Genomic DNA, 69,978 nt, shown 5'->3' with positions numbered 1-69,978 from the left:
TTCAATTTTTTTCTTTTTTTACGTCCTAGCCTCAAATTATTGCGATATTTGATTCAAATTGAAGTCAAAATTCCCTTCTTGAAATGTTAGCTTAATTCAATATTACTAATATGCAAACCACACACAAACACACAAGCACACATTCCCTGGCCACATCCGCCACTTTTAAGGCCATGAAAAACAAATGCAAACACACACACACGCTCGAACGTTAAAATATTTATCCTCAAATTCACGCATGTGTGATTTCGCCTCTCGTTTGCTTGTTGGCACCAGTCGCAGCAGTCAGCAAAAATCTGAGTGGCAGTCAAATCGACAGCAACAAACAGAGCACAGAAAAATTATGCACCAATCGACAAAAACAAAAATATGCTGCCCGGGCTAATCCTGAACAAGATGCATAAGTTTGTCGTTCAGCTGCTGACGGTGATATTTATCCTTGAACTTCCTGTTGCCGACTCTATGCTCCTGAAATGGTCACGTGGAGTTGAAGTTTGTGCCTTCTTGTCACATTTAGTTTTTAAGTTTTGTTTTATTAAAAATAAATGTCAGGGGTTTTTCAAATGAACATTACAGTCCTATAATTTGATTTTTTTTAAACTTCATGGAGTGAATATTAAATTCTTTTTCATTTTTTGATTTTGGTGTATTAAACAACATAATAAAATCAAGTTGTTTAAATAAGTAGTCAAATTTACTAAATTCCATACAAAATTATAGTGTTTTTTTACAGAACTGATTTTTTTCTCAGAGATTAGAAAATGTTACATCTGACAAGATAGCACAATATCCAATGGATCATCATGATTGTTGATTTAATATTCAAGTGGGATCAATGTTTCTAGCATTGGTTTTTGTAGAGCAACTTATAATCAAATACATATTAGTGTGTCATTCACAATCTTTCAAGGCAAATATTTAAAGGTAAAAACATAATTCTAAACAAATTAAAATATCAATAAATTATCGAAACAAATTGAAATTTAAAACAAAAATTTAAGACATGAACAATTCTCTACGAAATCGGTCTTTTTTCTTCAATTTTATTTTTTGTATTTTTTAATCCGACTGAAACTTTTTTGGTGCCCTCGGTATGCCCAAAGAAGCCATTTTGCATCATTAGTTTGTCCATATAACTTTCCATACAAATTTGGCAGCTGTCCATACAAAAATGATATGTGAAAATTCAAAAATCTAAAACATTTCAAAAAATAAAAAAAAATAAAAATAGTGTTTTTTGCAAATCAAGTTTTAGTAATAAAAAGTGAAATTAAAAATCACCAAAATTGTTTTTACCGTGTATCATTTTTTTTTCAGTGTAGTCTATATCCATACCTACAACTTTGCCGAAGACACCAAATCGATCAAAAAATTCCTTTAAAAGATACAGATTTTTGAATTTTCACATATCATTTTTGTATGGACAGCTGCCAAATTTGTATTGAAAATTATATGGACAAACTAATGATGCAAAATGGCTTCTTTGGGCATACCGAAGGCACCAAAAGAGTTTCAGCCGGATTAAAAAATACAAAAAAAATCGAATGACCGAAATCTCAGAGAATTGCTCTTCTTGAAGAGAATTTTAAATGCATTGGAATTCTTAAATTTTTATGTATTTAACAAAATAACTAACACATATTGTTTAAATAGTTAGTCAATGTAGTTCATCATTTCATACAAAATTCCAGCTCTAAAATTACAAAAATCTTTCAAACAATTGTTCAGCCGTTTCACTTTGAAAATGTTACATTTGACAAGATAGTACAATATCGCTATGGATCATCATGATTGTTGATTTAATATTCAAGTGGGATCAATGTTTCTAGCATTGGTTTTGTAGAGCAACCTATAAAATCAAATAAGTATTAGTGTGTTATTCACAGTCTTTCAAGGCCAATATTTGAAGGAAAAACAATAATTCTAAGCTCATTGAAATATCAATAAATTATCGAAACAAATTAAAATTTAAAACAAAAAATTTAAGACAAGCCAAAATATAAACTCTGACCCTTGGCTAGCTAGTTCATCTTTCCTTCTTTTCGTCCTTCCGATTCAATATTTATATTAAATTTATTTGTAAACAAAACGAAAATCACACCACCGAGGCAAAACAAAGAGGAGAAGCCGCACACAGGAAGAATGAACGTGGCAGTTGTTTGTTTTGAAATGTCCGTATTGTCACGTTCGCCGGCTTTGACGCGGCCCGCAAACCAAGCCACTGAGGAATGCAATTGATGAGTAGTGGCGGAAGTAGTGGCATAGATCCGACAACCGGTGGCATCTGCTTCCAGCAGTCGAGTTTTGTTTGCTTTGCACGATTGTAGAGTTGACCAAGTGGCAGATTGATTGTGAAAGTTGATGTTTAAAATATTACCCGTCAACAAAGACTTTATTTATTTAAAAAATACACTTTATTAATTGAAGCTAGAAATAATCAAAAATCTCATTACATTCCGAAGCAAATTTCCTCCCACCAACATCAACTTACTTAGTCTCATTAAATGTAGGCCCACCGTCATCTACTTTCCAGCCGCTCAAGATGGCTTCATTTCCGAGTATCGCTTAAAAGCACAGCCCTCAACCAGAAGCAGCAGCTCAATTTAGCCCTCTGTACCCGCCTCGGAGCCTTGTACCGAGGGCGAACGGCTCCAAATAATACTCATTATCTGATAATAACGATAATGATCAGCGGAAAACGATAATCCCCGGAGTCGATTCCGGCAAACGGCTTCCCGGAGCTTTTACAGCCTTCTCCACCTCCCTCCTTCGTCAGCCGACAAAAGCTCCACCACCCCCCTCGCGGGAGGGTGGTAATTTCATTTACCAGAAACAATCTCCGAATTTATTTGCTTACATTTGCCGCCGTCCTCGACGCCGTCCTCATAACGAGGGGGGAGGGAATTTGGGGTGTAGTGTTTTTTTGGTCTTTTTTCCTGCGGGTAAACATTTTGGACAAGGTTGTGAGACAGAGCAAAAGTGACCATCAAAATGAATGACCAAGAAAATTTTGAGGGTTTTACTATAGATTTTAATACAAAATTTGTGATTCTTTTGGTAATCAGGGTTTGTCAAAAACCTTTCTTTTATGTTCTCCATTATTTTAATATTTGTTTAATTTACTTCCCATTAGGCTGGTACACATTTTATTGAAAGTTTTTGTCTCCCCCCTTCAAAGTTGGCTTAAAAATCAGGGGGCAAAAAAAAATACGTTTTTCAAAAAACTGAAAACTTTCAATGGAAATTGAAATGCAATCAGCTGAAATCAATTTATAATGTATTCCCCTGCATTTATATTTATAATTTTTAGTATGTTTGGGTTGATTCAAAAATCTTTTGAATTTTTGATTTCAAAACACTTGTTCCATGCAAATGTTGAAACTATGGCTTTTTATTTCAATATTTATATTTTGTTTCCCCCCCCCCCCCTCTTCACCCCGGCCATAGCCGAGGTACAAAGCTTTGAAAAATATTTACATTGGCCTTATCATATATTTTTTTCCAATAATAGTCCTTTTCCAATAGACTCTGGAATAACAATTCGTTATTGTTGGTTAGACCAAATCATCCAAACAAAAAATAAATCATCGCATAACTGTCCTGAATTAGAATATGTTACCGAGCCCTCAGAATGTTTGCTTTTCACTCATTTTTATTTATTTATTTTTGTTTTGATTTGAAGTGATTAAAAATGTAAAAAACTGTTTTTACAAAAAATATATTTTTTTGAATATAATACATATTGTTATTTTTTATTAGACACTTAATCTTTTTATTTCATAAGCATTACTAGTGCTAGTGATTTTCACGGCCAAAAATTAATTTCGCGGCATGCCAATTACAAAACATTGGAATTTCACGGTACTCTAAAATCTGCTTAAAATAAGCGCAGACAAGTATTTTTTCAGAATTAATTGTGTACAAGAAAGTTACTGAAAAAGTTAGCAATAGTTCAAGATTCAAAAAAAAAAAAAAACCTTTACACAACAAATTTAATGCAAAAAATAGCGATTCAGTTTTGTGAAGTTTGGTATTGCTTTTAGCAGCTTAATTATCATTATCAGATTTTTTAGAAATTTCCTTTTTCGAGACGAAATCATCTTAAACAACAATTCACCAAAAATACAATCAGCAAAATAAGTAAAGTCAAATTGTGTTTGTTGTCATGGTTTCCAGCGAAATGGAAATTTGAGTATATCAAATAAAGTTTAGGCAAAATTCTATTTCTAGCAGTATTTTAACATTTTGGTAATTCTCCACCAACTCACACAGCAGTTGCCCCGAGCCCTTTACAATTTGCGTAAAATTTTGTCTTAAGGGGTAACTTTTGTCCCTCATCACGAATTCAAGCTCCATTTTTTTATATATCGTAACGGATGGGCGGAACAACCCCTTTTATTTTTGAACATTCGAAATAGACGTGTTTTTCAATAATTTGCAGCCTGAAATGGGATGGCATGGAAATTTGGTGTCGAGACTTTTATGTAAAATTTGACAACCGATTTGATGACGTACTCAAAATTAAAAAAAATGTACTTTTCATCGAAAAAAATACAAAAGTTGTCCCAAAAATTCGGCCATTTTTTGTTACTCAAAAAATATTTGAGACATTTCATTCTAAGGGAAATTTCGTGTTTTTTGAAACTTTGCAGGTTTATTTTTAAAAGTGTAACACGCCCAGAAATTTTTAATGTCGAGTTACGAAAAATGACAGAACTTTTTTCAACTATTTTTTGTATATTTTGATGAGAAATACGTTTTTTCGGAATTCTGAGTACGCCATCAAATTGGCCGTCGTACCGCCCCTTCGTCACAAGATATCAAATAATTGAGCTCAGATTAGTGATCAGGGACAAAGATACCCCCAAGGACAAAGTTTCACGCAAATTGAAGGAGGGTCGGGGCAACTTTTTCCGAATACGTGTGAGCTGGCGGATAATTTGTATTGATAATTTAAAAAAAGGAAGAAAGAAATAAAAAGAATCCATTCTAGTAGCCTTACTTCCACATTCCCAGCCTCACCCCAAACACCAGCTTGAACCAACATCTCGGTGGCATGAATCGCTCAGTTGCGGAAGTAAACAGACCAAAACAAGGATCACTTCGTCTCAACGTGGGTGTCCCTCCCTTTGTCGGCCTGATCTATTGCGAAATCGGAACCAGACTGGGCCGGGTCGTGCTTCAAGGCCAACCCAACGCTCCAAGGACTCACGTTCTGCTGTTAAGCAGAGAAGAAAGAAGTTTGTTTGTTGGCTTTCTATTTCCGTTCGTTACGCCTCCTTTTCAGCCTTGAAAAATGTTGTTTTTTCCGGACCGGTGTGTGCGGTAAGTTGTTTCTTAAGGTTTTCCTTACAATTTCCTCCTTTCTTGCCTTGAACACAAACGTATTGTGCAGCAGTTCACAATGCCAAAGTGGGAACCCTTTAAAAAACACACGCCACATTTTATAGACTTCAACTGTCAGAAGTTGTAAAACGCGCAAAATGCGCTCTTTCATCTCTCGGTGAAGATTTATTGATTTTCGATTTGCTTTCCTGAACACGACCAAGACCAAAGTGGAGGATCTGCACAGCTGTGCTGCCGAGCAGAGACAGTCAGAAGTCAGCAGCAGTCGGGTAGTGCTCTAGAAGGGAGAGAGGACAACAAAGAGACCCATCAAGTGGTGACTCAACGTTGTCGACTCAACGTTGGTGGCGGTGGAAATCCACAGTCGCGAACGTGATATTTTATTCCTTTTGACAGGTTCGGTTCAATTTCCGCGGATGCTGTCTGACGATGGATGCTGTGCACGGCTGGAAAGCCTGAAAAGTCTGTCGTCGAATGATGGCAATTGGTTTGGTAGGTTTTTGTTTTCTTCAACATGTGTTTTGTTAGTATCTTTAAAACGAAAATAAGTAAAAAATTATTTTCAACAAAGACAAACCTATGCTATCAATTCCAGAATGGAAAAAATAACTGCTTATTCAAACTCGAAAAGGACATTACAATAAAGTAATTCGAACCCAATTTGAAAAATCAATGATTGATAAGCCTAATTAATTATTGCTAGTAGCCAATAGCCAATTTTCAATTATGGGCAGTCCAGGGAACCCCAACCTGTTTGTTTTTTTCAGCTTCCTAAGATATTTTGAAATTGTGGGCCCTCTAACGCTCAATTTGTTTTCTAAAAAAAATATTTTCCCTTGTTTAGGAAGTCATTTTGAGCAACTTTTGTTCTAAGAAATACTATACGTTTCTAGTGTTATGTTTTTGCATTTATCTTGTTAAGTTTAGGTTTGTTTTTGAAAGTATTTATCTTATCCTACAACCTCATTTCATTGCTTTTTGCATTTTTAATTTTTTTATGCCACTCTTTACTGTTTTGCTTGTTTTTTTTTTTTTTTTTTCATTTTCTAACAATTGAATAATATCATTACCATTTAAATTATGAAAAGGCGTAGAGGAAAAGTTTAAAACAATATTATTAGTAAAATAATACATCCAAAGTTGACCCAACAAAAGTGACCATTTCAATAATATTGGCAAAACAATACTTCTAACCCTGTACATTTCTTAAGTTTGTAGAGTTCCTCTATTCATTCATTCATTCATTTATTTTTTATTTTTAAAGATCAAAAACTGGTTGAAAAAATGAGTTTTGGTGATTTTTAAGATCGATATTTTTTAATAATTGTCCTTCGAGTCATAGTCATAGTTCATCAAATTATTGTGAGACCGTAAGCCGCCACAATTTTTTTTAAGTTTATGTCTCTCGACTTTGATCAAAGTGAAATAAATACTTTCAGAGAAGTTTTATTGGACCATTTAAGTGTTCATTGTTTAGTTCTTTTTAATTTCTGTTTAATTTAATTTGATATGCTTATTGATAATTAAATAAGATATATCAATATTAAATTTAACAAATCAAACTCGTATTCGATAAATCAATCAAAATATAGTTTTCAAAACTGGGTATAGATATAATAATCATTAAAATGATCTATGATACAAAACAAAAGCTTTTTTATATAATGTTAATATTATAAATATATTTGGAACATAAAATATTTCTTTAAATATACAAATAGACTATGGGTAATTCTCCGCCAACTCACACAGCAGTTGCCCCGACCCTCTTCGATTTGCGTGAAACTTTGTCCTAAGGGGTAACTTATGTCCCTGATCATGAATCCGAGGTCCGTTTTTTAATATCTCGTGACGGAGGGGCGGTACGACCCCTTCCATTTTTGAACATGCGAAAAAAGATGTGTTTTTCAATAATTTTCAGCCTGAAACGGTGATGAGATAGAAATTTGGTGTCAAGGGGACTTTTATGTAAAATTAGACGCCCGATTTGATGGCGTACTCAGAATTCCGAAAAAACGTATTTTCCATCGAAAAAAACACTAAAAAGTTTTAAAAATTCTCCCATTTTCCGTTACTCGACTGTAGAAAATTTTGGAACATGTCATTTTATGCGTAATTTAATGTTCTTTTCGAATCTACATTGACCCAGAAGGGTCATTTTTTCATTTAGAACAAAATTTTTCATTTTAAAATTTCGTGTTTTTTCTAACTTTGCAGGGTTATTTTTAAGAGTGTAACAATGTTCTACAAAGTTTACAACTTTGTAGAACATTGTTACACTCTTAAAAATAACCCTGCAAAGTTAGAAAAAACACGAAATTTTAAAATGAAAAATTTTGTTCTATGTATGTATGTATGTATGATCCCCATACCCGCAGGCTACTTGGTCCCGGAACACATGTGAGCGCTAGGTGAAAAATTCGATCATCTTTTACTCCGTAATCTGTACACCCACGTGCATAAGTTTTTTTGCACGAATTTTTATGCTACAAATACCGGCGCATAAAATAAAATGGTTTCCCTCTTCCCACCCCAAGCGCCGGAAATTTGTAGCGGGTGTAGGGACACTTTGCATAGACGCCCTTGTTCCCATCACGTCACTGAGGGTATGGAGCGACGAGAAATTAATAAGCATGCCCCCTCAGTCGAACCTTCATTAGAGAAGCAGGCAATCCACAACTCACAGCGAACGACTAAGGGAACACCCTACCACGTATATAATAAGGTTGGCGTAGGTTGACTTTAGTGAAATGTGAGAATGTTAGAGTAGATGAAGGAATATGTTGTTATTCAAATAGGAAAGGTCTCACCAAATAAGTAATCCATGGTTTAGGACTTGATCAAACTTGATGGAACTTGAGATCAGGTAGCCGAAATCTTGCACCACACGAACGACAGCTACCGGCTTGACCTTAGAAGTTTCCGGACGATGGCCATCACTCAGCACACTCAATCAGGAAGCAATTGTTTAAACCGGTGGGAAATGTTGAAGCAAATTCTCGTCCACATCCAGCAGTACTTGAATGGCGTTGGTTCAGTAAGGACATTTCTGGTACACGGGGCAGGAACAACAGGAACGTTTCATTGATGGCCACTTCGTAATTGCCACAGCTCCCATAGTTGACACTTCGCCGAAAAGGACAGCAAAGTCTCCAAAATTATACAAATTTCACTCTTTTCAAACGAAATTTAGGGGCCAAAAAATGACAGAGGAAAAAAACGCGTCCGGTCGCACGCACAGTTTACTTCGATCCTCTAAAATGAAAAATTTTGTTCTAAATGAAAAAATGACCCTTCGGGGTCAATGTAGATTCGAAAAGAACATTAAATTACGCAAACCCCTTATGCCTATATATTAAAATTTTTTAATTGTCTGTTCTACAACTTTGTAGAACATTGTTACACTCTAAAAAATAACCCTGCAAAGTTGGAAAAAACACGAAATTTTTAAATGAAAATTTTTGTTCTAAATGAAAAAATGACCCTTCTGGGTCAATGTAGATTCGAAAAGTACATTTAATTTCCCATTAAATGACATGTTCCAAAAAATTTAACAGTCAAGTAACGGAAAATGGGAGAATTTTTAAAACTTTTTTAGAGTTTTTTTTTTCGAAGAAAAATACGTTTTTTCGGAATTCTGAGTACGCCATCAAATCGGGCGTCTAATTTTACATAAAAGTCCCTTTGACACCAAATTTCTATCTCATCACCGTTTTAGGCTGCAAATTATTGAAAAACACCTCTTTTTTCGCATGTTCAAAAAAGGAAGGGCTCGTACCGCCCCTCCGTCACGAGATATCAAAAAACGGACCTCGGATTCGTGATCAGGGACAAAAGTTACCCCTTAGGACAAAGTTTCACGCAAATCGAAGAGGGGTCGGGGCAACTTTTCCTGATTTCGTGTGAGTTGGTAGAGAATTACCCCTATGTATTATAAATTTAGCAAGTCGACCAGTTACCAAGTTAACCCACTCAAGAAACCAGTTTCTTCAACCGAACTAGATAACAATCGTCGAAAAACATGAACCGAACATACCCATTACAAAGCGTATAAATCACTCTCTCGCGTATAGCTGATTTGTTAACTCGAAAAGGTGACATGAGAACCATTACGGGCACTGATAAAGCCCGGCCGATTGCATTAATCATATTTGGCATAACGCTCGGGGAGCGGCAAAAAATGGCATTTGTTCGAGGGCGATACACCACCATTCATAACTGGTCTATACTCGAACTATTGCCACAAGAGATTGCCGGCTTTTGGTCCAGCTGTTATCAATTTCTGCTGATCTTTTCTCGGGAATGATTTGGAGTTGGTTGTGGTTATGTAATAAACTTATGAGATATCTAGATCTACCAGGTTGTTATATTTTGATGTGTTTTGGTTTAGAAAAAGTTTTAAACAATGAATAATGTTTAAAGTTACTTGAAAGTGTAAACTTTTCCCAAGCTTTTGCTATTTGGCTCGTGTTACCCCCCATATTGCAGCAGGGATTTAAACATTTATAATTGCCACCATTTTCCGTCTGGAAACTCTCGCAAAGTTTACCAATCGTCTAGCAGTAGTAGCAGTAGCTTAACTAACATGTACCACCATAATACGATTCGTCCATGTACTTTCCAGGACCCCCAGAATCAACCCCGAGTGCGTTCACCCAAACTGTCTATCTCCCCGGGCGGTGTTAAATTTTGCTTAAAAATAACAAAATCAGCTCAAAATACGAAGGGGTGATGAGGTTTAAAACCACTTCCAGATATGCCCTCCCCCCACCTTTTCATCCCTTATAATTGCATATATGCGCAACCATCATCAAACACAAACACTCTACTCTCTCTGTGCCGAGGTGGAAACTAACTTTATCCTTTGCCGAACTTTTGGAATCCCCCAGCACTGGGAGAGCAAAGTCAGGTCAGGTGGTCGGGAAAAGGGGTGAAATCATACAAATTTTATGCTGCCACAACATCATCCAAAACCTACCCACCGAATGATGACTACGTGGAAGAAGAAGAAGGAAGAGCTTTCTGGAACGGAGCTTTTGCACGCCATCCCGGAAAAGTGTGCATGATGTGGAAATGTGGAAACCCCCCCTAACCAAGTCTCGGCCTTGTTGCCAAAGAGGGTGACGAAGCACAGTGCTACTTTTCGGGGATCCTGACTGGAAGGAAGTCGGCGGCAGAACCAGCACAGATGGGTGTTCTTGGGCGTATGTAGCACACACGGGTTTAAAAGTGCAGTGGCGGGGGGATTTATGAAAATATCAGATGAAATTTTCTACTTTAGAAATTTGTCCTGCCCTGCGCAGTCCTGGTTTTATTTTTCAATTTGTTAATTTTAACTTGGATATTCACGTTGAGTTCATGAGCCGCCACTGCCCTGAGCTCGTTCCTCACAGTTAGTTGCCTGTTCTGTTCGACAGCGCGGCTTCCGACGAGGTGCACTTTTGGCCAACCACTCCAACCTGGATCCCGGGGAAACCGGCGAGCCCCCAGGAAGCAGCAGCAGCAGCGGCAGCATGTCTGCCGCAATAGACAAACATATTTTTCGTAAATTAACTCCTGATTTAATCTAGTTCAACCGCCATGGTAGCTGGTTGGAAGGGTGGTAGAATTGGAGGTATGCAGCAGGACTTCCACATAGAACACTCTTGGGAAACCGTTTTTGGGATACTTGCATGGCTGCTTAGACTTCCTGACATAGCTACTTCTTGGTGGTTGGCGGTTATGTTGGCTTGGAGGTTACAAGCCTCATATGACGGTATGCCAGGTAACTAAACTTAGCTTGAGCTTCGACGTGGCATGAATAGGCTGTGATTTGTACTTTTAAATTTGCTTTCAAAGAAATCGATCCTTGAACCCTTGTGTCGAACATATCGACAAAAAGTGCCAATAAATAGCAACATGAAATCCAATAAATTTGAGAAGTTCAAGCTCCAAGAACAAAAGCGCTTGTAAACGAAAGTGAAACAATAAGTTAACTAGCAACCGTTACAAAACCTATGTGCAAAATTGCACACCGAAGAAGGGAAGGTCCTTGTAATTGTTGTTCTTGTTGAAGGCAACCAACCAGTTTTCCACCAACTCCTCCCCTCCTAGAATTTTCCTGCATGCATGTGGTAACAATTACCGAGGTACACACACTAACATTCACACACACAAACATGCAGTGCATGTTGGGGCTGTAAAGTTGAATGTTTTCTTGAAGCACTGCCGACAGCTTGGCTGGGAAAATGTGGGGGTTGTTCAACCTTGCCAGAAATTAGAGGAGCAGGAGTTGGAGGGGGCTAATTTATGCTAAATGTATCAAACAGTTTAAGGGAACGTTTTTCACGCTTGTTTTTCGAGTTGCAAATTGTAAGTGGCACACAGACTGTTAGTGTGTACGGAATTGAACAGGACGGATTATCGTGAGGGGACGGGGGTTGAAATTGCAGACGAGTTTTGTACGGAAATTGGAGGTGGAGAAAGGTAATTAATGCTTTTTGAGTTTATGGCATTGCTTTATTAGGAGTTCAAAACAAGGAATGGATTTTGAATTCATTTTACTTTAAAAAACTGAGTGAATGCTTTTTCAAATTGTTTTAAAACTAAAATAATATACAATTTATTCGATATTCGGTGCAGGTATTTAATGATTTTCACTTAATAATAAAATAATAATAACCTCAAAGACCAAATGCCCAGATAAAGCTTGATACAAATTAAAATTCTATGTTTTGATGAAAAAAGACAAAAAATAGAACTGTTATTTTTTTCTTTTTACCAAATCTTTCTTAAAATGTTATAGAACTCATCGAAAAAAGATAAAAAAAAATGAAAATGGAAAATTAAAGCAACAAAGTTTTCTCTAAACGAGAAATTGCCACTTTAAAACAGTTTCAGACTAGATTTAACAATTTAAAATTTGCATGAAAATTATTGACTATTTATAAAATAGAATGACCTCGTAAATATAATAAATTATTTAAAATACAAATAATCCTGAGCTGGATTCTGTGGTCACTGAATGAACTTGAAATTTTAAATTGATTTCAGTTTATTAAAGATTCCAGTCACGAGTTGAAAAATATGTATGAATATTAAATGCACATGAGTCATTCCACATCAAACGTATCAGTATTTTTGATTGTCAAGCTCAAATTTGGTGGGACCTTTGATATCATCAATATCACCTCCAGAATCCCACTGAAATTTATATTTTTTCGCGATTTTTTGAAATATTTCAATTTTTAATATGCATGGTGAGTTGTGCAAATGAAAACTTTTAACTGAATTTTTACACTGAACTCATATTTTAATCTAAGATTATACCTCTCCATCATGTTATTCAAAATGTTAAATGTTAGTTCAAAATTTGGTTAGGTGTTTCCTATAGCTTTAAAAAAAAATTAATTTCAAGTTGAGATTATAATAATTACCATTGAGGTTTTGCAGCGTGACTGTGTTTCAAATGTAGACGACGCTGCTAAAGAGGTTAATTGCCAAACATCGTAATCCATTCTGCCGGGCAAAAAACAAAATCGTTTATTTCTCATGATTCCCTGCATCAATCTTTAGGAAACTGGTTTGCAAAAGTCGAGAAAAAAAATTTGCTTTAAAATAATGATCATCAAATTTTGGGCACAAATTTTTATTTTAACTTTTTCCTTTAAAAAAACATGTTTTATAACACAAAAAAATTTGTTTCCTTGTATATACTAATAGAATAAACCATTTTAGAGTTGATAACAGATGTGTTTACTTATATTTGACTTTTTTTTATCGATTTTTGAAAGACTTTCTTGCAAAATAGTTCAAATAACTATATTTTTCTGAATTTCTCATAGATTAATCAAACAAATATTGGAAAGTTATACACCAAAATATTGGAAATATTTTTTCTAATCCAATTCCTTCATAAATTTATAAAAACGTTTATTTTGAAGGTAAAAACACACTTTTTTCAAAAAATCATAGGCTTCCGCTATTTTTTCACAGGTGGAAACAATGAAGGGTTGGTCTAATTAGGATGAAAATTGGAATTCTCGCTTGTTTTAATGATACCAGCAGCTCCATATGTTCTGAGCATGCTCAGAAAAATGTTGTTTTCAATTTATTACTTTTCTGTGTATAATTTTGGTGAAATCATTTACCTTTATGATTAAAGCATTTTATACAAAATCATGGTAATATTAAAAACAAACTTATTTTAACTTCATTGTTTCAAAACACAACTTATTTCGTCTGCCAAAATTGTCATTATATAATTTATTTTTCTTGGTTTTTTTTTAATTTTCTGTCTGAGTATAAAGACACTAAATCTTGATTCCAAAGACTATTGTATTGCCGTTTATTTGGATGATTTTCAAACGGAAAATAATCAATGTTTAAAAATAAGTTGTAATTTATAATTTTTTTCAGTTTTTGGCTCCCTCAACTTTTGTCAGAGTTAATGGACCATGAACTTTTAAAAAATAAATGCATCGCCCTTAAAGGGTTAAAAGTGAAACTTATTTAGAATGTTTTCTGAAAATGATTTCCATAAAAGTACCTTTAGAATCAGTATCTATTTTGTATGTGATACATTTTCAACTGAAGCATTTTTGGAGTAAAATGGACGTTGGTTGTTGATGGGTGTGATCGTAGTAGTCGTGATGTGCGGGCGCGTTTATTTTTCGATCCGTCACGTATTTTTTCCACTTTTTTAAAAGTGGAAGTATCTCAAGCGAAGAAGAAGCAATTCGAGGTAGAGCTCACTCCGGAGGAAATCAGGGCCAGGTGGCTGCGGAAGCTGGAAACCAGTTCAACGGGGCAACGGAGGCAGTCGTGCCGCCAAGGTCCGGATGTGGACCACTTGGCGGCCACATCCGGAAACGCAAGAGATGCAAAGGAAGCGAAGATTTACATAAGTGTTTACGGAGCTGGATGGATGATCCCAGAATTTGGTGAGAGCGTTCTAGTGTTGTCCCTATTATGGAGCAGCCGTGGCTGACTGGTTACGGTTTTCGCTTTGTAAGCGAATGATCCTGGGTTCGATTCCCATCTGCTCCCAACGAGAAAATTAAGGAAATATGAATTTTTGAAACTCTAAACATGAACGAAAAATCAACGTCGCTCGAACCGGGGTTCGATCCCCCGTCCTTTGGATTGGTAGAATTAGGAATACTTTTACTACAAACTATATACACGCTGGGCCTTTGTCCATTTGACAAGGGCTCAGAAGTTCTAAATAACGTTTGAATCCGATTAATGCAAACGTTCTCTAGGGCGGGGCTTGTCGATTCAAGCTGAGGTACCTCGCGCATGGCTAGCCTGCGTAGAAATGGGTCTCCGAAGCTCGGCAGAGCTAACACCGTCCAAATGCCTATGCGAGTTATTTGCATGTATAGAATATAAAATCTAAAATATATGGAAACAACTCAATTTGTAAGAAGTGACCGCGTGGTCCCATTTGGTTGGTTGCACACACACACACACACACACACACACACACACACACACACACACACACACACACACACACACACACACACACACAAAATGGACGTTGGTTGTTGATTCATTGACCCGCTTTTCCGCGGACGTAACATTGGAAATCTCAAATGTTGTCAAATCGAGTTGATTTCTAGCTAAAACCTCTTTGCAATTTGATTTTTAAAAATGTACAATTTGTTGACTTAAATGCCTTAAATTGATTTAAATTTTATCAATTTGGGTGCTTCACGGTTCATTTTGTAGCAACTTTTGAGCTTTTTCAGGTGATTTTTTTTAGTGGTTTCCTTAGCTTGCTTCTACTTAGACTTGTAAACTTTTGGATATGTTCAATAACAAAATCAGAAACCTTTTGAATTGGTGTGTTTTTCTTAATAAAATAACAATAATATTTAAGAATCATTTTGCAAAGTGAGCATTCATATTTGTTATTTTGGCGATAGATTGAGGTTTGAACAATCTCCACCCGCATCTTGCGACAATAGCAGCCCAACCTGATGACTGAGCTGATTTTGGCTTCAAGCGCTCAGCCTTGATCTTCATAAATGACACACATTCAAGTCCAAGCCCATTCCGGAGCAAAATTGGCTGTTCCTCGTTAGCTTGATTTCAACCATCGAGTTCCGATTGGAATGTGCGTGCGTGGTTCCAGCCTAAGCTGGTTTAGATTGATGTCAGTAGGGTTGTCCTTCTTTTTATATTTTTGCCAATTAAATTATCATGAATTTGTTATTTGTACACCTTTTTACGAAAAAAAAAAACAAATTAATATTTCAATTTAAAAAATATAACTCGCTAAAATGTTCCAAAAGTGCTATCAGCTTAAGAAAACCATGGTCGTAGAACCTTCTGAAAAAAAAAAAACTCTAAATATGATAAAACAACAACCCTAGTCACTGTTGACAAAAACTAGTATTTTTAACCTAATTAAATTCAATGTCCATGTAGTCCATAGTCTATGTGGTCTCAATATCGCTTTGTTTCAACGACTTGAGCTCGCTCTGTCTCGAAAAATAGAGTCCCAGTTTGATTGATTAGTTAAATGAGTGTGTAAATAAACGCAAATTATTGATCTCTCCATCTTCGGGGGGCCTTTCTGTGCGCGCGCGCTCGTTAGGGCAGGTTCACCTTAAGAATTCCACAATCACCACACGAAATGGTTCACCACTCTAGTGATTATAGCCTTTGGAAACAAGAAAAAAAAAAATGAACCGTTGCTAATAATAGTCATAATCCTATCAGCTGTCGTTAATTCAATCAATCGGTTCGTCTCGTGAACCCCAGCTGGTTTGGCCCCCAAAACTCGGATTGATCTGGGTCTCCGTTGGCTAATGGCCGTGAAGTTGTTGACACAAATGCAACAACACACATGTGGGACCCCCTCTAACCTACCATAAGACGACAGGTCAAATCTTGGGATCGGGGCTCAACCTGTTTTGGCAAATCGGAGCAAAATGTGTTGATGACAATGGCAATTTTGGAGTCACCTTAATACTCTGTCATTAGGAGCTTACAAAACCTGCCAGCATGTGAGTATGATAGCGGCTGAGTTGGTTGAGATTTGGGGAGGTGGACATGTTTTGTTGGAATTTGAATTGAATTAATTTAGGAGTATTTGAAGTGGCCTTTCAATACCATATCTAATCGATTAGCCTTGATCAATACGAGTCAAGTGATCAAGAGGAAAGATTAGTTAAAAGAATTATTCAGTGTCGAAAATTAAATACACAATTTCAAATGACTGGATTTATGATAAGATTTTTAAAACTGTATCTTATTTATGCTAACTCTAAACATTTTAAAATAATTCAGTCGGTTCAGAAACCAAATTCCACAAAGTTCTTCACACGACCCGTTGGACCACCACCGAAGTTCTTGGCCTGATTTCAACACTCTCAGTCCCGACACCAAACAGGTCGCCGCAAACACCAGTAGTAAGTTTGTCGTCCTGGCGAGATGGTATCGTGTTCTACTCTGCTGTGATGATTCCTGATACTTGATGTAAAGTGCGGTTCTTCACCTTCCGACAAATAACAACAAGCAAACATTACCCCTCTTCCCCCTCGATCTGTGTGTGTGTACGTGTGACCACAACACACCAACCACCAGACGTCAACGCAAGCAACGAGAGTGTAATATTTCATCCCAGAGAGAGAAAGAGACTTAAGCAAACATTACGTCCACTTCTTAATATCAAATTAAATAGCTCGTAAAAGTGGAATGAAAATAGTTACGCCGCTGAGGTTGGTCGTTTGTCGCACGTCTCCGGGCCAGAAGTCTCCCCACCGAAACCGGTAGTTTTGTTTGAACTAACTCTCGTTTCTACTGTGCGCGCGATGTGTGTGCTCTGACAAGAATTCAGAACACTGACCGCAGTACTTCGCCGCGAAGTACCAACGAACTTCATGGTGGTTTGTTCTACCATTTTTTCCTGCAGCAGTCATCCAACTCTTTTGAATTAATTCTCTGGAAATTTTAAATGGTTTGTAGAAGTCCAATCAAATTTAATTTGGCATTGGAATTCATTTCAAATGATTTAGTTTGTTTTTTCTTAACTTTTCAGAGTGCTGTTGTAAACCTTTAAAAATTTCAATCAATTTCAAAAAGCATTTCAAAAAGCATTTCAAATTTCAAATATTTCTGGTCAAACAAAGAATAAAGTAATTTTTGTTAGGTCCAGTATATTCGTTAAAATTTTTGTTGCAAAATCATTTTAACATAGATTATAAACTTTTTTGAAACAAATAATTATGTGAGGTGTTGTATTTTTAATCAAACAGGAAACTCAAGGTTTTTTTTATCAGATGTACATATTTTATTGCATGTTTTGTTGAGAATAGCGGAGGAGAGGAGAGAAAAAAAAACTAGATTTTAATATTCAAGCCTAACTAAAAAACAAAATATCACAAAAATATCACAAAATGCTTACAATATGGTTACAGTTTTGCCGCTGTCACAAATTAGCTTCAATAATATCAATAAACTTATTAATCATTTATTTTAAGTTTAACGTCATTCTTCCTATCTCTGTTCACTAAATGTTGAAATTTGAGAAAACTTAAACATTATTAAAAATTCAGCAATAAATTTTATAATAGTAGTTTATGAAACTAGTTCCAAAAAGATGATTTTTTCAGCACGAGTACATTTATCCAACCAGGTTTACCGAGTTGGATAAATATGACGAAAGCTGAAAAAAACAAATTTTGCAACGAGTTGCTTACAACATTTTTTGAAATTTCGAAAAACGCTTTTTGAATGAAATTTTATTTCAAACATCCAAGTGTTAAGTAAATTAACCGTTCAAAACAAAACAATATTGAAAAATATTACTTTTCGATACAAGTGTTGAAAAATTTAACTTTTCAGCACCCATTTCACCCATGCTGAAAAGTAGGACTTAAAGCAGAAACAATAAGTTCAATGAACAAGTTTATATAAAGCATCATGATTTAAGAATTACATTTCTGAAAAGTAAGCTAAAAATAAATCTGTTAAAGACAAACAATTCAAAAAAGTTCATAATAGGTCTTTTCCTGTACTTGCAGAATTGCAGAATTTCTGCTGCTTCTGCAGAATTCTGCAGCCAGCATAAATCAATTTTTAGCAGCGCGTTCCCGTACTTTTCAGCTCGCTCTCTTCAACTCTCTCTTTTGCAGAAGTTCTGCAAGGAGAGAAGCGGCAAAACTTTTGCCTGGGTAGCGCAATCCAGTACTTTTTTGCAATATTGTACCCAGTTGAGTGGATTTACTCAAATTGGGTATTAAAGTTTTTTAATTATTTCAAAATATTAAAAAAATAGACAAAAAAAAGTAATTCAAAGCCTAATCATCTCTAGAACCGAGACATTATTGTTTCATGCAACTCAACATTTTATTTAAACAATCAAGCTTGTACCATTTAATAAACTAGAAAATAATTATGCTTAAGTAGAAATTATATAATAGAAACAACTCAAAACTTTTACATTAGGTAAACAATTTAAGAAATGAAAATGGCAGGTACGTTCAATAAACATACTTAAAAAAAAGACAAACAAAGGTTAAATATAAAAGGTGACGCAGCAAAATTGTAAATTTTAAAAAATAAATGAATCAGAAAATCAAAAATTTACTCATAAATTTATAAATCTGGACATTAAGAAATTCATAATTAAAAATATTAAAAAAACTTATATTTTCAAATTGAGAAATTTAAAAATAAATAAATCAGATATTTGAGAAATTTAAAAATTCAAATATTTATATCAGAAAAAAAATCACAAATTCAAAGCCTCGTTCAAAGCTTTCAAAATACAAATAATTAAAAATTAAATATTTCAAAATGTTTAAAATTTCACAAAAATCCTAATTTAAAAAATTCAAAATAAAAAATAAAGGTGTTCAACTTCAAAGTTTCTAAACTTAAAAATTATAATATTTTGAAATTCTATTTCAGAGTTCAGAACACCAAAAATTCAAAAGCTAGTCAAAAAGAATAAAAAAGCTAAAAAAACCAAAAATAAGTAAAATTTTTAAAACGTTGTAAATCAAAAATTTTTAAATTCAGATATTTAAAAAAAGAAACAGTTCGTACTCTATATTCCAAACAGGGCTGTGGATTCGGGCCATATTTCAAGTGACTCCGACTCCGACTTCGACTCCGGCTTTCTGAGATTAGACGACTCTAACTCCGACTCCGGCTCCGGCTTTCAGTCCCAACCGACTCCGACTCCGACTCCAGCTTTCTACAAATTGTTGGCTCCGACTCCGACTCCGACTTTACATATTTTAAAATATTATTTTGAAAACATTGATAAATAGAATTATTTAAATACTCTCTAAGTGCTATGTTTTTCTCAAGGAAGAATCAACTGAAAAAAAGTTTCTAGGTTACAAGTTTTATACGTTGTTGAAACAGAATTCAAAAACTATCTCCAGTTTTGAAGGCATTTTCAGAAGAACAGTTTTGTAATTAAATTGGGTTTTATTTATTTAACCTAAAATTAGTTTGTTTGTTTTATTTACATTTAAATTATAAAAATCTTATATATTTTAATATTAAATTGCAATTTTTTTGAATGAATCATTTAAAGAAACCTGGCCTTAATGATCGATTTAACATATAAATTCAATTTGCACACTTTTAAGCTGACATTTATAAGAAGCACATTGTCTATCAAAGTCACCTTGTTTTTTAAATAACAATTTTAAACGAAACTGTTTTTTGCAATTCCGCTGTGAAACTGTCATCTTTTCCTGTCCTTCTGGAGAAACGAAACGGCCTACTTTTCCCTACCAAAAATAACAAAATAGAAAATGTTTACCTTTCAACACCAGTGCTGAAAAGTTCCACTTGAAATGGGTGCTGAAAAGTTGAACTTTTCAGCACTAGTATCGACCAGTAACATTTTTCAATATTTTTTGTTTTGAACGGTGAGTTCACTTAACGAATGAATAATTGTCATAAAATTCCATTCAAAAAGCGTTTTTCGGAATTGCAAAAAATGTTGAAAGCAACTTGTTGAGGCGCAAAAGAGTCGCACCTTTACCAAAGCACTTTGCAATTTGTCAGATAGACGTTTGTCAAGAATTGGAAGAAGCGAGAAGTTAAAAACAAATTAGCACGTGAAGAAGTGAACCCGTAAGATCTGCTTGCAACACAATTAAATTGATCCTATCGCAATTTGTATCGTAAGTTAAACTATAAACCAATTATGAGCAATTTAAAAAGATTTAGTATCAATCAGGAACGCTCGCAGAGGAACCACAGGACTTGAATCCGATTCATGAGTTGAGGAGGAGGTTAAGAATGAAACTAATGATGTGAGTAAGAATGATAAGCAAATATTCAATGAACTAATAAATCATTTCTTTTAGTTTTAAGCCGCAAGAAAAAGCGCCGCTGTAAAACTCAGTTTATCATTCTCGTCCGAACACTTAAAAATCATTACACCCGGACGTAACCTCAAAATGACTGAATCAGGCTTTCATTGCGCCCAGTGCAACCTATCAGAAGAGGACGAGGCAAAGTTGATATTTTGTGACGGATGTCAACAATACTTCCACTGTGTCTGTCAAGATGTGACGGTGTCAACAAAGGCAGACGACTCGTGGATGTGCAATACGTGTACAAAATCTGCGACCGAAGTTAATATGGAAGCTGTAGCTAAATTGATGTCCCAGCAACTAGATCTTCATCGGAAGAATCTGGAGAAGAGATCGCGCCTTGTCGACATGAAGCTCAAACTAGAACAGGACAAACGAGAGTTGGAGCTGATCTACGAGAAGGAACAGATCGAGAAGAAGATACTGGCTGAAAAGGAGTTCAATCAAAAGTATAAAGCAGAAAGAGAGAATTGGATGAAAGAGTTGAACGAGTTAACTGCAGATCGAAAGAAGTGTTGTGCTGAGTTTGAAGAGTACCTGAAAAAGATCACTGCAGATAAAGGTGAACCTACAAAGAACAAGCGAAAAAAAAGGAAACACCGAGCAACTTCCACAAAGGTTGGGGGCGCCGCGTCAACTCCCAATGCAGAGTTCGAAGAGAGTTTCAGCGGAAGTGATTCAAGCATCGAATCAGAGGAGCAACGTAAACAAACCAGCAGTCGGTCGACGGATAAACCGACTAAGGCCCAACTAACAGCCCGCCAGTATTTGTCGTGGAAATTGCCAACCTTTACTGGAAATCCAAACGAATGGCCCATATTCATAAGCAGTTTCAATTCTTCAACTGAAGCATGTGGGTTTTCGGATTTGGAAAATTTATCACGATTACAAGAAGCCATAAAATTTCCGGCCAGAGAGTTGGTCGGCGGATTATTGGTTCTTCCAAAGGCAGTACCAAAAGTGATCGAATCTCTGCGGCAACTGTACGGAAGGCCTGAACAGATGCTTGGCACACTGTTGGCCAAGATCAGAAAAACCGAAGCACCAAAAATTGATAAATTAGGAACTTTTATCAGATTTGGAACAGTTGTCGCTCAGCTCTGCGACCACTTAGAAGCCACTCGACTTCAAGATCATCTTGTCAATCCCTTATTGATAAGCGAAATTGTCGAAAAGTTACCAGCTGTAACGCAAATCGAATGGGTTCGATATAAACGTAAACAAAGAAAGATCACTTTACGCACTCTTACGGATTTTCTCGCCGATTTGGTTTCGGTAGCTAGTGAGGTGGTCCACTACGACGAGTTTACTGCATCCAACAACATGGCCGGAAAAGTTGCTAAGCCGAGGGAGCAACAAAGATCCTTTGCCGGCGTGCATGACGCTGCGGAGATCGAGTCCAGTCCTTCTGAATCGAGATGGCCATGCGTGGTTTGCGGGGAAACAAATCACAGAATAAGAAACTGTGAGGTGTTTAAAGAAATGGAGTTAGACGAACGAATGGAGGTAGTGAGTGATAACAATTTGTGTCAGATTTGCCTAAATGCTCATGGAAATGCTAGATGTAAAATGAACATACATTGTAATGTGGGAAATTGTCAAGAAAGACATAATTCTTTACTGCATCCTGGTACCTTAAGGTGATGAGGTGGGGCGATTTGAATTCATTCGTAGATAGTTAAGAAATTGAAATAGCAAAGTTTAGTTTAGGTAAATCTGGAAGTTCTAAGAAATATCCAGAATTACGTGGGGGAGTGTTGAGGCGCAAAAGAGTCGCACCTTTACCAAAGCACTTTGCAATTTGTCAGATAGACGTTTGTCAAGAATTGGAAGAAGCGAGAAGTTAAAAACAAATTAGCACGTGAAGAAGTGAACCCGTAAGATCTGCTTGCAACACAATTAAATTGATCCTATCGCAATTTGTATCGTAAGTTAAACTATAAACCAATTATGAGCAATTTAAAAAGATTTAGTATCAATCAGGAACGCTCGCAGAGGAACCACAGGACTTGAATCCGATTCATGAGTTGAGGAGGAGGTTAAGAATGAAACTAATGATGTGAGTAAGAATGATAAGCAAATATTCAATGAACTAATAAATAATTTCTTTTAGTTTTAAGCCGCAAGAAAAAGCGCCGCTGTAAAACTCAGTTTATCATTCTCGTCCGAACACAACTCTAATCTAATCTAATCTAATCGAACACAAGCGCAGCCAGTTCGAAGAAAGCATCCGGGAAGAACTTATGGTTAGATTACGCCTCAAGTTCTTTCTTGTCATTATTAATGATTGCAGTACTTTCGAGAACCCCCGAAATGTATTACACTCACTAAAGCTGCCCGGCCTACTGCGTTGCATTAACCGCAAGAGACAGATTCTATGAACGGAACCCACATTTCATGGAATCATCAGGGGAAGAAGAAGAAGTGGGGACATACCGTACCAACCACTTCGAGTTATTTATAGAAAATGGTGTGTAGTGTGTGTAGGGGAATCGTTGGGAAAGGGATTGTTGTATTATATAGTAAATGACCTTGTGACATTATTTCACCACTACGGATTAATTCACTCAAGGGGTGTCAACCCCTCGGTGTCCGAGTGGCTAGAGCATCTGACTACCAATCCAAAGGTGTGAGTTCGAATCCCACCTGATTCCTTGCGTTTTTTGTTCATATTCAAAGTTCAATTATCGTCGAATAATTTCAAGGAGACCGGTCGGGAATCGAACCCGGAACCTTCCGCTTATGAAGCGGGAGCCGTAGCCATTAAGCCACGGGCCGGTCTCTAAAAAATGTTGTAAGCAACTCGTTGCAAAACTTGTTTTTTTGCAGCACTCATCGTATTTGTCCAACTCGGTAAACCTCGTTGGATAAATGTACGACTCGTGCTCAAAACAACTTCTTTTTGCAACTTGTTGCATAAACTACTATTTAAAGATTATGATCGCAAATCAAGGTATCTAAAAAATGTCTTCGTGGAAAAGATAATTAAGGGGTCCTTTAAAATATCCGTGACCCAGGTAAAATGGGAATTATTGATTTATTTTAATTTTAAAATTTTCAATATACTTAGAAGGAGGCGCGCAATACTTCTTGAATCTTCACCTAAAACAAAGCTTTATGAATGATCGTGCGCCTCCTTTAAAATATATGAAATATCAAAATATTGGGTTAAAACCAAAATCCACAGGTAAAATATTTTCTAGGTCATTTTAAAAGGACCTTTCCAAAAAAAAAAATTTTAGGTGCATTGATTTGCAATGATAATTACCTTCCGAAATATTGGCGTGGGACATACAATATCAGAAAATTATTACCGGTTGAATAATATTTTAATTTTTTGTACTTTTTGGTACTGAAATCTTGAAATTTGTTCAACGATTTTTTTGCAACGATATCAAAATAGTTTGTCAAGGATCAACATTCTCAGATTTTAGTAGATAAATAGTAAACATTGAGATAATCGATATATTTAACATATGCAATGATTATTTCAAAATAAGTTGCAACTGTATTGATAATTTTTGTCAGTTTCAATTATTTTAAATGCATCACTTTGATTTTTTTGTACTTAGTTTAAAACAAAATGCTCATGTTGATTTCTTAGAAATAGATTGTTATAATGATTGAATATTTGTTGGAAGAGTTATTCTGTCAGTGACTTTTTCCGATTTCCAAAAACAGCAATTATTATTTTAAATCTTTTTTTGTACCTCGTATTTTTTCCCTGAAAAATGATTTACTTAAAACCTCCAAGACATTCGCTATCAGAGTAAAAGATGACTGTGTGAGTACTTTTTTCAGAGAGAACTAGATTAAATTTGGTCAAATTTTAATTGAAAGGGATGCAGTCAAGAATCAATTAAATATTTGTGACTACAATAAAGTTATAATACTAAATAGTTGGGTAAGAGGGAATAAACAGGTTATTATTTAGTAATATAACCCAATAAGAGTTTTCCAATCACAATAAAAAACTTCAAAAACATAATGGCATCTGATAAATCTTAAAAAAATGGCAATTCAGTGCATACGACTTAAAAAAACAGTTAAAAGTATAAGAAATTTTGTAAATTAAGCTGTTTTATAGCAAATGCTGAACAACAAGAATTTTTTTTTGTATTTAAGATGACTCCGACTCCTGGTTATCAGAAATTTTCGGCTCCGACTCCGACTCCAGCTCATAAAATTTAGCCGACTCCGGCTCCGACTCCGACTCCAGCTGTTCGAGTTTTGACGACTCCGACTCCGACTCCGACTCCAGGTCCCCAAAAAGACCCGACTCCACCGACTCCGGCTCCGACTCCGACTCCGACTCCACAGCCCTGATTCCGAAAAACTTTTTTAAATGTCCAATCTCTAAAACATCTAATCTGAGTTTCTAACCTAAAATATGACTCCAAAAAAAAATGTACTTTTTATGATTCAATATGGCGGCATTTACGAATATCCGAATTTTAGAATTTAAATTTCTTAAAATAGAAGAATTCGACAAAATTATGTATCATAATTTTTTTTTAACATGCATGCGTCATTCAACATATTTTTGTAAATTTTCACGGTTTTGAACAAGTTTTAGTTGATTTTACGGATTTTTTTTTCAAAATTGATAAAAAAGTTTTATTTTTTAAGCGATCATTTTCACTGCCGTAAGTAATAACATGGTTTCATAAATGAGTAGTTCTTGATTATTTTTATTTCAAAAAGGTTATTTAAAAGAAGTGGTTTTACATCTTACGGAATTGAACATTGAGATTTTTTGCAAGGTTTTGCTGTTGTTGTTGTTTGTTTGTACTTGTTTTTTTTTCTTTTTTTTTTCTGGCTCTTGAAAATTAGTCAAGGGGGGAATGGAACGAAAAAGGTTGAGAAACACTGCTATAATGAATTCTTAAGCATTTTGAGAAGTTTTTGTTCATTTTAAGTCTAGAAATTTGAAACTTCTATTTCTCTTTTTTTTGTTGAAATCCCAAAGAATCACCCTGCACCAAAGTTCTGCTGAAAAACGTTTGTGGATTTTTAAATTCAACTCGTCGTCAAACATAGCCGAAACAACTCCAGCACAAGTACCCACGAAAAAAAAAACCTCACTCGTCATTAAAAGTTTTGTTTTTTATGGTTTTATTACATATTTTCCTAGTTGTAAAAGTGGAGCGTTTTATGGGCCGTCACAAAAAAAGAAGAGAAACAAAACTATACGCAAACAACCAACATGCATTCATGACGCGACTAGTTTCTGGTGCCCGCACGTGGAACTCACCTGAGGCCTGGCTGGCTTGGCAGGTTCTTGAAGAGTGTTTTATTGCGACGACCGTTTCGCCGGTTGTCCATCAACTGCCACGACAGCCCAGCTTTCTTCGGGCCCTGCTCGAGAGCGCTTGTAACAACTAATAACTAGCGTTGAAAACATGATTTAGTCATTAAACACATTTTTACGGCAGAAGCTTTTCTGATTTTCGAGTCGAGTCGACCGAGTTGGGGTTGGAGTTGGAGGTTTACGAAGTAGGGGGAATGTTCTCACTTTTTTTTGTGGTTGTTCCACGGATTATGGTCAATTGTGATTGTTTTACTTTCACGTTTACTATGTGGAACACGTTTGCTAGGTTCTTGATTTTATGGAGCTGTGTCATGTGATTTTCCGGGAAACTACTTGGAGTTTGATGAAACTGTAAGCAAATGATAAGCTACTTAGAATATGTATTCTCGGTCTCTGGTGATGGCAGATGACCTGGCAATACAATAATATGAAGCGTTCAAATTGTTTTTAAAGCTTAAAGATCAACTAAGACTTAAATACTACGGTGTTACAACCGTAAATATAACCTTGTTCCAACGTAAGATTTACACCCGACCTCGTAACAAGTGAAACAAGCCCAAAAAAGCCATGAACTTTTAACTACCAGAAAGACCACCATTCCATCCGGAAAGCAGCCTCAAATGCGTTAAAAAAACTTCCAACTACAATTGTAGAAAGTTGGGCGACTCCGTGAAAAACCTTCCACGGACATCAATTTCACCCCACGACAGAGAAGTTGGAGCAAAAAAAAAAGTTTAAGTTTTTAATTATTTCGACCAGCGATAAATTGCTCCACGGCGGCGGCGTGCCAGGAACCTATTTGCCGCGACATCAGGGTGTCCATTAGTGCTAATTTAAATTCACTCCAAGTCCAAATAGTCCACATGGTGTGTGTGGCCCCAATGGGGAGCGCGCTCTTTTTTTCGGGGTGGTTTGACTGCAAAAAGTAACGCAAAGGAAAGCATGCCATCGTACTGCGTTAAATTAGCTGTTAATGTTGGCCCACCATGATATATGGACACTCCACAAAGAAGCTGGGTCAGCTGGCTTGAAATATTGGCCTTTAATTGCGTAGGTCAACTTAAAGAGGGTGATGAAAGTTTGCAAGAAGAGTTTTTTTTTGTGAATTTGGTTGAAAAAAGTCATTTAAATTGACGGACTTCTTCAACTATTTTTAATAACCATTACATGATCGCTTACAATTTACATTATATTTAAATTTAAAAACTATTCTTCTTTTCTAATACATATCAAGTCAAAACTGCTTAAATGGACTAAAAATTATGTTTAAGTCATGTTTTGGACGATTTAGTAGAATATTAACTTTTTTTTTAAGATTACCATAAAAATGTGTGAAAATGTTGAATTTATCGGAAATGTCCCAGTTCCTTGTGCGCAATTATCTACGATATCGGTCTATTTTTTAATTTAGATTGTAAAAAAAGGTATTTTTTAAAGGACCATCAACAAACCATGTGGACACTTTTTTGGAGATCTCGGACCCCCCACCCTCCCGTCGTGGCCAATTTTCATACAAAAAAAAAACCTTTTTTGTATGGAGCGTGGACAACCGCCAAACCCCCCCCCCCCCCCCTAAAGTGTCCACGTGATTTATGGATGGTCCCTAATCTGGCTGAAACATTTTTGGTATGTTCTGTATGCCCAAAGAGGCCATTTTGCATCATTAGTTTGTTCATATAATTTTCCATACAAATTTGGCTGCTGTGAAAAATCTGTTTATTTTGAAGGAATTTATTGATCGATTTGGTGTCTTCGGCGAAGTTGTAGGTATGGATAAGGACTAAAAAAATTACACACGGTAAAAAAATTGGTGAATTTTAATTTCATTTTTTGTCACTAAAACTTGATTTGCAAAAAAAAAACTATTTTTATTTTTTTATTTTCTGATATGTTTTAGGGGACATCAAATGCCAACTAATCATAAATTTCCAGAACAGGCAAAAAATCTATGACCAAGTTATGAATTTTTGAATCAATTCTGATTTTTCGAAAAATCGAAAAATTGGTCGCAAAAATGTTTCAAATTTATTTTTCGATGTAAAATCGAATTTACAATAAAAAAGTACTTTAGTGAAATTTTGATAAAGTGCACCGTTTTTAAATTATAGCCATTTTTACGTAACTTTTATGAAAATAGTCGAAGCTACAGTCATGCCTCGGTATAGAACCGCATATGGGGGATGCAAAACCGAGGCGTGCATAACCGAGGTAAAGAGCTTATGGGATTTTGGCTATATGGGAGACATTGGCTTTAATCGTACGAAAAATCATGGAAACATCAAAAAATTATAGTGTTTTGGAATCGGGATGATGTCAGCTATGCATTAAAATTATTATTTCATGGAAGTTTTCACAAAAATACGTATTTTCCCTGTATTTCGAAAATGCATTTTTTTTTCTATATAGAAACCAAAAATATATTGTTATTGCAATATGGGTATCACTTCGAATGTAAAAACAACATTTTTTTAAAATACTCAAAATTTTCACAAAAATACGTCTTTTCGAAAAAAAATTACTCAAAATTAAAATTTTTACAATATGGGTATCAAACTATCGGGATTTTTTCATACATTTCGAATGTAATAACAACATTTTTAGAAAATACTCAAAATATTCACAAAACCACGTATTTTCGAATAAAATACTCAAAATTTCCGTTTTTACAATGTGGGTATCGAACGATCGGGATTTTTTCATACATTTCGAATGCAATAAAATTATTTTTTGAAAACACTCAAAATTTTCACAAAACTACGTATTTCCGAAAAATATTCAAAATTTCCGTTTTTACAATGTTGGTATCAAACGATCGGGGGTTTTTCAAACATTTCGAATGTAATAACAACATTATTTGAAAATACTCAAAATTTTCACAAAACTACGTATTTTGTAAAAAAATACTCAAAATTTCCGTTTTTACAATGTGGTTGTCAAACGATCGGGATTTTTTCATACATTTCGAATGTTATAACATATTTATCGTCAAATTTGTTTTTGCATGAAATTTCGATTTTTTCCAAAAATCACTATTTTTTCAAAAATTTATAACCCGAGGTTCAATCTTCAATGTCTCTTAGACAATTTTATAGCAAATTTTATGAACTTTTCAAAAAAAAATATTTCTAGAAATGGTCACTCATGGTCACAATTTTTAAAAATCGAAAAACTGCAAATGTTTCGCTAAAATCAAACTTTCGGTGTCTATATCTTGAAAACGGAGCTCTTTATCAAAAAATCTGTAAAGTAGTTTTCGATTGCAAATTCAATTTTGCATTAAAAAATATCGTCAAATTTCGATGAATTCGATGATTCGCATAAAATTTCGTTTTTTTCCAAAAATCATTATTTCAAAAATTCATAACTCGGCGGCAGATTTTTTGACCATGTTTCTCTATGGCTCAAAAGTTGCGGATTTTTGTCCCCTAAAACATATCAAAAAATCTCGAAAATCAAAAAATACATATTTTGGGAAATTGAGTTTTTGTGAAAAAAAAGTTGATAAAAAAATCTGCAATTTTTTTTTCCTTGTGCCTATTTTTTTTCTCAATAGTCCTCAACAATACCTACAACTTTTCGGAAGACACCAAATTGATCAGAAAATTGACTCAAAAGTTACAGCTGTTTGAATATTTACATACCATTTTTGTATGGAGACTTGTATGGGTGAACCAATGATGCAAAATAGCTTATTTGGTCATAGGAAAGGCCTCCACAAAGTTTGAGCCAAATTAAAAAAAAAAAAAAAATAAAAATGGTCGAAATCGGCCGATTTCGTAGAGAGTTGCTCAACACAGGAAAAATACGTATTTTTGAGAAAATTTTCTTGAAATAATAATTTTAATGGATAACTAACATCACCCCGATTCCAAAACACTATAATTTTTTGATGTTTGCATGATTTTTCATACGATTAAAGCCAATGTCTCCCATACAGCCAAAAACCCATAAGCTCTGTGCTTTAGTTAGGCACTGAGCCGTGCTTAACCGTGGCAGCTGAACGGAGCAAAACCGGGACAGTGCAAAACCGAGGTGTGCAAAACCGAGGCATGACTGTATTATTTTTTTTTAATTTACATCGAAAAATGATGTTGAAAAATTTTTACGACCAATATTTCGATTTTTTTTTAAATTCAGTATTGATTCAAAAAAATCAAAACTCGGTCAAAGATTTTTTTGCCCGTTCTGAAATTTTTGAAAAGTTGGCATTTCGTTAGTTGTGTGCTATCTTGTGACAACGACCATTTAGTACTTTTCGAGAAAATCGATTTTTAAAGTTTGTTGGTAAATAATTTCAAAACTATGAATGATAGAGCCAAACTTTTTGAAGCAATCGGTTCGTATACTATCGCTTAACAAACGCTCCAAGTTTCAACTAATTAGGTTACACCAGTTGAAAGATACAGTAAATAATGTAAACAAAATTCTGAAAAGCACGTGTCACAAGTGTGTTTCGAAAGTAAAATTGTACTACGTGTCACAAGTGTGCACAGAATTTCCATACAAACTAAAATAGACTTAAATCAATAGTTTAACCGACTTAATCAGTATATTTTCAAAAACAAAAGATTGCATTGCCTTCAGAAAATGTGTATCAACATAAATTTGTGAAAAACAAGAAAAAATGTCCACATTTTCCAACAACATGTATGACGTGTCACAAGTGTGCACAATCATTTTAATGATAAATTGGTCTATGTCACAAGTGTGTATTGCGATATCCGGGAAACGGAAGCGAGTTTCCAAAATCGGGTTAAAGCATCTTGTAGTGTTTGTTAAGTATAGCAAAACGTCATCATTAACTCATTTTCGACCTAAATGGTCTATGTCACAAGATAGCACACAGCTGACGATTTGATGTCCACATACCAGAAAATAAAAAAATAAAAATAGTGTTTTTTTTTTTGGAAAACAAGTTTTAGTGACAAAAAAGAAATTAAAAATCACCAAAAAAATTTGTCGTGTATCATTTTTTTTCAGTGTAGTCCTTATCTATACCAACAACTTTGCCGAAGACACCAAATCCATAAAAAAATTCCCGCAAAAGATACAGATTTTTCTTTTTTGTATGGACAGCTGCCAAATTTGTATGGAAAATTATATGAACAAACTAATGATGCAAAATGGCTTCTTTGGGCATACAGAAGGCACCAAAAAAGTTTCAGCCGGATAAAAAAATACAAAAAAAAAATCGAATGATCGAATGATAATATCACCGATTATTTGCTGTGTTTCAAATAAATTTATTTATTTGATGCATTTTAATATTTATTAATGACTCAATGTTTCTGAGAACACTCTCAAATTTGGTTAAAAAAATGCTTAAATATTATCAAGATAATGTTCTCTCATTTGCTTATAAGTGCACACAAATATCTTCTAATTTACACGTAATAATAAATATAAATTTTCATTTACCTTAAAAGATCGCCACCCCCTGCGATTCAACCGCGCCATTAAATCAAATCTCATTCAGGGCACAACACAACGAAACTATTGGCACTACGCCCCCCGGGGCATGGCCTTCCTCTAACGTGGGATTTCTGCTCCAGCGCCTCTGACGAGACAGGAGAAACCGGGACCGACGTTTTACTTCACCATCCGATAGAAGCTCAGTGGATAAGGCGGGAATCGAACCCGCGTCTCATAGCATCATCGGGATCGGCAGCCGAAGCCGCTACCCCTGCGCCACGAGACCCACACAAAACGATGCTGAAAAATAATGAACCACGATGTATCATTAATGTTTCACAGCCTCCGCAAAGAAAGACAAAACTCTTGATGAAAATTGACACCTCTCTTTTCCAAGTCGCGAACCAAACAACCAAGACAAATCAAACTGAGGGATGGTGGGGAGGAGGACGCCACCCACGCCAAAACAAATTCCTAAGAAACGATCTAAACTCACACTCTTGCTCAGCCATTCACAAGAAATGTTCCAAGATGGAAAGGTGGAAACCGATCCGGATCCTTTTCGTGCCAAATCTGGTTTGTCTTTGAGATAATAAATTAGCGGAATTAATGTTTTATGTGACAATGATTTGCACATTTTAATTTTGAAGAATGCATTTTGATGATATCAAAAAAAGCAAAAAATATTCTTCAAAATAACAAAAATAGTTAAAAGTGCAAATCTGCTTGTTTCACCACAAGTGATAAATTGTTTGTCACCTTGTGACATTAATTCTCAAACCTTGGCTGACCATTTTTTTCTCATCAGGCGCTCAGATCAACGCCAAGTTTGGCAAAAGGTTTCAAATTTCCCATTAATTCGGCACAACCTAACCTAACAACAACTTCGCTTGGATGAGGTATGACAAGAGAGATCAATCAAAGCGATTTCTCCGGATAGGTTGTTCCGTACTTTATTAAATGTAAATTTGCATCTGTTTCGACCTGCTCATTATCATCCATCAGGAGGACTGCGCCAGTGGGCAGACACACGAACTCGATTGTTTTGGCAAAATTAATTACCGAAAGAGCTTCTCTTCAACAGCTCCGAAGGCAGCGGATAGAGTTTCAACGATTTGCATTGCAAAGTGTTTCTTTTCGGATGAAAAAGTTGCTTGTCTAGTGGAACATGGCCCAACTCGACTTTGTCAAAGCCGTTTTGGCTCCGTTAGGAAGCAGCCTACACACACGCCCATCCTGTCCTTTAATCTCGCGAGCCAAATTATCTCGCAGCATGTCGCAGCAATTCCAACTCTGAGGGATTATAAACCGAAATACGTTACATTACACTCGGAAACCCAAGCCTCGCCAAACGACACTTCCATCAACCAATCCCACACGATAACGAATTTAATCTCTGCAACATGGTTTTCCTAGGGAAAGGAAATACGGAAAACCCACACGAGGAGGGTGTGTCTTAAGACCAGCAACACATTTCAAGGTGGATTTTCACACTGCAGTGCGCGCTTTCCCTAGCTGCTTCTTCGAGAGGATGTAACGAAACGCCTTCAAGTAGCAACGACTGGAAGACACAACACGATGATGAGGACGATGCTGCTGCTGCACGTGACATCATCCACGGGGAGGATTATCAAAAATAAAGCGACAACCGTCAAACGAGCCGGAACAGTTTGGTAAATTACCGCATCTTGGTGGAAGATTTCTTAAGGCAACAACGAGGAGAAGTGTTGTTTCCCTCACAATAAACTAACAATACTTTATACCAAGATTGCCACCCAGACTTTCAAAAGATCTGTATATATTTCATCAAATGTCTGAATTTTATCCAGAGAGGTCCAGTTGCCAATTTTTATCCCAAAGCATTTAATTTAAGTTCTTTAGCAAAATTAAAAAAATCAGGTATTTCAGTTACAAAATTGCCTTTTAAAAAAGTGGATGTCTCTTAAAGTAAAATTAGTCTTTTACTATTCAATTCAAATAATATTGTTGATTGAAAAACAATGAATATGGGTGATTCAAGTATCCTGATCACCTTCCATTGCAGGGCAGTAACTTTATTCAGATATGGTCATTTTTATGAATGTAAGGTATTTTATGACAATATTATGACAACATAATATGTTTTATGGGACTGAAAAAGTAATTTTTTGAGCCATATTGTATAATAGTTCTGAATCTGGTTACAGAAAAATAAAAAAAAGGTTTTAAAAAAAAAAGAAAATGCGGTAAAAAATTAAAAAAGTGAAATTCAATTATTTTGAAAAGCTACATTTTAGATTTTTTAAAGACCTTAAAAAATTTAATCTGACCAAATTTTACAGTATAATTTTACAATTTACTATTTGAGACTTTGAAAATCAGACAATTAGTTTCTGAGAAACAGCCTCACAAAGAACTCGAATCGATGAAAATGAGTTTTTCTAAGTTTTATCTAATAAGTCCATTATTTTATACTTCAACGAAAGCCATTGGTTCAATTTACAAAACTTTTGTGAAATTTTGCGATTTTTTCAATAAAAATTAATTCAGTAATTTCAAATCTGGTATAAAATATGAAATGACGAAACATATCATTTGCTAGACCGTTTCAAACGGTTTGCTTGATTTTTAAAAAATAATTGTTTATACTGAAAAGATCAGAAAATTTTATGAAAGTTCAATTGTGTAACATTGTCAGTTGAAAATAAACTGCTAATTAGGTGACTCTTATAAAAACCAATTTTCATCGATTCAAATTCTTTTTGAGGCTGTATTTCAGAAACTAATAATGCAATTGTCAAAATTTCTGGAAATATATTAAGTTGAAGTTTCGTAAATGTTTTGATTCAATGATTTTTGATGATGAAAAGTACTACTTCAGCATAAAGAATGATATTTATAGCAAAGACAGTTTTTAAAAGTGTTATTGTGGAGATTCTGTAAATCTCCAGAATGCTCATACTGTAATCTTCTATTTATAAAATTTATGACAAGAAGTTGGCCAATATGTCTGGTTTGGCGCTGTAATGGAAGGTGAATAGCCAAATTTGAACCACCTTATAAAACATGATTTTTTTTAAATAACAGTGTTCCATAAGAATTTCTATAATACGTACCATAAAGTCATGCGTTTTTTACAATTATCAAACTGAAATTCAATTTGATTGAAATTAATACCTTAACATAAAGTTTCTAAATGAGTAGAATCAGGTTCAGTCAATAATGTGTGAGACTGCGCAAAAAAAATCTAATTTTGAGTAAAAAAGTTAAATAAAAACGATTGAAACAATCCGACAAGTTCAAAATTAAGTCACATTTAATAAAAATAAATCCTGTAACTATTTGTAATTGTTTCTAATTCTTTACGAAAATTTGATGTTAAATTTAAATTCAAGAAAATCAAGTAAAAATTTAATAAACTTGAATTTTATTCAAAATTCATTAACTAAAAAACACTATAAAATAGTACTAATTTCTGTTCAAACCATTCCATAGCGGTTTTGCCAAATAGTGATTTTCCAAAAAAGTTTTCACGTGGTTTATGAATGGCCCCTGATTATATTTTCGAGTTAATGTTAATCAAAAATATTTAAAAATTGTTTTAAATAATTGAATATTGACTTTTCTCCATATTTGAATACTTTAAAATGATTTAAATGATAAATGATTGATTTGAAACGATTTCATGAAAAATCAGTTATTTTTTTATGTTTAAACTTTTATTAATAATTACGTACTGCAACTTAAACAGAATTTCAACAATTATCATCAGTGTATTTGACTCCAATCTTCATTATTTCTTGGCTGCTTGATTTTTTTTTTACTTTTATTTCTGTATCAAGACGGTAGAAAAGACAACAGTTTTTCTCCCATAATTCACATTTTGTGGTTCTTTCAAAATCATTCACGTTTTTTACAGTTTTTAAAATGATGTAATTTTTAAGATTGCGTCCAATTTTCCATGTCAAAAAATGAAATGATTGTGAAGTTTTCCGATCTTTCGAATAAAAATATTTTGAAAATTTTCAAATCAACGACCATTTGATATGGTCGAAAAAAAAGTGTGTTTCACTTTTTCCAACGTTTCCCAACAACCATAATTAAAAACCCGATTTAATCCCACCTGGGGTGAGATAGAGCCTTTCTTACTAAAGAATGTAACAATGGTAGAACTTTTTTTCAATTCATAACATCGACTTTGTTTATTTATAACGTCAGCACAAAAGAAAGTCTTATGATGAAAGCAATGTATTATGAATGATATGATTTCCAAAAGAAATAAAAAACGCAATTTTCACCAAAAGAATATTTTCAATCGTACAATATGTTTGTAAGTTTGTAATCAAACAAGCGTTTATGACAAACACGATCATAGCAAGCTTCCCATGTGCCAGTGACAACGCACACCGCGGTTTTGGTTTTCTAGCTTCGGCACGAGCCCTTTTGTGTGTTGGTATTGTCCGTTTCATTCAAAGGTACATGCCGCGCCGCATTTCAGAATGTGCCGCAGACACTGTTGCCAGCGATTTTTTGCACTTTTGGTGCAATAAAAAACATACCCGGCAACAATACCATGCAGTTCGAAGAAGAAGAACAACAAAAACAAAACGCGCAGTATGGGATTTGACAACGCGCATTTGCGCGAAAGTGCGGCGCGTCGTTTCGAGGCTGGTATGCCACGTGTCTTTTACGGGAATACGCGCAATATTTTGGTTCATCGTTCCAGCGCACCAAGCCAAGCAAAACCGAGGTACAAGTGAACCGCGTGTGCCGGACGGTGCAGGGAAGCTAGCCAGCTTCTACGAAAGTGACAGAGTCAGAGATAGCTATTTTTAACAACCGCACCACTACACACTCAATCGAGAGAACCTTAGGTAGAAAGCCATTGGCGTCGCCAGCATTGAAAAGTTTGAAAACGATTTAAACGATGAAAAGCTTAGAAAGCTCCTATTGGAATCCAATGAACCCTGTTAAATAAACTTACAAAATCACGAAAAACCGATGTCTACATTCAGGCGATTTTAGGAGCGCACGGGAAACAAATTGATTGTAGCCGGATGAATGTCCTATGTCATTAAAGTTTTTTCATAAACATTGGACAGTAATGCAATTACGGACAGGGCAAAAGAAACCGAAAAGCTACGAAATCTTACATGTTGTAGGAAACATCGGTAGACAAGCTACTACAAAACGAGTATAAGTCGAGCCACAAAATAGATGCGCCAGCATTCTCGCGCCAGTGTTTGAAGCTCAACTTGACAACTGGTCGACTTGGCGACGAAGCGTCGAAAATCGATGCAGTGTGATTTTTTAGCGATTTTTCGGATTAAAATTCATGCTGAATCGACATATTTACGAAGCTGGAAATGACGTCCAGCCTTAAAGTAAAACCTATACCTTTCTTTAGTAAGAAAGACAAAAAGTAAATCGTTCTAAAAATTGATCGGGATTGTCGATAGATGTCGAATTTGTTTCAGATGCTCACTCATGGTCTGTACTATGAATGTAGGAAGAAATTTCGAATAAAATCAGAAATGAAAAGTGTTGGCAAAGGTCATCAGGTGGGCTTTTACCTTTTTTTAGGGATTTTTTTTCTTTTGGTAGGTTAATCAAACGGCTCTAACTCCAGAACCATATTATGAATCTGGATGAAAATTTGGTAGGTTGTAGAGCTCGAAAAATGCAATTTTTGAGATAAATAAAAGATATGAAAATGAAAAAATTAGACCATATTTTCATTTGAAAACTGTGTATTTTGTTGAAAAGTCTGGCCGCATCCGAAAACAGATGGATATTTCGAAATTTGCGCGGCAACTCGCCCAGGTTCAGCACACTAGATTTCATCTGCATTCAGAAGAATCGAAATCGGATATATGGGCGCTGAGAACGGCGCGACACAAAATTTTGCAAAATTTTACCACATACGAACATCACTCGACCTCCACGGAATTTATTTTCTCAAAATTCGAGGGTTCGAGATAGACGAGTTCTGTCAAGGTGAATCGATAGAGCGTCGAAAATCGATGCAGTGTGATTTTTTAGCGATTTTTCGGATTAAAATTCATGCTGAATCGACATATTTACGAAGCTAGAAATGACGTCCAGCCTTAAAGTAAAACCTATACCTTTCTTTAGTAAGAAAGGCAAAAAAGATAACAATGCTAAATGAATTTCAGCCCACTGGTACATTTGATAACAAGATGACATGTTTTTCATCTGAGATATTTCATTAATGGTTATTTTTTTATAGTTAGACTATTTTTGTCGGAAGAGTTCCTGGCAATTCCCAAGACCCCAAGACACAAATCGATCAGAAAACCCATTTTCAAAACACAGATTTTTGAATATTTCAATAGTTTTTTTTTTTTGTAATATATGGATGGTTGCTAAATTGTATGGAGACTTCTATGGACGAACCAATGATGCAAAATGACTTCTTTGGTGATAGGAAAAGTACACACATTGTTTTGTCCTAATTAAAAAATAAAATTAATTTTCATAAAATTTTATTATTTTTGACAGAATTGATTGTTATGATACTAGACTATCCAAATACTTATGAAATAAAATGTTACAAATCCGATTATTTCAGAACCCAGTATAAGCGTCTATAACTGACTCGTTTCTCCAACACCTTTTAGGTGGATTTCATTTCCACCATCCAATTCCAGCAGACACTTTCGTCCAAATGAGTGACAAGACCTGGGCGCTGATGATACGGTTACAGACTGCAAGATTATAATTGGCACACACCGGGTTCTTAAAACACACAACCATTTTAGCCAACAAAATCCTGCGATTTACCCGGAGAAGATATTATCTCCGAAACTGATGATGTCGGTGTAATTCCCGGGTAGAAAAAGCACCATCCCACTCACCTTTGCCGAGATTTTCTACCGAAACAAAACGACTAGACTCGCGCCACAGTTCTGCACGCTTCAAAGCAGATTCTGGCGATTACGGGGAACGTTACCGGTGTCGTGTCCTAATGACAACCTGAACCCCAAGGTGGGGATCGCGTCACCCACCAGCAGCGTGTTGTTGCTTGTTAAGCCAAGTGGCAGTTAGCCGCAAGATCTAGATGTGGGAATCACGCAGAAAACGCAGCTTGGGCGGGGTTTATTAAATTTTAGTAATTGTACCCACGACAATCATAATTAAGTTCGACATCGGCGTTGTTCTGAGTTCGGCTCCATATGGGTTTGGCCGATAGGGATCTCTCGGGGATGATGACTACGTCCGGGGTCGGCCAATTTCTCCCCCAAACCCGTCTAATAATCTGGCGGCGGCGGCTTGTTACCGCACATCCGGTGAAAACCGTCCGCTTCTAAACGTCGTCAATTTCGAGCGCAACGAGCCTTCACCAGCTGAAACTGTCTTCCGAAAATATTTGCTTTAAATTAATCTAATAATAATTACAGGGTCCAAGCGGGGCAAGATACATTTCCTACAAGTTGGAAAGTGGCGCTAATCGCTTAAAAATTACTTCTTCGGAGATATTAGAAGACGAACAAGTTTTGAACAACAAACAAAAAAAAGGCATTCGTCAGACTGAAGTTATGTCACGGCAAACTGGTGCCTCAGCCTCTAAAGTTGATGAGTGGCTTAGCCCCGACAAATGAAGCGGATATTGTCCAACGTACGCAGCTGGGAATGTCACTCGGGCTTGATGGCAGTGGATTTGATTCGTTTCCGCGGATGACGGTTGAAGCTATACGGATTAGCTGTGGGCCGTATCATGTGACGGATCGAAGATTAAAATGTTACAAACGATGGATTTTGGTTGTAATCTAACGATTTGTTTAAACCAGATAATTCTTTTTTTTACTTAATTTGTTTTAAAATTTGGCCTTAATCAGTCTACATTAGAAGTTCGAAGAAACGTGATTCCAGAACTGCAACATGATTAAGCAGTACGGTTTAACAGAAAATCCTCCCAAAATTTATCACCTTGACCCACAACTACAAAAAAAAAAAAAAATCAAACGCTGCCTAATCACGATCAGATAATGCTAATGTCGTACAATACCTCTCCCGTGTAAACCACCGGATTATAATTATGCACACCCCCTTTCCTAGCCGATATCGATATCTCTTCACGGGCCAAAACCGCAAACTCTTCGAGGCACCGAAACCCATGAGACGAAGACGTTTTTCGTGAATCCATAATTCACCCAACCAATCGACCCCGACCATGGTGGACGCAGCCTCTGGACCCAAGATCTATTCGTGGCGTGGCCCCTTCGGGAAGGATTTATTGCCCCGGCCCGGATGGCAATCCATTATCTTGGTATGCAGATCACGACGCCACCACCGCCACCACCTTCAACCATCCCGCGGTTAACCAGTCTCCTTCCTGAGATTAATTAATCCGGAGGTTTTCGTGGAGGAGCAGCCAAAGGCTCAAACGGCGTGTGGAAATGTCAGTCATTCACATTAGCTGAAGAACGGGCGGTGGAGTCAAGATCTAATTTCTTCCTCTCACCCGGACCAATTTGACGCACACAATTTGAAACTTCAAGCTTCGGCGTGCGAAACTGGTCGTAAAACTTGATTTATCGATGGTCGCTTTAATTTAAAGCTCCAAATTATCCCGATACTGAGAAGGTCGGTTGCGATTTCTCGAGAGAAGTGCATCATTAAGGTAAGTTAGATAATTCAATATTGATACTATTAATTTTTTTTCATTTTCGTTTGTTTCCTTAATAGATAAAAAATAAATAAATGAAGCCCAATAAATTTAAAATGAACACCACTTTATCTCAAAAAAAATTTGTACAATCCCTTTCTATACGAAATTTAGTTTAGGCTGTATGGGCAGTCCATACAATCAGCGTCTTTTTCCAACACTGAAATAAAAATATGGTATATTCTCAAATTAAAAATGTTCAGGCTAAACAGATTGAGCATGTTGTATTTGACACTTTATGTAATTGTTTTTGCTTAATTTTACCTGTTTGAGTATTTTTTGCAACATTTTAATTTTTTTCAATAGCTAATTTCTTAATTTACTAATTTACTAAATATTTCATTGTTTTCTATTAGATCAGTCATGGATTGAACTTGGACAGTTGGATTTAGGTCCCAATTGTTGGAAATTAGGGTAGTTGGTCAGTGAAGTAGGGGTCCCTATCGATGAAAGCTAGAGAAAATTTTGAAAATACCAAATATCTACCGTCATCTGAGGTGAATCGGGACACATATTTAATAGAATATTCAATATTAAAAAGAATAAATTTTGAATACGTTGAAGTTTTTGGATTGAAGTGTTGTTTTTCACAAATCTTCAAAAAATACTTCAATGTTTACAAAATATGGTTTAAAAACCTCATTTTTTTATAATTTGCAATATGGGTTTCAAACGATGTGAAAATTGGAATACATTTTGATTACATTTGAGTATGTGGTTTCATAAATATGAAAAAAACGTAGGTTGTTGACAAAAAATCTGAAATTTACCTAAAATGCGTGGTTTTTATAGAATTAAGGTATTTGTTCTTGCAACACTGATATAAGTGTCATCATGTTTGGTATGAATTTTCAAAGGTTTAAAGTTTTTGGTGTGTAATAGTCATCTTTTCACAAATTACTGAATTAGTTTGATTTTTTTTTCATCATTTTATATTGACTTTCCAACGACAAAATGGTTTGAATTGCACAGTTTTTACGCATTGAATATTTTAATTTGTACATACATGTGTATTTAAAAAATATTATTCCATAATATGCAGACTCGGTTGCGGATAAAGTGCAATTTAGAATTGATCTTGCATTAAAGTTTAAGTGAAAAATACTCACGTTAAAAAAATGCAATTGAAAAATTATTTGATTTTTGAACAACATTATTTTTTTACGGTAAATTTTACGTAATTTTATTACTTAAAATGTACGTCAATTGCAATCGATAAATTTATAGAAGGTCTACATAATTCACAACAAAATTATCATTTTTTCCGGTGATAATGATACTGTTTAACTGTGGTCGTTATCGATAAAAAAATAAAAAAGTTTAGAAATTGAATATACGAGCCATGGTTTCAAAATTTGAATGAAAAAGGTGTTTTTAAATGCATTATACACCTGTCCAGTTGTTTTGCAATCATTAGTTTCCATAAACTTTGAAAAATATTTGCAACGGCCTTATTAAAATTCCGTACAAATCCGTATTTTGCGAAAAACTCCGTACCAAAATTCCGACCTGTTAAAAGTCCGCGAAAAGGGTCGAAAATCCGTACGGTAAGGAAAAAATCCGTACAGTTGGTAGCCTTAGTCTCAATAATATTCTTTTTTTTTTTAATTTTACCATAGCCTATAACGTTTGTGACTAACTAATCAATTTTTTAAATGGTTCAAGTTCAGGAAAAATACCATGATTCAAAGTTCTCAGAGAATCGCTTCGAAATGTTAGCTAGCAAAACGCTGTGGATCAGACTCCCACGTTTCCGCACCAAAATCACGTTCCAATTATTTTCCAGTGGCATGATAATGGCCTCTGGAGAGTGAAACCCCAACCACGTTCAGCGCGTTCGGAACGCAAACAGCAGCGGCTGGCTGCCCACTGGAGTGGAGGAGAACGTTCAGGCTCTTCGAGCGCTAAATCTAATAACACAAAACAAACACCTGTTGAAGATAATGAGCCGAGATAAGGCAGGGAAGCTGGACGAACGAGCGAACGAACGAAAAAATGTTTGTTTCAGGCCAAAAATAAAATTCGCATCGGCCTAGCAGGCAGATTTGCAAAGGATGATATCTGGCCGAACCTTGGCTAAGCCCAGGGGGAAAAAAGAAGAAAAAAAATGAGCAAATATGTTGACCGAGTGTGAGATCATTAGCCGTTGTTGGACCAGAACGGTGTGAACGCCTGGAAAAGGTGACCAAGTGACCAACAACCGACCAACCGACAGCCGACAGAGATAAAGAGGTGTCAATAAAAATGCCACCGCGGTCCACAGACGGTTTGGTTTTTTGAGGGTCGACGGGATTCCATCGAAGGAGTGGTTGTGGGGTAGCTATTGAAGATGGTGAGCTCTGATAGAAAAGTTTGTTCAAGGACTTGGATGCTGTGGAAGAATATTTTGTTCTTTTCATGTTCAGGTTCTAATAACTAATACTTCAGTAGGAACATGGCTTCAGATTTTGAAAATTCTCTAGCTTCTCAGAATTTGCCAACTCCTCAAAATGTACTTCAATTCACGGGCTTCGACTCTGACTCCACAGCCCTGAACTTCAGAAAAAAAAAATTAAAAAAAACTGGTTTGGCCAAACACTAGTTATCTGAAATAAGCTTAAATTTCACGAATTACAACATTCCTCCAAATTTATTCTAAATTGCTTGTTTTCTCACACCATCAAACAAATTCATTCAAACGTGTCCATCCGTGCACGCACGTACACCATCAGCTCCAACCACCCTCCTCCCTTCCCAAAACTCCATGATAAAAATTGATCTATTAGATATAATTGCTTACTTGAACAAAACAACAAAGGGAAAAATTGGGAGGCACCCCACCGCCTTCAGTGCGTAATGAGATTCTAGTCACACTAACTAGGTCGCGTGCCACCACGTCTTTTTCGACCAAACGTGAGTAGCACCACATTCGGTTGAAGAATATTACGACCGAACTTGGATCGAATGTGTCCACAAAAACCGCAAAGGCCTTCGGCGGAGAGGGAACGGACCAAGAACCGAACCAAGAACCGCAAGACTGTAATCGAAACGAGACCAATAATTTATAGGAAGTGAGGAACGGCAAGGTAACGCCGAACACGACCTCAGTTCTAGCCCGTGCACCATTTATTACACCCTGCTTTTGGGGAGAACCCTCTTCCACCGTAAGTCGTTTTGGCTTGCAGGCCAAGTGTCCCCGGGAATGTGCCAAAGAAAACGGGACAAGGACAAGGCCGACGAGGGACACTGAAAGCATTGAATGATAGAAACAATGTAAAATAGCATTGAAATTTAAATTTCTTGCTGTACTAAAAAGTTTAAATGACTAAAAAAATATAATTTTGTTTCCAATCAGAGATTAATTCTTTCAACTATTTTGTCAATTCAGCAAAATTCTTTTCTTGAAGAAATGTTCTTATCAAAAATAAAAGATGCATAAAGTATCTAGAAAATTTTAACTATTTTAACTATACAAAACAAACTATTTCAAACCATCCATGGGGTTGATTCTTTCATGACTCCTACCCAAAAATGGTGCACACACAAAAACTGGAAATAATTCTTATCAGAATTGGTGACTGTTTGGAAAATAAATACGCAGAAAAATATTGAACTAAGTTGAACTCATATTAATTCCAAAATGTATTAATTTATTACCTAAGTGGCCATAAGAGAGCATCTGCGTGATGTTGAAAAAGTTGAAATAGGAAAAGGTCGATATCAGAGTTTTATGATTTAATGTGGGTCACGTGAAATTTTTACATTTTTTTAGAAATTTTGTATAATTTTTCATAGTGATTTTTTAATTTTAAAACTGGATTTTCCACGATATTTTACATTGGTCTCCGAAAACATTTTAATTATTGAGCGTAAAAAATCACCCGGTCTAATCTAAAATAATTAATCAGGAGACATTTCTGGAGGTTATGAAAAGTATGGACATCATTTTATTCACGAAGACACAAACTTTTGCAAAAGAATATGATAAAAAATAAATTCCAGCAGTACTTCCAATTTTCAACGAATCAATATTTGGATTTTTGATGATTTTTGAAAACAAAAGATTTGATAATTCTGTAAGGTGGTTGACAAATTATCGAAAATTCAATATAGATATCCATAGTAAAAGCATTTTTTCAAATACTCAAAATATTCACAAAACTACTATTGTTAAAAATACATCAATTCGATAAATTTGAAATGATCGAGAATTGCTCATTGGTGTGGATATAAATAACGTTTTTTATAAAACTCAAAGTTCAAAAACAACGTATTTTCAAAAAAAAATATAATTTAAGTTTAATTGATGGGAAATTTCTAAAGCATTTGATACTGATATTGCAAACATGAACATAAGATCTACTACAACATTTTGTATTACTTTAAATAACTTAAAATTTCATCAAATTTCTTTAAATTACTTTAAATTACTTTAAATTACTTTAAATTACTTTTAATTACCTTAAATTACCTTAAATTGCTTTAAATTACTTTAAATTACTTTAAATTACTTTAAATTACTTAAAATTACTTTAAATTACTTTAAATTACTTAAAATTACTTTAAATTACTTTAAATTACTTTAAATTACTTTAAATTACTTTAAATTACTTTAAATTACTTTAAATTACTTTAAATTACTTTAAATTACTTTTAATTACTTTAAATTACTTTTAATTACTTTAAATTACTTTAAATTACTTTAAATTACTTTAAATTACTTTAAATTACTTTAAATTACTTTAAGTTACTTTAAATTACTTTAAATTACTTTAAATCACTTTAAATTACATTAAATTACTTTTAATAACTTTAAATTAGGCCGTTGCAAATATTTGTAAAAAGACTGTACATTGGTATTTCATAAAAATTTAAAATATTTTCAAAGCAGTTCAAACATGCTTAAAATGATTATAAACGCAGGAAAATGCATTTTAACTGGTTTTCAGTTGATTTAACTTGAATTTTTATTAAAATTTTGAAGTTTTTCGAAAAAATATTTTTTTGCCCCCTGATTATTCAGCCCAATTTTGAAGAGGGGGGGGGGGACATAAACTTTGAAAAATATTTGCAACGGCCTTACTTTAACTGCTTTAAATTACTTAAAATTACTGTAAATTACTTTAAATAAATTTAAATTACTTTAAACTACTATAAATTACTTTTAATTACTTTTTGTTACTTTAAATTGCTTTAATTACTTGATTTTTTTAAACTTGTTTAAATTACTTCAAATCACTTTAAATTACTTTGAATTACTTTGAATTACTTTGAATCACTTAAAATTATTTTAAATAAACTTTAATTTCTCTAAATTACTTTACTTTATACTATATATTACTAATTATTGCTTTATTGTTCAACTATAAGTGAAATTTACGTTCATTTGGTACACAAATCAAATTATTAAAAATTTGACTCTCAATAACAGCATCCAAATAGCCGTTTTTAATATTTTTATAAAATCAAATAATAAATAGCTCAGTAGGAAGTAAGCAAGCACATCTTGTTCAAAAGCTTGAAAAAATATTGGAAACAAAAAAAAATATCGTGGAAACATCCTTAACCTGACAAAAGGACTGCTTATACTTCTGAAATCTTTGAAAAAAGACCTCATAATTAGGTATCCATATAACAGAAACATGCAATTTTCAAAAATATGCGGGGAAATTTTCAGCACATAAAAAAAGCCTTTTCCATCAAAATCCCTATCATTTCATACCATACCATTTCATAAAATAAAAACAAATTTGTATTTAATCAAAAATACGTAGTTTTGGGAAAATTTCAGTATTTTTGGAAATAAAATGATTCAAATAAGTTTTTCATATAAATATAAAAATCTTATAAACGCCGTTATAAATAAATGTTTCAATTAAAATCTAATGAAACATCCATATACAACTCAAGGAATATTGCATTTGTAAAATACAAAAAAAAAACAAAAACAGTTATGCACACCCCTGTTATGCATGCTCCATATGAGGTACTAAACCGAGACATGGCTGTAAGAATTTTCAGATGATGTAGTGTTCGTAGTGCTCCAATTCTTGAATATCAATTTTCGTATTTTTTTTAATTTTAAAAATAGTTTCAATTTTTTTCCTTTTATCAACTTGCTGCAAAAAAACTGTAGAATTTTCTTGCTTCAACCAAATTCTACCCCAAAAAATTATTTGGTTTAGGAATTATTGCATCATTTTGTTGATTTTCTTGAAACTTGAACTTTCCGTGTCAAAGCCTCCCAATAAATGACGTCGTCTTCCTTCGCCGGACTAATGTCGATGGAAATTTTATGCAAATTATCGCGGCAAACAAAACATCTCCTCAAATATTTATTCGATAAATTCCTCCGAAGCTCCCTGCAGTATCCCAATGAAGACGACGGCAGGTCTTGGAGGACGCGCGACAATGTCGCTGGTCCCAGGGGCTGGGGGGTTGACGCAAACCCATCATCAAACAGAACCAGACCACCAAAGGCAAGAGGTTGAAGAAGATGCTCCCGATTTTTGGACGCGGAAGGGAGATTGTTGACTGTATGGCCTATCCAAGAGTGGTAAAGTAACACTTTGGAGCAAGAGAAAAACGTGGAAAATTGGGGTTCAGGGGGGGAGGGGGATGCTACAATGTATTCATGAACTTGGTGGAATTCGCGGGAATTGATCCTGTGCAAACACTAGAACGTCTTGCTAGTGTAAAGATACTTTTGGGGTAGTCTATTCAAAAGCAATTGTGGGGATAATGCTGTCAAAAGTGTTTTTGAGCGATTTTATAGGCAGTTAAGTGCTTAGCAGCTCTTTTGTTGCAAGTATTTGGTTAGTATTTTGAAAAAAAAAAGAATTATTTTTAACAAGTGCCCAAGAGTTAACTAGTTTTAACTTTTTCAATCAATGAAACCGTACAGAGTCTGAGTAGTTAGCCCTGGACAATGAAATTACAGGGCAACCATCTGTGCCAAATTGATGCCCTTTTCTGTAAAGTATCCTCGGAATTGACCAGCTAGATAAACTTTTTAAGATGTCCTAACAATTGTTTGAAAATTTATTCTTTATTAAAATAATTGTACGAGTTATTGATTAATTATTTTGGATTTTTTTTAATATATCTTTATAATAAAACTTATTTTCATTCCTAAATATAATTAAAAAATATCCAAAAAAGGATATCTCCCGGGAAGGAAAAAATAACAACAACTAGCAAAATAGGGCACATGAAGGGGAAGGGCTCCCATAAAATGGACCGTAACAAGGAAGCTAATTGAAAAGTTCAAACACAGTGAGACAGACAGTGTGTGTGTGTCCCCGAATCGGACATGCTGGGCCCCAGCAAACACACTCACTAAGGGGCAAAAACGAGAAAGAGATTAAACTAATTAACAAAACAAAGCTAAAACGGGCTGCTGGCTGGCCCGAAAAATTCCCTTTCATGTCCCAGTGCGGTTTGAAACGAGTCCACCCTCGCCGGATGATCTTTTGCAAGAGGGTGGGGGAGAATTATAGAGTAAGAGTTCTTAATTTTGACAAATTGATCGAGTATTGTCCTTTTTTTGCATCTTCAAAACAGTATTGAAAAGTACAACTTTTTGATACAATTGCTGAAAAGTTGAACTTTTCAGAACTCAAACGGATGCTGAAAAGTAACCAGAACTTATGACCCTCACCCTATCAAAATGACTATTTTCGTCTATCCCAAACTACGGAGTCTCTCCCATTTGAGTGAGTCTGTGCCCTTCCGGGACCTGCGGCCATCCGTCCGTCGGGGAGACTGTCACGGTCATGAGCACCACGGCCATATGCCACCCTTTCTCCGTTGGCCTGCTCGAATGCCAAGTGCACAACAACAAACTGTTTGCAGATGAAAAGTTCCGGAAGCAATGCAATTTTATTTGAAATGTCGATAAAAGCCATCAAAGCCCGACAGTTGTGCCGAAATTTTTCCATTTAGTCGGGGGGCGCTAAATACCGATAATTGGCTTTCTGACGTGGAGCAGTGTTTGTGTTTGGCAGGTTTGCAACTGTTTAGGGGTGACGTTTTGATTGAGCCTCGAAATTGTTGCAGGTCAATTCTGGGAAGTGTCAGGAGGAACCTGTTTGGATATACTTTTTAGGAAAACGAATCTTACTCATTGATTACGAGCATAATCCCCGCGAGCTAAGCCGAGAGCCGTATCCCGGCGTGGACCATGTCCCTGTCAACGGCTAATCTTGTCCAAAATGAACTCATCATGCGCTGAACTGATTTGACTCTAATCGCGGGCCGGTTTCCTTTTTCGTTTGATTGGCCTCGGAGGCGTTGAGATGCTGTGTGCCAGCCGAAGAAACGTGATACCCCGGCCGTCCCATATGAATGACGACCTCGTATCAAAACCCCTCTGCCCCAATCATCACATCTCGTCACATCAATAAAATCTCTTAAACTTTCCGAAAACGAAAATCGAACCATTTCGTTCGGGGATATATCGCAGGCATATCGATTGACACTCGATTATCGAAATAATTCCAACCTACGCAGCAGCGATCGGGACAAATTTCGGTGGTGGACCATTCCGTAAGGTGCACTCAGTTGTGAAGAAAAGAATATCACTTAAAATGGCAGAAAAGGAATATTTTCCATCATTTATTCTTACCTTAGGATTTTCGGGAAATATAGCATACCGATTAATGAAAATTCACGCATAATTTGAACTTCAAAAAGTAAGTTTAAGAGTTTTCTATTGAGTTACAACAGTTTTAACACATATCTTATGATTATTCAGTTTATTATCATTATTTTTTTTAATATAGCCTGATTATCTTTATTTTTTACAGAGGTAATATTTCGAAAAGAATGACATTGTTTTAATTCAATATTGTATAGCATTTTTCTTTGTGACTTTGTAAAACACTATTTCAAAATATTTAATGTGAAGTACGGTAGTACGGTAAAGTACGTTGAGCTACCTTGATTTTTTATGATACCGTCAAATGGGGCGAATTAGGAATACAGTCTTACTAGGGACAGCAGTATTTCAAGCACTTCAAAGCTTGAAATTAGGAAAACAACGCACTTTTTTGTTGTTCTGTGTCTGTTCTATCCGAAACTAATGAAAAATATCAAATTTTTATGCAATAACAAGGGTAAAATAACTGCATCAATTCGCCCCATGTGACCCGTTTTGCCCCAGATGACGATACCTTGATTTTTCAGATGTTTGTTCTAAGACAAACAGTTAACATTTTCCTTGTAAAAATTACATGTTTTTGTTGTAAAATTTCCAAACTAAAATTTTAAAGACATTTTGTTACAAGTAATTACAGTAAATTTTGTGAAAGGCTTGGATTGAATCTTTAGATTTCAATTGCAAACATATAAGTCGCTACTTGTTTTTAAATAGGTGCACTTTTGTTTAGTTAAAATTGACAGCCATAATTTCAGCAATGCTAAATCCTCGCCAAATAAGTTATAATTCTTTGATTTGATTTTAGTCTTTGGCAAAAAAAAATAATTTTGTTTTTCACAAATGAAGATTGAATTCAATGTTGTGGAATCTTCAAATGTGTTGTATAGAAGCACCTCTTTTGTTTTTCCTTATTGATGTTGACATCAATATATATTTTTGGATTCTTAGACATTAAAATTTAAAACAATGTTGCAAAAATCAAAATGACACCGTACTGAGTTTTTTTTTATTATTTGGATTAAACTTTATCTATGCATTCCCTATGTCAAAAGATGCTATTTAGCATCATTCATTTTTCCATACAATTTTGGAAGTTGGTCATACAAAATTGGTATGTAAATGTATGAAATTCTTGATCGATTTGGCGTCTTCGGCAAAGTTGTAGGTTATGATTCGGATTTTTAAAAATAATTGGCTCACGAAAAAAACATTTCTCTATTTTTTTTTATGACGTAAAGTTGAAATTTCAAAATACTTATTTTTTAATTTTGGTTTTTTATATGACTTCGAGGACTAAAAAAACATCTTTTGAGCCATAGTGCGTAATAGGGCAAAATCTGGTTCAAGGGATATATTTTTTTGTTTTGAAAAATTTGGAAAATCAGAACATACAAATTATTAAAAATATTTTTTGAGCATGAGCATGAGCATGAGCATGGTTGACTACCAATGAGCTGCTACTCCGTTATTGACGGATCAGCTGAAGTTACACAATGAACCAACAGATGAGTAGTGGGAGCTAATCATCCTCACTGTATAACCCCTGAAGATCTCTGTTTTAAGTCAATACCGGCGCCCCCCCCCAAGGAGATGCAGTTTAACAAAGGTAGGAATGTTAGTCCGATAGTTGAAGTTGCAGACTCATCAGATACAGAGTTTGTCGCTCTGTACCTGTTGACACCGCATGAGACCGTTGAATCCACAGCATCTCCTTCAAGCATCACAGGAAGTAAGGGAATTGTGTTAGTAGGGAATGGAAAGGGAAGGTCAGGATTCATCTTGGTAGATGATATGACCAGCAAATGAAACATGATCCTTGCCTTCCGAGCTACAACGCTATGAGAAGGACTTATTCAATCGCGCATTTTTTGAAACTTCTTACCGCCGGCGTGCCATCCGAGCAACGAAGCTATGGGAAGGGCTTTGGAAGGAAGTGAAATTATAATTATCGTTTTAATCGGCGACGTGCTATTCATAATATAATATCCCAAAAGTATGAAATAGCTCTGCTACACAGCGCACGACTTCTTCATAACAAACTTCGCAACGTATTAGCACCGACCGGACCGCAAACAACCGGCTCGACAGCAGAAATTCACACGACGACACGAATTCTCGAATTTTCACTACTATCTCGCAGGTTCTCACGCGTCGATTCACGAACCGATCTCCCCCACGAACACCACACGACTCTACAAATTATTAAAAATATTTTTAAAGCAAAATTAAACTTGGAATCGAAAACACCGTTTTCAAGTTATAGATACATTTTCGATTTTTTGAGGTTTGAGGTACTCAAAACCTCTGAAAAAAAAATGTTTTTTTTTTAAAAGCTGAGAAAAAGTAAGTTTCTAAGACACAGGCCCACACAAAATTTGAATCGATGAAAATGAAATTCTAGATGTGTTGGAAACTTGGAAATTTATGATTCGATTTTCAAAGTTAAATTTGAAACAATTTCGAAATTTTCTAATCTCTTTTAACGAAGCTTTATTTTCAAAAATGTTTCCAAATAGAAAATTATCCCTTATTCATATTTTAGATCAAATTATGTTTTATTTCATTTTGAAGTTATACCAACTTAGGCTTCATCCATGAAGTACGTCACGCTAAAATCAGCCAAAATTTACCCCCCCCCCTCCCCCGCTTTGTCACGCTTTTCCTATACTTATAACACGAAAAGTTACACTTCCTCAGACCCTCCCTCCCCCCCTAGAGCGTGACATACTTTATGGATGACGCCTTAAGGTATAACTTTAGAATTATTTTTATTTAAAGTAATGTGTTCATGTTTGTAAATTCATAATATTTTTTGTTTTGAAAAGCTGAGACAATCTCTCTCATTCAAATTGTACAATGAATTTCAATATTTTTTTCGAGAAGTTTGATATTTATAACAGTTTCAAAACTCTTATTTTGATTTTTTGTGGAAATATTATTTAGATTTTAAAATTTTAAATGTATTATTTTTTGTGGCTTAGATGGCTTAGAAAATTCAACTTAGTCGACGTTTTTTTACATTGAAAATTGGACACGGTGTCACATGGTTTTTTATAATGTCTATAAAAAGTTTTTGTATGTCTGTGAATTTGTTTAAAATTCAAATACATCAATTTACAGTAATAGAAATACATTAGAAATAGCATATTTAAGCATTTGAAGCCTGACGAAATAGATTTCGATTGATTTACAAAATATTAAGTTAATGATGTCTTTTTAATCTGTGTACCTCAAAAATTGTTTGACACAAGCTCAAATGTCTGTAAAATATAGACAAATCGGTGCATCTGGCATCCCTGATTGGACCGATAGTTGCGGAACTATCGTTTGTTGAAGAAAGAATGGCCAATTGAATCAAGGAGGTATTAGACTGTGACAAACAAACTCGCACTTTTTGACATGTTGCCAACATGATGTTGTTAGTTTGCCTGCTTTGTTTGTTTGCAGAAACGTCAGCCTGCTTACATTTTACTTTGTTTGCGAGTTTGTCGCAAACAAGTTTTCGAATTTGGCACATTATCAAACACGATAAAGGGCGAGTTTTTTTTTCATAGTCTAATACTTTCTTTACATTCAAACATTTTCTATTTTTAATACCAAAAAAAATCTATTCGATGAAAAAAACCATCTACTTTGAAAAAGATTTTAAAAAATTAACTCAACTCAATTAAAAAAAAGAAATGGCATCACTGTAATTTTACTGCCCTTGCTGGACCTAGCTCAAAATTGTCTTATTTAATCTTTTAAAACATATCCAAAAATTATTATCAAGATATTTCGTCTTTTTGCAAATCGATTTTGTTTTTCACAAGTGAAATAAATTTAGTTATTTTTAAATCTGTTTTTTTTTCATTTTCAAGTTTACATATAATTTTTTTAGTTTAGTTGCTGCTGACAATATTGTATGGGCTGATATGAGCTAGAATAAACGAATTAAAGACGCAAAATGGATTCTTCGGTCATAGCGAAGGGACACACAAAGTTTTAGGCAAATAACAAATACAAAAAAAACTTGATAAATTTGATTTGGGAGAATTGTTTCATTTCATTTTTATTAATTTTCATGTTTAGGCTACTGACTGCAGCAATAGTTTGAATGGATCAATTTCTTCGCTGTGTTTTATAGCCTAGGCGATACGATTACGTCGGGGCCTCCTCCAGACTGACACGTCCGTCAGCTGTGAAATCAATCTTCACCCCCCTGGTCCCTGTCCTGTCCACTCTCTTTCTCCGCGTTAAGAATCAGTTCTTGCCTAGACTCAGGCAGATCTTCACCGCTTGGATCGCCCCACAACAACACCAATAAATCAATCAAGAAATGTAGACCTTTACCAGAAAACATCTCCATCTCGAAAATCTTCCACACGCGCAAGAGAGGGGGGAAATTGGACCCGCGATGACAAAGTCGATACTTGGCGGCCGTTGAGAAGCTGCGATAGTTTCAGGGCGCCCACACACACTCGGGGCCTATCTCTTGACGCTAATGTTCCCTAATTAATCGTATTTGTTATGGAATTCCAGGTCTTAGAGCAAAAGACTGAGAGAAGTGTGGCTGGGTCTAAATTGAATCGTCAGAGGGGCAACGGATGGGGTTTTGGTTTTCGGGATTGAACTGGGTGAGATAGGGCGCAATGAAACCATATCATAGTTGGATCATTTAAAATTTGACGTCATTTGATAAATTCATTGCCAGATTTAATTGAACCGCAAATTCCAACCTGCAAAAAAAAAAAAACAAATATTGTGTGAAATCTTCAATATTCAATATATTGTTTCAATCTGAACTTTCACTAAGAATTTAGAGATTCGAAATATGTTTGTAATAAAATATTAGCTCTTTTAACTCCGATGAGCCCCTTAAATTCACGATGCTCCCCAGCAATAAATTAATCCAACACGACCGTGTGCATGGTGCATATTTTCACATCCCGGAATGAAAAACAAAACCAATCACTCTGTATCGGATTTCCCGACACTTTAGTCAGAAAACCTACAGCAGCACGATTTGAGGTGAGATTTCAGTTTGCCATCAATATCTGAAGCTGGGGCTGGGCAACACCACAAGGACGTTAACATTTTCGATGCTTGTAATGCCCAGTTTGTTAGTATTTATGTTCAATTTTAGGTGAGATTTTCAGACATTTAATTCATCAAATAAAATTTGTTCTTTTATAAAACCATTTAAATTTTTCAAACTTCAAAGGTTTTAAAATATCATGTTTTCATGGTTCATCATTTAAATAAACCTAATTTATATAGGCCTCTTTAACAGTGAAACTTTTTCAAAGAATTCTCACCCAAAAAACGTTTCGATCTCCTCTGCGTCAACGCAAATCAATAAAACTGTTGAAATGATTTGACATTTTCCAGTCAGTTTCGAACCGGCCGGCGGTGGCAGCTTCGATCGGTTAAGATATTCAAATTTTAAAACTCGAAACCTCGCACCGTTTGGCCGGTCATAAATTAAAGACCCCACCGGTGCTGGACATGCCTGGCTGGGCGGGTGGAACCGGGAATGTCCCCAGATTTGTGGTGTGTATGTTTGGAGGTTTTTGATGGCCGGATCGTTTGTTTTTATTGTCCCGGTGTTGAAATAAAACGTAATTTATTGGGCGAGTTATGATTACCATGACAAATAAAAATCAATAGAAACAGCTAATTTTCGTTAAGTTTATTGCATTGTGTGCACTCAATTGATTTGTTAGATGGACCCGTTTTTGAGGGGGGAGGGAGGATTGGTTGGTGGCCTTGGGGTCAAACTTTCGTTTTGGGGACTTAATTTAGGGTTTCATCTGCATTCTAGAACTGGATTGAAGACTGGTTTAAAGCATAAAATAAAAATAAATAAAACATATTTAAATACAAATTATGCTTAAAATATGTCAGTTGAATATATATAAATTTTATTATTGATAATTATTCTGCAAAAAAAGATTTTAAATGTTCCTACCAGTTTTAGGATTGTTTTCAATAACCAAATTCGTCTATCTAATGTTGAATGAATATTTGGGAAAAAGAGATGGATGATTGTTCATTTTTATCCAGGAATAAAAACCTACCATTAAATGATATGTTGTGTATTATTTCCAAGCTATTTAAGATTATTTGTTCAACAGGGTTAATCCTGATAAATCATTATCTTTCATTTTAAAAGTGAGCACCTAAATTTTCTCGCCATGAACTCAAAGTGGGACAGGCTAACAAGTACTTTTCTAACAAAAAAAAAAACTCATAAAAAAGACTGAAAAATGTATGCTTGGTTAAAATTAAACTTTACAAAGAAAATTTAAACTTTGCATTGTTAAAAAAAACTATCCTGTTAAAAAGTTAGCCATTTATTAGCCGATTATCTGACGAATGAAAGGCCAATTGAAATTACGAGCCATTGAACAATCAACCGCTGAAAAAAAGTGCTTTAAAATATACATTACACCTGTCGAGTTGTTTTGCAAAATATCTCAGTATCACCGATTTTTTTTTTTTTGCAGTAAAAAAGTTTTTTTCTGTGCTGAATTTTATAAATAACCAAAATATAGTTTAAAAGCCCAAACATGCTAAATATAATCATCAATGCAAAAAATGCATTTTGGATTATTTTCAGATGATAAGACATCAATTTTCATGAAAATTATGAAGCTCTTTGAAAAAATATTGTTTGCCCTTCAATTTTGCAGACTTTTTAGAAATAAACTTTGCAACTCAAATTTTATACATTTTTAAGTGTTTTGAAAATATTGGAAATAAAAGCATTCCGTTTTTTATGTTCAGTTTGCTCTTTTTTCATGGAGTAATTCTAAAATATGAAACATTTATAATTTTTTGCCAATTGCTGCTCAAGGTCTCATCCTAAAAGTTTTTTGGTATGAGTTTCTAATTAAATAATCATTTTTAAATAACTATTTTTATCGTTAGGCCGATGCAAATATTTAAAAAAGTTTTTGTCCCTCGGCCCTGGCCGAGGTCAAGGGGGGGGGGCAAAAAATATAAAATTTTTAATAATAAGCCATAGTCTTCACATTTCAATGAAAAAAAAGTTTTAAAATGCATTTTACACTAGTTCAGTTGTTTTGCAATCATTAGTTTTCAAAAAATCTAAGATCTGACAAAAACAAAAATTGTATCGAAAAAAAAGATTTTGCATCGAAAATTTTCAAAAATTCTTAAGATTTTTAAATAAACCAAAACATGCTAAAAATGATTTTAAACGCAGTTGAATGTATTTTAATTTGATTTCAGTTGGTTGCACTTGAATTTTCATTGAAATTTGGAAGTTTATTGTAAAAATATTTTTTTGACCCCTGATTTTTCGAACCAATTTTGAAATAATTAAAATAACTTAATCGAATTATTCAAAAAATATTTGATACTATACTTTCAAGAATTTCAGATTATTTGAAATAATAAATAACCTAGTTTATAAGAAATTAATACATCGACATTTTATATTTCAACAATTTAAACAAATATTGAACCAACTTAAAATAAAATTTTTAAAAGCAATTACTGAAAACTCTGAGGAAAATATAAAAAAGTAATCCGGATGGGCATTTTTTTCTCTTTTATTAAAAAAGTATTTTTAAACGAACAAACAACAACAGTAAAAGTTAAAAATTCTTGAAAATAAACACACCTAATTTCAGCTTCTACTACTCCGTTTGGCAATGCAGTTGTTTTTTGACATATTTACCAAAAATATTATTTTTTTATTCGCTATTATGCATAATTAGGTTTTCAAGATTTGAAAAGATAGATGGGATCCGTATTGCATTTTTAATGGCTTGTGGTAATTTTTTGGTTAATATTCCAAAAACCATTTTAGAAAAACAAAATTTCAATATGGATGTTCCCAAAAAAGAATTTCAATAAACTTGAAATATTTTTGAAATATTTTTTAACGTTATTCACGACTAGGTACGATTGCAGTTAATAATGAGTAATTCTCTCAGATTTCGATCATTCGATTTTTTTTTTATTTTCTAATCCGGCTGAAACTTTTATGGTGCTTTTATTTTGCATAATTAGTTTGTCTATATAATTTTCCATACAAATTTGGCAGCTGTCCATACAAAAATGATGTATGAAAAAGTTTGCATACTTTTGCCAAAAATATAAAATGGCTTTATCTTGAAAACGGTGCACTTTATCAAAATTTCACCATAGTACTTTTTGATTGCAAGCTTGATTTTACATCGAAAAATGAAGTTGAAAAAAATTTGCTATCAAAATTTCGATTTTTTTAAATAATCAGTATTGATTCAAAAATTCATAACTCAGTCAAAGATTTTTTGCACAACCTGGAAAATTCTGAAAAGTTGACAATTGATGTTCCTTAAAACATATCTAAACATAAAAAAATACAAATAGTGTTTTTTTGCAAATCAAGTTTTAGTGACGGAAAGTGAAATTTGAAATCACAGATTTTGTTACTGTGTATCATTTTTTCAGTATAGTTCATATAAACCTACAACTTTGCCGAAGATCGATCAAAAAATTCCTTCAAAAGATACAGGAAAACAGAATTTTCACATATCATTATTGTATGAACATCTGCCAAATTTGTATGGAAAACTATATGGACAAACTAATGATGCAAAATGGCACCAAAAAAGTTTCAAACGGAAAAAAAATACAAAAAACAAAATAAAAGTAAAAATACCGATTTCGTAGAGAACTGCTCTAATGCATCAAAAACTGTACTTTAATGCTGAATCATTATGAATCATGTATGATTTGTATTAGGACCGCTTCTTTACCAATTTGATTTTAATAAATTTAAATAAACAGAATAAACATGCCGCTGCATGAAAATATTTGAGGTTTTTTGCAGAGAAATATACAAAATCCATCGTTATTTCTTCCAAACAAAAAATAGACTCATTCCTAACCATCTTTTCAACCACAGGCTTCTTTTTTCGGGGGAGGCAAAATTTATTTCCCGGCAACTCCATTCATTAACAGCTCGGGCTCAGTATTTTTATCACATCTCGAATCAACCACCAGATCACGTTTTTCTTTTCCTGGATCTGAGCTGGCCCGTGGTCCAGCAACTGGACTTGTTTCCACGTGGCCACGTGCCCTGCTCCTGTTGCTCGTTCACACGCTGGCTGCACTGTAGCCGCTCACTCTTGGAATAGAATAAATAAAATTTCTTTGGAACTTGGAAGGGAAGAAACAGTCGGCTTCGCGAATAAAAAGTGAAAATAAAATTACATTAATTATCAGGACGGTTTTCCTCATTTCTCATCCGGTGGTGACTTCTTGGGTTGGAGGGATTCCACGTTGGGGATGGTTGAAAACTACGTAGTTGAAAGATTGTCCCAGCCTTTGGCTTAGTTGAAAGATTGTCCCAGCCTTTGGCTTTTTAATTAATACACAAAAAGTAAACCTCGTAGCTTGTGGACGCCCCCTCCGACTCATTTCTTATCACTTCAGTACAAGGGGATGATCCCAACTGGCAACCTCAGCTGGTTGGAGCTCTGCTACTTATCGTCACCATCCCCGAGAGGGGGGAAGGCAATGGTCTCCCCTCAGCCTTTTAAGGTGAAGCGAAGCAAAAAGACCTCATTTATTTTGCCGCTTTACCGAGGAGGGGTTGGAGCCCACCGGAGATAACCTAAAAGTCAAGTGTGGCAAAAATCAGAAAGGGGGAGGATTTTTTCAGGACATCCGTTTGTTACGAGGTGTGTGTGTGTGTGGGAGCAGACACCGGAAATGGAAAGTGAGAGTCTGATGAGCCCCCTGGACACAGAAAAAAAGAGGGGAAAAAGTGTCATTCCGACACTCTCGGGACGACGCCACCTTCCAGATGGAGGATGGGGGTCAGCGCCTTAAGGCAAGAATTATTCTGGGTTGGCAATCGGATACCACATGTATCTGTCGGTGATGGTTTTTGAAGGGATCCTTTGTGCTGTGGTGGTTCTTGTGCCGGGAAGAGGGAGTAATGATAAGGGGTGTAAGATTAATTACTGGAAATTAACAGGAGACCTGACGAGATTCATTTGAACAATGCAACACTAAGCCCACAATGGAAGTTTTGTTGTCTTTGTTATGACGTTGCCACAGTTCATCAATCATACAGTGCTAATGAACATTAGATAATTGAATAAATTTTGATATGGATGGAGAATTTTGTTATTCCATTTTATCAGAAAAGTTCTACATAACAGTTTGAAATAGTTTTAAGAACATTTGTTTTTCAAATTAAAAGTCATCTCCACAATTTTGATAAAAGATTTTTTAGTAACATTTGATTCTGTGGTGTTTGAGCACACCAAAATAGCATTTTGAAAAAAAATCATTTTTTTAGATTGAATGAATTACATGCATTTCCTATGACAAAAGATGTCATTTTGCATCATTAAGTTATAACATACAAGTCTTCAAATTTTTTTGGGGCTAGCCATACAAAATGGTTATGTAAATGTTTTAAATTTTGTATCTTGAGAAGCCGGGACCGTGGTGTAGGGGTAAGCGTGATTGCCTCTCACCCAGTCGGCCTGGGTTCGATCCCAGAAGGTCCCGGTGGCAAATTTTGAGACGAGATTTGTCTGATCACGCCTTCCGTCGGATGGGGAAGTAAATGTTGGCCCCGGTCTAACCTAGAGGTTAGGTCGATAGCTCAGTCCAGGTGTAGGAGTCGTCTCCCTGGGTCCTGTCCTGGTGGAGTCGCTGGTAGGCAGTTGGACTCACAATCCAAAGGTCGTCAGTTCGAATCCCGGGGTGGATGGAAGCTTAGGTGTAAAAAGAGGTTTGCAATTGCCTCAACAATCAAGCCTTCGGACACCTAGTTTCGAGTAGGAATCCCGTAATCTGGAACGCCAAGGCAATGCTGTAGAGCGAATGATTTGATTTTGATTTTGCCATACAAAATGGTTGTGTAAATGTTAAAAATTTCGTATCTTGAGAAGGAATGTTCTTATCGCTCGGTGTCTTCGGCCAAGCTGTAGGTTTTGATTAGAAGTTTTACGAAAATAAAATTTCTTTACTTAACTTATTATAACTAATAATAGAGTTTCCAAAATAAGAACTTTTAAATTTTTGAAAAATTTTCTGCTCTTTCGAACAAAAATTGTTTGAAAGAAAACAAAGGATGTGTTCAGCTTAATTTTCAAAAAAAAATGATTTCCTGCTGTTTTTGCTCGAAAATGAAAGCTTAAAATGTTGTGAATATTCTCATTAAAAAGAGCGCGCAATTTGCGATGAAACATATTTTTTTAACATCCCCTTCTTATGCAATGATATTTTCCTATATAAACGTATTCACCAATAATTTAAACTAAAAACGTTCCTCAAATTCGAATGCCACAGAGAATAAACAAACTGAGTACACAGACGTTGTTGATTTGAGTTGAACAACCGATCCTGCAAGTTTTCCCGGGCAGACGGTAATAACAAAATTAATAATATTTCAATAACAAATCCTTTTAAAATAACAAAAAGTGTTATTGTTTTATCCTGAAGTTCAATTTCAAGAAGAAAAAATAATAACAGTTTCTGATAAAATAACAAAATTTGGTCTTGAAGTGATATTATATTAAAAATGTTCAATAACACGCTAATAAGAGGAAATGTTATACATTTCAAAAACTCCCCTGATAACAAAATTAGTTATTCGTTCGGCATACTGACTTAGAAATAAAATAACCATAAATCGCACAAATGGAAAAGTTTCTAAGTGTCCATAACACAATCGGTTATTATTTTTTCTTTTGTTAAATATGTTTAGAACTATGGGATAATTTTGACCAATTTCGTCGGGATCATTATTTTGGCCATGAAATGGGGTCCTTAAGCTAAAATTATTCTAAAAATTTGAAATTTTGAAAGTTGAATTTTTAATTATTTGATATATCCCCTAAGGGACTTTGCTAAAATTGCCTGGAACTATGGGATAATTTTGACCAATTTCGTCGGGATCATTATTTTGGCCATGAAATGGGGTCCTTAAGCTAAAATAATTCTAAAAAGTTGAAATTTTGAAAGTTGATTTTTTAAATTATTCGATATACCCTCTAAGGGACTTTGCTAAAATTGGTTAGAACTATGGGATAATTTTGACCATTTTCGTCGGGATCATTATTTTGGCCATGAAATGGGGCCCTTAAGCAAAAATTATTCTAAAAAGTTGAAATTTTGAAAGTTGATTTTTTTAAATTATTTGATATACCCCCTAAGGGACTTTGCTAAAATTGGCTGGAACTATGGGATAATTTTGACCAATTTCGTCGGGGTGATTATTTGGCCATGAAATGGGGTAAAAGTAAATCTTTCCCAGTTCCTGAGGGGAACACCCTTGAAGAGTATCGGGGCCGGCATTTACAAAGCGGATTCAGTGGCAGTTTCATTCTCAACTTAATGTTAACATGTTTTAGGGTTAATGTTAACATTCCATAGGTCGCCTCCCTAAGGTGTCGTGATAAGGTCCAGTTTGTGACGATACACTACCTTCCCTTTACTAAGCAATCGATTCCAGAAGGGAAAAGATCACCAGTTGTGTTGGTCCGAGCTGGGATTTGAACCCCGATCTACCGCTTACGAGGCGAAATGGGGTCCTTAAGCTAAAATTATTCTGAAAAGTTGAAATTTTGAAAGTTGTTTTTTTTATTATTTGATATACCTCCTAAGGAATTTTACTAAAATTCAAAGTCGCTTGGATTTACCCGACTCTGCAGCCCTGACTTGTATAGAGGAGTTATGGCAACTGCAGGTTTATTTGCAAATTACAAATAAACCAAAACAATAACTTTTTTTGTTATGGAGACATACCAGTTCAATAACAATTTTTGTTATTATGCTGCTCCACCTCTCCGCACAAAATAACAAATCTTGTTATTCCTTCTGTGTTATTGGTTTGTTATTGCAATAACAACAAAATAACAGTTTAAGTTATTCTTCGAACAAATCTTTGTTATTGATTTTTGTTATTTTAACACTGGAACGCCCAACGCATGTCCAACTTACACGGACGCCCAAGCCTCCCAAAAAAGTTGGAACGGTAACTTCAACACGCCCGTTCTCGGGCATAACTCAACCAATCGGAACGATTCTTGTTCCCAGTGATTTGTAAGAATGTCTAGATGATCCTAAAATTTTGCAGAACTTGATTTGAACAAATCTTTAATTTCTGCGACCGAAAACATCGTTCCACCTTTTTTTTAAATGACTGCCTCCGCAGAATTTTTGGCGAATTTTGTTTTACACGCGAAAAAAAAAGTTGGAACGATGTTTTTGATCGCAAAACTTACAGATTTGATCAAATTAAGTTCTGCAAAGGTCTAGAATCATCTAGACATCCTAACAAATCACTGGAAAGAAGAATCATCTTGATTGGTTGGGTTATGCCCGAGAACCATTGAGTTGAAGTTACCGTTCCAACTTTTTTGGAGCCTTGGGCTTTGGAATGTTAACAACTAATCCGATCATCCCAATAACTTATTCCGATCTTCTCACAATATCAAAAACTGACCTTCCCAAGTTATTTCCGTCTGCTCGGGTTATTATGATCGGAAATGGTTCTTCGCAAAATCGTATTTTTGTGTCATTTTGGCGTGGAAACCATCGTTTCTTTCAATAATTACTATTAAACTCTTAAATTAAATAAAAAATCTAAAATGTATACTTTAACCAGTTTATCAATTAAATTTTGAAGTACTTGTCGATTGCAAGTTTGATTTTTTTTTAAATGGTTTATGGTAATTTGTTGTCCAGATTTTTGATAATTAAAAAAAAACGCTTTTTATTCAATAATTCATATGTCACACAATATGGCTCAAAAGATTTCATTTTTAGTCCATAAAAAATCTAAAATTGAAAAACACGTACCGTAAACTGGGGTGCCTTTGATAGGTTTGGGATGAGTATAAATTGTACTGTCCGTGGTAAAGAAATGTTTAAAGAACTTCAAAAAACAGTTTTAATAAAATTTAGAAAAGATTTAATTACGAAAGCTTTGTTGAATAAAATTATTCAGCGATTCCCCACGAAAACAGCATGGAAAAAAACAAAAGTGCTCGGATCGGGCTCAAACATTTTCTGGGGGTTCCTTGGCCAAAATAATTAGACCTATTTTCGTCGATTTTCACAAAAACCACTTTTTTTCGAAAAATCATAACTCCTCGCCATTTTAACCAATTTCAATTGTCTTACAAGCATATTAAAGGTGATTAGTTGGCCTTTCAAAGAAAAATAAAAAGAAGTTTCAAAAATCTAGCCTTGCATATGGAAAGGGCGACTGAAATTTTAAAATGCCGTTTTGACGGTGTCTGGACCAAAGAGCCTATGTCTTTAAATATTTTTATCGGATTCCCCGGACATTTTTACAGAATATACTTAAAAATGGGAAAAGCTCATTTACAAAATTCAGCGATATGATTTTTTGAAAAAAAAACCCGTGCTTTTCGACGCGCCGCGCGCAAAAACGGGAAAATGACGAAATCGGCAAAAAATCAACTTTTTCATAATAATTCAAAGTCACATTTTTGCAAGTTGTCACAAATGCTGATTGCATATAAAATCTCTAAAACAAATATGCAAAAAAAAAAACTTTAGGAACAAAAATACTTTTTGAATATTCTAATAAAATCTGTTCGTTTCTAGTAGTAGTTTGACATTATCATACATTATCATAGATAACGTTGTTATTTTCAAAAAAACACTTGTTGAGCTGAGGCTTATGTTCAACTTCAACAAAAAAACGACTATAAATTGAATTTTCAAATCTTGTTTTATTTCATTTTTACCATATTTTTAACCATCTGAATTTTTATCCATTCCTGGGAATGCAACCAGTACAAATTGCCGGTCAGTCTATCATTGCAGAGCAAGTGCCACTCAAGAATTTAATTTCCCAGAACACAGACGGCAGACTGCATCAATAAGTCGAACGATTTCCTCTGTGCAGCATTCGCGTTTAGTTGAGTCATTCCTGTGCAGAGCTCTCTCTTTCTCTCCCTCGTGTGTCGATACAATATGCTTCCAGTAGAACGATTCCTCCGTAGCTCCATTACGCCGGCCACCGGAATTCCTCATCATTGGCCAGCCAGCCAGCAAGCCAAGTGGCCACTGCAGCAGCAGCTCCAAGAAAAGCGAGCAAATGAGTGCAGCGTAAAATTTAATTACCCATAACCAGAGCAACCGCAGAACGGTAAAAAATGAAATAAAATACAGTTCATCCTCCGAGGAGGGACTCCTCCCAGACAATTGCCGTACGTACAGCATCAGCAGCTTGGTTCAGGATCGTACGAGATACCGTGCTTCCTAGACACTGGGACTTGCTGGCCACGAATTAAATTTTCCTTTCTGTGGTCACCCTGGTGGCTGGGGGCCAGCTTTCTGCCCCAGCGGCAGTCAGGCCACATTAGAGTTGGTGGTCATCGGGGGACGGAAGATCCTGCGGACAGTTCACGGATGCATCCCCACTCTCAACAGGAGTCACGGAGTGTCTGCGTACCGGAGTGTAGAACAATCGGCGTCATTTCCTCTTAGCAAGGGGGTCGTCCATGAATGGTGTAGTGTTTTGTTGTTTTTTTAATGTTTGGTAGTGAACAAAATTTTAAAAATTTTGACAGAGGCGCATGTTCAAAATAGCTTTTTAAAATATTTTTGTATTACAGCTCATTGAAATGTTTTTTACAGTTATTAGTTAGCTTGAAAATATTATTACTAGGAATACTCATCATAATTTAAATGGTAATTTTCTAGAAAAAAAAGCCACCATTATTTTCCATTATTTAAATATATTAAATCGAGAACCAGGAATTTTATTAAAAAACTAATGTACTTTTTAATTAACTCTAGATTTGGGTCTAAGGCATCCGGATCATGATCAAGATTGGCCAAAAACTCTCAAAATTCCTAGCTGATTATTATTTAAAAAAAAAAAGTTTTAAGTGACAGGCAGTTACATTTTGCAAAAAAAGTAGATATCTCTAATAATTGCGTCATTTACGAACGCACCTTACACAGAACTGCACAAAACACACAAAGGAAAAACCGCACGCACGTGGTGTTTATGTTACTTTATGGAGCAGTTTAATGAAATTGTCAGTGCTTATGAATTTATTATGGGAGAATTAAATATGATTAACGGTGCGCCACGGGTCCACGAGCCAGCCAGCACTTGGAAACTCATTTTGAGCTGCACTGGGATGCTGTGAAAAATAATTTTCTTGAACGCCGGAAGTCGGCGGAAAGAAAAATCGCGAATCGTTAAACTTAATTGTTCCTTTGTCGGGATGAGAGCTCTCTTCCAGAGGAGGATTACAACGATGCGGGTTGGCTGTTACAGATGATGTCTTGGTTTATGCCCTTTCTCTCTGTTTGTTTTATGAAGTGCACCCGGGTGCAATATTAGTTACAAGTGGTAGTTGTTTAAATTTATGGTGTGGTAGTCGGTATTTGTAAAGCGGGTACAATTAGAATTAATTTTAACAGAATTTGTAAATGTATTGTACAATGTTTTGGAAAAAATATGATTCATTCTACAAAAACAATTTAAACTTGACTGTTAAATTCTAACTCCTCAAGCTTTAGATTTTGCCATCTCCATGTTTGTCATGCACGTAAACGGCCAAATTAAGTCATTGCCTTTGGGAGTGAAAACCAACCAAAAAACCACTCATCGACCTGCATGAGCGCAATCAGACAACACGCAAAGCCTTCGTGCGTTTTGAAACCAATCCCGGTCTCAATTTGTGAGCCTGCGAGGCTCCTCGAAAGACCACCATCCTATCACGCAGAATCGGACGATTCTTTGGAAATTATGTTCTGTGGTATCTGGGAAATATATTTAAATTTTCTAAATATCATTAAACATCGAACCGAATCGAATCGAATCGAATAAAAAAGTGTGTGTACACAAAACACACTTTTTTATGTACATTTTGCAAGATTTATCAAGATCATGAATCAAATAAAATATTTATTTCATAAGGCAAGTGATAATCAAGACACCTAAAATAAATAAAAAACTGTCTTAACGTTGTGTTCAATTATTTAGCAATAAATTATTAAATTCATTATTACATTGTTCCGAAAATTCTCCATGAAATGAATTTATGAATTTCATTTGTAATTTTTGGTTTGGTTGAAACTTTTTATCGGGTGTTTAACGAGGACCAAAGAAGCCATTTTGCAACATTACACCATACTAACCAAAATTGGTATGGAAATATTCAAAATTCGTTGTCGGAAAAACTGTTGAATAAATACGACGAGTGCTGGAAAAATCAAGTTTTGCAACGAGTTTCACACAACATTTTTTAAAGTTCCAAAAAACATCTTTTGAGTGGAATTTTAAGTCAATTGTTCATGTATTTTGTAAAATTGCCGTTTAAATAAAAAATCATGTTGAAAATTAATATTTTTTGAAACAAGTGCTTAAAAACTATCTTTTCAGCATTTATTCGGTGCTGAAAATAAGAACTTTATTTTAAAGGTGTAACGAATCGATTCTGTTATTTTTTGTGCAGAAAAGTAGGTTTTTTCGTCGCTCAAAAATGACGGAAAAATTAAGTTGTTTCACGACGGAATCGCAAAAAGAAATATGTATTCACAATCTTGACTTTAACAATTATTCCAAATTTTTCAAATTTTCTTTTTTAAGACCGTTGCAAGTTTATGTCGCCCCCCCCCCCCCCCCCCCCCCCCCCGCTTCAAGGTTGGCCTGAATAGTCAGGGAGCAAAAAAAAAATTTTTCCGAAAAACTTCGAAATTTTAATGAAAATTAAAGTTTAATCAACTGAAAACCAGTTAAAATGCATTTTCCCGCGTTTATAATGATATTTGGCATGTTTGAACTCTTTTGAAAACATTTTAAATTTTCATAAAATACCTATGTACAGTCCCACGAATTTTTTTTTGCGAAAAAAAAATACCGTCAATACAATATTTTGCATTTTTAAACACTTTTTTCATCCAAATGTTGAAACCTAGGCTTGTTATTTTAATTTTTATATTTTTTGCCCCACCCTTTTTTTGCCCCCCCCCCCCCCCCCCCCTCCTCGACTTTAGTCAGGGCCGAGGGACTTCAAAAAATATTTCCAACGGCCTGAATTCCAGAAATTTTTTTTTTGTTTCCAGAATCCCAAAATAAAAAAAATAATTCTGTGCTTATCAAACGACTACACGAAAATTTTGTCACTGAGTTTAATATTTTTGAAGAAAAACATGATTTATCAAAAACAATGACAATATATTCTCAAGAATTTTCAAAAACCATTCTTTAACGGTGCACATCAACCAGAGCTGTTGCACAAAGATTTTTGTTACAGATATTTTATTTTTTGGAAACTACGGGACCAATCGATATAATTTTTTATTCATCCCCTAAAGTACAGACGTGCCTCGGTTTAGCACCGCATATGGGGGATGCAAAACCGAGGCGTGCATAACCGAGGCACAGAGCTTATGGGATTTTGGCTATATGGGAGACATTGGCTTTAATCGTACGAAAAATCATGCAAACATCAAAAATTATAGTGTTTTGGAATCGGGATGATGTCAGCTATCCATTAAAATTATTATTTCATGAAAGTTTTCACAAAAATACGTATTTTTCCTGTATTTCGAAAATGCATATTTTTTTCCTAAAGAAACCAACAATATATTGTAATTGCAATATGGGTATCAAATGATCAGGGTTTTTTCATACATTTTGGATGTAACAATAACATTTTTAGAAAATACTCAAAATTTTCACAAAACTACGTATTTTCGAAAAAAATACTCAAAATTTCAATTTTTACAATATGGGTATCAAACGATCGGGATTTTTTCATATATTTCGAATGTAATAACAACATTTTTAGAAAATACTAAAAATTTTCACAAAACTACGGATTTTCGAAAAAATACTCAAAATTTCCATTTTTACAATATGGGTATCAAACGATCGGAATTTTTCATACATTTAAAATGTAATAACAACATTTTTAGAAAATACTCAAAATTTTCCCAAAACTACGTATTTAAAAAAAAATACTCAAACTTCAATTTTTACAATATGGGTATCAAACGATCGGGATTTTTTCATACATTTCGAATGTAATAACAACATTTTTAGAAAATACTCAAAATTTTCACAAAACTACGTATTTTCGAAAAAATACTCCAAATTTCGATGTTTGCACTAATGGGTATCAAACGATCGGGATTTTTTCATACGTTTCGAATGTCATAACAAAATTTTTAGAAAATACTCAAAATTTTCACAAAACTACGAATTTTTGAAAAAAAGTACTCAAAATTTCCGGTTTTACAATGTGGGTATCAAACAATCGGGATTTTTTCATACATTTCGAATGTAATAACAACATTTTTAGAAAATACAAAAAAAATTCACAAAACTACGTATTTTCGAAAAAATACTTAAAATTTCCGTTGACGATACAAAGAAACAATTAATGAAAAAATCTCAACCATGTTATACTCATATTGTAAAAAACTCAAATTTGGGGTATTTTTTTTAAAAAACGTAGTTTTGTGAAAATTTGGATATTTTCACAAATTTGTGTTAAAACTTTTGAAATGTATAAAAAAATCCCGAACATTTGATACCTCTTGTGAAAACCGGAAATTTTGAGTATTTTTTTTTCAAAAATATGTAGTTTTGTGAAAACTTTGAGTATTTTATTTTTTTTTACTTTCGAAATGTATGAAAAAATCCCGATTGTTTGATACCCATATTGCAAATATTGAAATTTCAAGTATTTTTTTTTTGAAAATACGTAGTTTTGTGAAAATTTTGAGTATTTTCTAAAAATGTTGTTATTACATTCGAAATGTATGAAAAAATCCCGATCGTTTGATACCCATATTAAAAATATTGAAATTTTTAGTATTTTTTTTTGAAAATACGTAGTTTTGTGAAAATTATGAGTATTTAAAAAATGCTGTTATAAAATTCGAATTGTATGAAAAAATCAAGATCGTTTGATACCCATATTGTAAAAACGGAAATTTTGAGTACCTTTTTTCAAAAATTCGTAGTTTTGTGAAAATTTTGAGTATTTTCTAAAAATGTTGTTAATACATTCGAAATGTATGAAAAAATCCCGATCGTTTGATACCCATATTGTAAAAATTAAAATTTTGAGTATTTTTTCGAAAACACGTAGTTTTGTGATAATTTTCAGTATTTTCTAAAAATGTTGCTATTACATTCGAAATGTATGAAAAAATCTCGATCGTTTGATACCCATATTGTAAAAATTGAAATTTTGAGTATTTTTTTTCGAAAATACGTAGTTTTGTGAAAGTTTTGAGTATTTTCTAAAAATGTTATTGTTACATCCAAAATGTATGAAAAAAAAACCTGATCATTTGATACCCATATTGCAATATCAATATATTTTTGGTTTCTTTGGAGAAAAAATATGCATTTTCAAAATACAGGAAAAATACGTATTTTTGTAAAAATTTTCATGAATTTATAATTTTAATGGATAGCTGACATCATCCCGATTCCAAAACACTATAATTTTTGATGTTTGCATGAATATTCATAGAATTATAGCCAATGTCTCCCATATAGCCAAAATCCCATAAGCTCTGTGCTTCAGTTAAGCACTGGGCCGTGCTTAACCGAGGCAGCTGAACGGTGCAAAACCGGGGCAGTGCAAAACCGAGGCATGACTGTACTGTTTACTTAGCGATTTACAACAAAATTTGCTTATTTTTTCAATCAGATTGTTGCAGAATTGGGTCCGTAAGTTTGTCAATTTTGGAAAAAGAAGACAACAACTTCCTTGGTTGCTGTGCACCCTTAACGGAAAATTTTATTTGAAAATTGAGATAAAGAATGGTAAGGAATTTAAAAATTGAAAGATGAAATTTCTTCATTAATCCTAGAAGAAAAAAATATATCTCGGCAACTAACTATCGGATTTTGAAGGGTAAAAAAATAAATATTTATAATTTTACAATCAATGTTACTAATGGTTTTTTTTAAATAAGGCCGTTACAAATATTTTTCAAATTTTATGTCGCCCTTTTCCTTTCAAAGTCGACCTGAATAATCAACGGGCAAAAAGTTATTTTTTCGAAAAACTTCAAAAAATTTATGCAAATTAAAGTTGTGTCAACTGAAAACCAGTTCAATTGCTTTTTCTTGCGTTTCATATTTAGCATGTTTGAACTCATTTGATAAGATTTTGAACATGAAATAACAATGTACAGTCTGACGAAAAGTTTAGTTATTCGCAAAAAAAAATACCTCGATACCTCGATATTTTGAAAACTAATGATTGGAAAGCAACTAGGCGCGTGTAAA

The 69,978-nt window shown here is 34.6% G+C and overlaps 1 protein-coding gene across 1 annotated transcript; it reads left to right on the top strand.

Annotated features, from left to right (window-relative positions):
• Positions 1–20,336: 20,336 nt before the first annotated feature.
• Positions 20,337–22,833, top strand: LOC120421887 (uncharacterized). The gene is made up of 3 exons (XM_052708434.1): positions 20,337–20,486; positions 20,543–20,618; positions 20,673–22,833. The coding sequence occupies exon 3, from the start codon at positions 20,766–20,768 to the stop codon at positions 22,323–22,325; it is 1,560 nt and encodes a 519-aa protein (XP_052564394.1). The 5' UTR covers positions 20,337–20,486; positions 20,543–20,618; positions 20,673–20,765; the 3' UTR covers positions 22,326–22,833.
• The last annotated feature ends 47,145 nt before the right edge of the window (positions 22,834–69,978 follow it).

Source organism: Culex pipiens, chromosome 2 (genome assembly GCF_016801865.2).
Source record: "Culex pipiens pallens isolate TS chromosome 2, TS_CPP_V2, whole genome shotgun sequence".
Classification (NCBI taxonomy): Eukaryota; Metazoa; Arthropoda; class Insecta; order Diptera; family Culicidae; genus Culex; species Culex pipiens.
Note: the sequence above shows the minus strand (reverse complement) of the source record. Positions and strands in the feature narration are given on the sequence as shown.

What these genes read in the sequence shown, in the direction of transcription:
- LOC120421887 (XM_052708434.1), top strand. Translation starts at nt 20,766, where the DNA reads ATGACTGAATCAGGCTTTCATTGCGCCCAGTGCAACCTATCAGAAGAG.